Source organism: Nomascus leucogenys, chromosome 12 (assembly GCF_006542625.1).
Source record: "Nomascus leucogenys isolate Asia chromosome 12, Asia_NLE_v1, whole genome shotgun sequence".
In the NCBI taxonomy this organism is placed as follows: Eukaryota; Metazoa; Chordata; class Mammalia; order Primates; family Hylobatidae; genus Nomascus; species Nomascus leucogenys.
In genome coordinates, this window is record NC_044392.1 from 105,107,953 (window position 1) to 105,180,041 (window position 72,089).

At 35.9% G+C, this 72,089-nt stretch overlaps 1 long non-coding RNA gene across 2 annotated transcripts; it reads left to right on the forward strand.

The window, feature by feature from the left end:
* Positions 1 to 29,288: 29,288 nt before the first annotated feature.
* Positions 29,289 to 52,117, forward strand: LOC115837662. 2 transcript variants are annotated; one of them, XR_004032723.1, is made up of 2 exons: positions 29,289 to 29,344; positions 52,029 to 52,117. It is a non-coding gene; the product is annotated as an uncharacterized LOC115837662 (long non-coding RNA). The 2 variants fall into 2 exon arrangements; XR_004032722.1 differs by lacking the exon at positions 29,289 to 29,344 and adding an exon at positions 37,546 to 37,588.
* The last annotated feature ends 19,972 nt before the right edge of the window (positions 52,118 to 72,089 follow it).

Consider the following 72,089-nt stretch of genomic DNA (forward strand, 5'->3'; position numbering starts at 1 on the left):
GTAACCCAAATCAGATGAGCTTAAGCAAAACCAGTATAATTCACATGGCTGATACATATGGAATTAATGCTGGAAGTTTAAACAATCTAATCAATATGGTGACTCTTCATTCAGCCCTGCTTTTTTCTGTGCTGATTCTGTGTTGCCTATTGAAAGAAAGAAAAAATTGTCTCTCATCTCTCTCTCTTCCAAGCATCTTCAATCTTACATTCTCTCAAAACTAAGTCCTATAGAAAAAAAATTATTCTTAACAACAATCCTTTCAAACAATCCTTACAAATCTTTGTAACTGAGTCTCCACAGGCCTAATTGGCTTGGCATTTTGCATAAGCCTATTGCTGAAATAACCAGTTACCAATTAGACATTATTTGGATTGGCTGAGCTTCACTGATATTCCTTCCTTAGGCTGACTGACTCATTGGAATGTATGCTCCATTAGGGCTAGAACAGAGATTCTAGAATCATACCTGACAGTTAAGAAGTGCTCAGTATATAATTGTTAAAGTTTGCAGTTCCAGCTATGGCAGATTGTCTTGTATCAGACCAATTCAATTACCAAGGAAAACTATGAGGACTGGAAAAATATTGATTGAAAATTTAATATTTTCACACATACACACACACCCCAGAGAGTTTTCTAAGCATCTTCAGTGGTCAAGATCCCATAGAGAAGAGAAAGACAAAGAGGTAAGACCTATAGTGAACATCATTTTTTTCAAGTTATTTGCCAATTCACAAGTAGAAGTTAATAGGCCAAGAAATTAAGGTAACCTCTCAGAAGTCTTATAAAACTGGGAAGACAGATGTTGGAGTTCAGAATCTACCATGGTGAAGAAACCCAGTAAACACCTCAGACTTTCAGTTGATGCCCCTGAATAGCTACACCTTAAAACAGGTGTACAGTAGAAAAATACCAGGAATTTTTTTAAAACTGGTCAATTTCAGCTCAGACATACAAAGAGTTTTGAAATTGTCACTCCTGTCACTTGAGCTAATTGATATTTATACAGCACTTCATTAACAACAGCAAATACGCATTCTTTCTTTAAGACTAGATTTTATTTTTAGACAGGTTTAAGTTCACACTAGAATTAAGCATAGGATACAGAAGTTTCCTAGATCTCTCCTGTTGCTCCAATACACACAACCTCCCTGACATTTCCCATCACAGTGAAGTGGACTTCTTATTTCTAGCACATACAAAGAAATATTTGAAAGAGATAATTGGGTCAGGTGCAGTGGCTCAGGCCTGTAATACCAGCACTTTGAGATGCCGAGGCAGGTGGATCACAAGGTCAGGAATTCAAGACCAGCCTGGCCAATGTGGTGAAACCCTGTCTCTATTAAAAATACAAAAATTAGCCAGGCATGGTGGCATGAACCTGTAGTTCCAGCTACTCGGGAGGCCAAGGCAGAAGAATCACTTGAACATGGGAGGTAGAGGTTGCAGTGAGCCGAGATGGCCCCACTGCACTCCAGCCTGGGTGACAATGAGACCCTGTCTCAAAAATAATAATAATAAGTAAATTATAGTAAATAATAAAATTTAAAAATAAAATCAATAGGAGGTATCACTACAATCCTATCAGAATGACTAAAATAAAAAATAGTACCCACATCAAATATTAGGGAAGGTGCTGAGAAACTAGACCATTCATACGCTACTGGTTATAATATAAAATGGTACAGCCACTCCAGAAAATAGTTTGGCTATTTCTTTAAAAACTAAACATGTAACTACTATACAAACCAACAATTGTACTCCCAGAGAAATAAAAATGTATGTTCACACACACCAAAATACTGTACAGAAATGTTTTTATCAGCTTTATTTGTAATAGCCAAAAACTGGAAACAACCCAGATGTCCTTCTGTAGGTGAACAGTTAAACAAAATGTAGTACACCTGTGTTATGGAATACTACACAGAAACAAGAAGGAACAAGCTATTAATACACGTAATGATTTGAATGAATCTCAGAGAATTATGCTGAGTGAAAAGGGTCTCAAAAGGTTAGATACTGTATGATCTCACTTATGCAGTTTTCTTAAATAACAAAATTAGCGAAGTGGAGGGCATATTAGTGGTTAATAGAGTTAGGAAGACATGAGGGCAGGAAAGAAGTGGGTGTGGCTATAAAACAGATTTTTGTGGTGATGGGAATGTCCTGTATCTTCACGGTACCGAGGACAGTATTCTGATTGTCACATTATACCATGGTTTTGCAAAATTTTATTACTGGAGGAAACTGAATAAAGCATGTATGTGATCTCTCAGTATGATTTCTTATAACTGGATGTAAATTTATAATTATCTCAAAATAAAAAGTATATTAAAAATAAATAAGTTACTGTTGAAGTAGTAAATGGAGTGGTGCCAACACCCCCAAATTATATGGACTAGGAGTGAAGAAAGGATAATTCTCTAAAAAAATTATGGTGGCATTACCAGAAGAATGGGGAGTGAATGCCGTGTGCAAGCAGACAACTGTACAACATAGAAAAGCATCATAAAATATTATGTATTCTAGTCATTATATGTCATTATTTCATATTTTCATCATTTTATTATCAAGGATTTGAGAAAACAAATGTGATTTGTCTTGCTTCTATCAATGGCAATCCTGAAATTGCACACTTTCTGACATAGTTCTTAATTATGCTTGGGAAAAATATACTACTACTTCAGTGAAGATGAGAATGTTTCTGGAGATGGGAGAATAAAATGAATAAATTAGATATACAAACAGCATCTTCCCATTGACCTCAAATATTTTATAAATTAGAGTTGGGTGAAATATCTAAAATCAGACAACAGTGATAGAGTGTATTAGTCCATTCTCATGCTGCTATAAGGACATACCCAAGGTAATTTGTTAAAAAAAAAATGCCAGGCACGGTGGCTCACACCTGTAATCTCAACTCTTTGGGAGGCTGAGGTGGGCAGATCACAAAGTCAGGAGATTGAGACCATCCTAACACGGTGAAACCCCGTCTCTACTAAAAACACAAAAAATTAGCCAGGCGTGGTGGCGGGCACCTGTAGTCCCAGCTACTCGGGAGGCTGAGGCAGGAGAATCGCTTGAACCCGGGAGGCAGAGGTTGCAGTGAGCAGAGATGGCGCCACTGCACTCCAGCCTGGGTGACAGAGCAAGATTCCATCTCAAAAAAAAAAAAGAGGTTTAATCGACTCACAGTTCCACAGGGCTGTGGAGGCCTCAAGAAACTTACAATCCTGGTGGACAGGGAAGCAAACATGCCTATCTTCACATGGCGGCACAAAGGAGAAGGGCCAAGCAAAGGAGGAAAAGCCCCTTATAAACCATCAGATCTCATGAGAACTCACTATCAGGAGGACAGCATGGGGGTAGCTGCCCCCATGATTCAATTGCCTCCCACTAGGTCCCTCCCACGACATGTGGGGATCATAGGAACTACAACTCAAGATGATATTTGGGTAAGGACACAGAGTCAAACCATGTCATGGAGCAACTAGCCTAATACATTCTTAGAAGCTGTCATTACAGTATTTAAGGTTCTTTTTTGAGGATGCCCTGCCGCTATTTTCCCTGTGCTCAAATTGTGTAAGTCTCTGTTGGCTATGGATGAGAATAGAAACCTAGGGAAGAAGAAATCGGCCAAGTTAACCATTAGAATCAACAAGCATTATCTGCACACTCAGAGAGGGCATGGCCATGGACTGTTGAAGAAGCAATCTAAAGCAGAAGTTCCTTTTTGGATTCACCAAAGGCATTTGAACTGCCTGTGAACATGGAAAACATTACTATCTTAGACCACTGAGGAGAGTGTGGCCTGTTTTGAGTGAGTCATATTTTTAACTGGATATGTCACTTTACACTACAATAGTACCACATCTAAGGATCCACTGCAAGATCGACAAAGCAATAGGACATGCTTTTTAGTGAGGCAAATCCATAAGTGGTTAATTGGCAAAGTAACTCGTAAGGTGCCTTCCTAATTTAAGATTCCACAATTTGATAAATGGTGCTAAATATTAATGATAATGAAAGCTCACGTGTGTGGTGCTTTATGGTTCAAAAAGCGCTTTCACTTCAACAATTGCATTTTATTCTTATAATGAGCCCTATGAGGTATTCTTTCTCTTTAACCTATGAAACACCAAGGTTTCCAGAAGTGAAGTAACTCCAGAAGATTATGCAGCCAGTCAGTGGTGGCATGTGGACTTGAACCCAGGTATAACTGTGTACAAATCTCTAGCTTTCTGCAGAGATCAGATTCCAGTGCCAGAGATGTGATGTAAATCAAGTATTTTCTTGCAAAGAAATAAATTGGCTCTAAGTTCTCTTATCTACAATCCAATTATATTAAAAAGTGGCTTCATTATAAATCTGAAAACTGTACACTCAGGGGATGGTAGTCAGAAGACCCTCATTCATTCAATTGCCAGCAATAGCATTACCTGTGTTTATTTTTTATGGATTCTTTCACAGACCTCAGACACATTTACACAGCATATTAATAAAGGTGCCTGACAGTAAGGATTACAGACTCAGCATATAAAACAAAAGCAAACAGAGTGGATATGTACTCATAGAGATACACACACTCACACACACACACACGCACATACTCCTGGCATCTGAATGAAAAGACACTAACTCCTGACTTCCAAAGCCAGATATAATGGTTAATAAGTAAGATGCCATTTTCCTAGGAAGCATACTTTGAAATGGGAAGATGGAATGCTTTTCTAAAGTCTGCAGAAGGCCATTTTTCAAAGTTAAGATAGTTCTCTACGTATGGTTCTCTCTTAAAAAAAAACAAAAAACTATTATTGATAGCTTTTTTTTTTCTATAACAAATTGTGTCTGGCACTGAACTAGGAGAAATTTACATATGTCATGCCTACTCATTACAAAAATACTATAGGATTGGTATTTTCATCCACATTTAACGGAAGTGTCGATTAAGGTTCAGAAAGGTTAAAATTACAAGCCCAATATATTTTAGCTATAACTGGGACTCCAGCCTAGACAGGTTGAATTCCAAAGTCCGCTTCTTTTCTACCATATCATAATACTCCAATTTGATTTTATGGATATGATCACCATCTTTTTCCATTTCTTGTTATAGGTAATTGACTGGTATTAGGAATGGCAAGGATACGCTGTTACACCGCTTTTCTGTCATTTGATAGTAGAAGGAAGGGAAAAGTTCTTTTTCTTTGAGAAGATAATCATTCAGATACCCCAAATGGAAACAAAGCATCATCTATACAATATAGTCTTGACATAGGGATAAACTTAAAAACCTATGAAGTAGAACTGAGAACCAAATAACCCCCACCTCATACATTTATGGCCAACTGATTTTTAACAAAGGTGCCAAGTCCATTTCATAGAAAAAGCATAGTCTCTTCAACAAATTGTACTGGTACAATTGGAAAACAATTGTATAAAATAATGAATGAATCTAGGCTCCTACTTCATGCCATGTAAAAAAAATTAATTCAAAATAAATCACAGACCTAAAATTAAGAGTTAAAATTATAAACCTATTACAAGAAACATAAGGGCAAATCTTCACAAGTTTGGTCTTGGCAATAAATTCTGAGATTTGACACTAAAAGCACAAGCAACAAAAGAAAAAATAAATAAACATTCCTCCTAAAAATAAAAAAGTGTATCAGAGGACATTACCAAGAAAGTGAAAAGACAACCTATAGAATCAGAGAAAATATTTGCAAATCATATATCTGACAAGGTTTACTATCTAGAATATATAAAGCAAACTTAAACTCATCAACAATAAAGCAAACATCCCAATCAAATAAAGGGCAAATTACTTGAATAGACATATCTCTAATGAAGATATACAAATGGCTAACAAGCATATGAAAAGATGTTCAACATCATTGGTCATTAAGAAAATGCAAATCAAAATCACAGTGACATGTTATTTCACACTCACTAGGATGGCTGTAACAAAAAAAATAGAAAAATAACATGTGTTGGTGAGGATGTGGAAAAATAAAAACCTACATACATTTCTCATGGGAATGTCAAATAGCACAGCCACTGTGGAAAATAGTTTGATGGTTCTTTAAAAGGTTAAACAGAGAATTTCAATACGACCCAGCAGTTCCAGTCCCAGGTATATACCTCAAAGAATCAAAACTGGGTATTCTAATAAGTATTTATTTCTGATTCTTCATAGCAGCACTATTTGCAATAGTCAAAAGGTAGAAAAAAAACAAATGTTCATCAACAGAAGAGTGGATAAGCCAATTATGGTATATAAACACAATGTAATATTATTCAACCATCAAAAGGAATTCAGTACCGATATATGCTACAACTTGCATGAACCTTGAAATATTATGCTAAATAAAAGAAGCCAGACATAAAAGATCACATATTTTATTATTCTTTTTTATGGGAACTGACAAGAATATGCAATTCCTTACAGCTAGAACAGAATTAGTAGGTTCCGGGGGATGAGAGTAGGAGAAAATAAAGAGTGATTGTTATTGAGTAGAGGGTAAGGGTATTCTGAGGTGATGGAAACTTCTGGAACTGGAGAGAGGTAGTGGTTTCACAAAACTGTGAATATATGTACTAAATGCCACTGAATTGCATGCTTTAAAGCGGGTAATTGTATGTTATGTGAATTTCACTTCAATTTTTTTTTTAATTAGCCACTCTGAGCTCAGTCATGACCTCAAACACCTCTGCTACATTTTTCCTGAGATAAGCTTGAGTAGGCTTTGATCTCCATGTTTATTGCATATTTTCTATTTGAATTTCATGAATCCCCTTGTTTGCTACCATAGCTAGTGCTCAAGGAGATCAAACACCCCACTCCATTTAGGTGCTGTATATTTAAATAATATTCAAAATGTGCATCTTTACCTAATAAAATATCCTTATATCCTCAGTCTTTTAATCTGGTATTTATTTTCTAAATTTTGAACTTTGCTCCATAAATATTAAGAGAAAAGCTTTGATAATCAAATCTCTTGATTTCTTCAGAGCCCTGGGAAAATGACCATCCTCAAAGAGAAAAATATTAATATCAAATTGATTTTGTCAGCATTTAAACTGCACCATAGAAAAACTACGAAATTTCATTTCGACTAGACCAAAACTTTTTGCAATTATAAAATAAAAGGTTCAATGAAGAAAACTGAAAAACTTTAGAAATATTCATCATATTAGCAAACAGCAGCATTACACTATTGTTAACACATTGGCATTAATAAAGCTAAGGGTTACACAATTTTCATAGGCTGACAGGTGTAGTGCAGAGCTAAACCTGGCCTTTGAAACCTAATAAACCTTTAAAATTCAGGCTATGTCATCTTTAACATAAGAGATGATGTGTGTGAAAGCTTTTCATGAAAATACAGTAATTTCCCCTTATCTTCTGCTTTGCTTCTGTGGGTTCAGTTGCTTGTGACCAACCATGGTCCAAACATATGAAGATATTTTGAGAGAGAGAGAGAGACTAGATTCACAAAGCTTTTATTACAGCATATGATTATAATTATTCTATTCTATTATTCTTGTTGTCAATCTCTTACTATACCAAATTTATAAACTAAATTTTAACATAGGCATGTGTCTATAGAAAAAAACATAGTATATATATATAGTTTGGTATTATCTGTGGTTTCAAGCATCCACTGGAGGTCATGGAACATATCCCCTGCCACTAAGAGGGGGCTGTTATACCTCCTCAAACCACTAAAGTATAAAATATTACTTACATGCTCTCTGTAAAACTGATGGTAAAAAAAGAAACAACAATTAAAGCTTCTGGGTTATGTAATAGCATTTTTAACAAGGATATTCATTCATCCAACATTTATTGGATTTGTTATTGGTAAGTGCCATAATAGGCACCATGGATGAAGAGATAAATAAAGAAGCCTTTGACCTCAAAATGTTTTCAGTATGATAAGTGCTACAACTTAAAGACCAGGTAGAGTCAGAGGGCTGATGGAATATGATGCATATGAGGGAAGGGAGTGGCAGATCAAAGAATGCTTCCCCAGAAAAGCATTTTTATTCAAAGCATCACCTCAGGCCTGAGGATGGGTATTGGTTAGGCAAGTCAACAAAAATTGAACTAAACCTCTGGCTGAGAGTGAACCAAGTAAAGGCATTGAGTCAATACATATATCATATGGGGAAAAAATGCAAGTATTTCAACAGAACAAAGAATACTAAGTAAGTATCAAATCATGAAGGAGATCAGGTGCCATGGTAAGGAATATGTCCTTCATCCTGAAGACATTTACAAAGAAGCAAACGTTTTAAACACGTAAGACCTTATAATATTTACTGTTAAGTATATAACCTGATTACAGTGTGACACTGTAGATTGGAAAGACCAGTTTCCAGTAATATGGGAGACTAGACAGTAGACTAGATGTGCAATAGAAACCCTTCTAGTACACAAATTTAAGTTACACTCTTAACGATGACTATTGACATTTAAATTACATTTTTAATAATTGTGTGGGCTGTCAATAAAAGGGAAACTAAGGCCCAAAGTGTCAAAAGATCCTAATGCATTAATATAGATGAGCTCTGTTGCCTTGTTCTCTCAGGGGGTTTGGAACATCTTATCCTGAGTACTTAGGAGCCTGGATATTAACTGGCCAGCCACTCATACTGTCAGGAACAAGAGAAAAAAGTTGGTGCCCAATCAATGTAGAAGGTTGGACTAGTAACCCTCAATGAAACAAAAATTCCCAGAAGAGAGACATGATCAGATGATAAGCTAAAAGATCACAGTTAAAAATTCAGGAAAGTTTCTCTTCAGTTTTAGTTTTTGGATAGAGAGGAGAAAAATCTCCCCTATAATTCCTAACCAGCAATAATTGAATTTTTTAACTTGAACTCATACAACTTGTGGGGTGCCTCTTCCCTCAAAAGGTTAAAAGTATAATTTTAAAGTCACCCTCATTGGTCATACAACTACAACCAAGCGAAAGGAAATGCAAATCCCCTATGACATAATGCACTTTATAAATAGGTCAAGGAATTCCCACAGATGAAATTCCCAGGAAATTTTCTAACAGTGAATGAAAATCAAAAACACCAAGGAAATAAATAATTATGAAAAGGATTCTGCATAAACTGAATAATAAATTATATAATAAACTGAAGAATCAAAGTCATAAAATCTAAAAACAACTGAAATATCAAACACAATATATAAAATATGTTTCAAGAGGTAAAAGAAACTAAAGTATCACAAAAGAAATAAAAGACTATCAAACATGACCCAAACAAACTTGAAGAAGGACTAAATAGAAACCCTGGAAATAACGAGTTATATTAATTGAAATTTACAAAACAATAGACAAGTTAACCAGCTAAAGATAGAAAACAAAAATTAAATAATCACTAAAAATAAAGATTTCAACACAGAAAGGGGGCAAGACGGTATATGTGAAAGAGACATTAAGATACATGGAGGAAAAAGGAGAATATCCAATATATCTAATCAGAGTTCTACAAAGAAAAGACTAGAAAGAATGAGGCAAGAGCCATATTAGAAAGAGATATTGGTTGAGTCTTTTGCCTCTGCCTATAATGAAAACGCATCTATCAGACCAATCCTTTGGCTCAGAAGAACTATAGTATCAGATATATTAGTCCATTCTCACACTGCTATAAAGAACTACCTGAGACTGGTAATTTATGAAGAAAAGAGGTTTAATTTGCTCACAGTTCTGCAGGCTTGACAGGAAGCATGACTGGGAGGCCTCAGGAAACTTACAATCATGATGAAAGGTGAAGAGGAAGCAAGCCCCTCTTACCAGAGTGGAGCAGGAGAGGGCGAGAGCAAAGGCGGAAGTGCCACACACTTCCAAACAACCAGATCCCCTGAGAAGGAACTCGCTTTCAGAACAGTAAGGTGGAAGGCTGCCCCCATGATTCCATCATCTCCCACCAGGCCCTTCATTTCATGTGGGGATTACAATTTGAGATGAGATTTGCGTGGGGACACAGAGCCAACCCATATCATCTGATAAATAAAACAAAAAGCTGTTTAAAACCATCAGCAAGCAACAAGGCAGCTAGTACATTAAGTGCCAAGGTCCTAGAAAGAAGAAAATTCTTGTTAAAAGTGAGCTTGACATATTTAAGCTGATTTTTCCTCTCAAGACATTTGCCGACTTGTAAATATCTACAGGTTAAGAATAGGCTGTGGCTCGGCCTGGCGCCGTGGCTCACGCCTGTAATCCCAGCACTTTGGGAGGCTGAGGCAGGTGGATCACGAGGTCAGGAGATCGAGACCATTCTGGCTAACACGCTGAAACCCCGTCTCTACTAAAAATACAAAAAACTAGCTGGGCGTGGTGGCGGGCACCTGTAGTCCCAGCTACTCGGGAGGCTGAGGCAGGAGAATGGCGTGAACCCGGGAGGTGGAGCTTGCAGTGAGCAGAGATCACGCCACTGGACTCCAGCCTGGGTGACAGAGCGAGACTCTGCCTCAAAAAAAAAAAAAAAAAAAAAAAAAAATTAATAGGCTGTGGCTCAAATCAGAAAAGATGAAGTAGCTGGGCTAGATTTACACTTCCTGTTAAAATTAACAGACAAAATACAAGAAAAAATGGCTTTCAAGACATTAAATATTAGAAGGTAAAGAACAGTAACCCCTGAGATACGTGAAACAAATGGAGTGACATCTACAATTACCCCAATCTACTGCATTGGGAGAATTTCCAGGCTGTAGCCAAGGAAGGGATAATCCCAGCAGAGTTTATAAACTGTTACCAATTTGATAGTAGAGAAACATTATTTTAATTTTGATTTTTTTATCATAAGTGAAATTAAATATTTTTTATATTTAAGAACCATTTTAATATATTCTTCATTAATTGTCTGTTCATGTCTTCCGCCGGGTTTCTATAAGATCTTTTTGTTCTCAATTTTTAAAACTCCTTCATAAATTAGGAATCACTTCCTTTTATAATACTTGAGATATATATTATTAACACATTATTTTATTTTGTCATTTAACTTTAATTTGTCATACAACCCTTTTTTATTTGTATATAGTTAAATGTAGTCATTGTTTTTCCTGAATCTGAATTTTGAGGCATAGTTACAAAGTCTTTGCCTACACCAAGGTTACGCAGGAATTTATTCCCATTTTCTTATAGTACTTACATGGTTTTATTATTTTACATTACATCCCTTATCCATTTGGAGTTAATGCTTATGTAAAATGAACATAAGGATTTTATTTTACTAGTTTTTTCTCAATGTCTATTGTCTATCCAATAGTCCCAGAAGCATTTATTTAAAAGTCCATCTTTGCCAAGTAATTTGAGATCTCACCTTCATCATAAACCAAATATCCGTGTGACTTCTGTGTCTTTCTGTACTTCCCATTCCATTCCCCTGACAAGTCTATTCATTTAGCTACCAGTTGCACATTGTTTTAACAAGGGGTTTACAGCATGTTTTAATAGTTGGCAGGGCTCTTGTAGTTTTTCAGTGTTTTTCAGCTATTCTTGCAATATTTATTTTTCAATAGTAGCTTTCGTATCAATTTTCTTAACTTCATAAAAATTTGCTATTTTTATTGAGATTGCTTTAAAACTATAAATTAATTTGGAGGGAACTGACATCTGCATTATAGTAACAGATTCTGTTTGAAAATAAAAACCATCTTTCCAGCTGAGGCAGGAGTATCGTCTGAGCCCAGGAGTTCAAGACTAGCCTAGACAACACAGTGAGAGCCTATCTCTACAAAAAAAAAAAAAATATTTAGAAAATTATCTGGGCATGGTGGTATGCACCTGTAGTCCCAGCTACTCAAGAGGCTGAAGTGGATGGATCGCCTGAGGCCAGGAGTTCCAGACCAGTCTGGGCAACATAACAAACCCTATCACTATTAAACAAATAAACAAACAAACAACAACAACAACCAATCTTTCCATTTGTTTAAGTCTACTTTTGTATCTTTTAAGATGTTATAAAGATTTTCTCATATAGGTTTGGTATACTCCTTGTTAAGTTTACCCCCATTACTCCATCTCCTTTGCTACTATTGTAAATAGAGCCTCTCAAATATTATGTCCCCAACCTGCTTATTGTTTGTAACGTAAGGTCATTGATTTCTACAGGTTAATCCTATACCTGCTATCTTACTGAATTATTTTATTAAGTTAGCTCATTGAGTCTCTAGTATTTCACAGGTATACTATTATATCACCTGCAGAGACACTTTTAATTCTTATCCAATTATTACAACTCTAATAGGTTCCACTTCTCTAATTTGATTTGCTAATACCTTCAGTATAATGTTAAATATTAGTGAATGTAATTAGCATCTTTGCCTTGATGACCTTGAGGTGAATACGCCTCTAGATACATATATATCTATATCTCTATATATAGCTATATAAAAATATAGATATAGATATCTATATCTCTATATATAGCTATATAAAAATATAGATATCTATATCTATATAAATATATATAGATATAGATATCTATATCTATATATGAATACATATAGATATATATCTATATATAGATATCGATACCTATATATTTATATCTATATCGATATATAGATATCAATACCTATATATTTATATATAGATTTCTAGATCTAGATATCTATATATTTATATCTAGATATCTATATAAATATAGATATTTATATCTAGATATCTATATATAAATATCTATATAAATATATATAACTATAGATGTAGATATAGATATCGATATCTATATAGATCTATAGATCTACATAGATATCTATAGATCTATATAAATATATATAGATATATATCGATATATATCTACATCAATCTACATCAATATATAGATTGATGTAGATATACATCTACATATATATCTACATCTATATATCGATATATATCTACATCTATATATGGATGTAGATTGATGTAGATATATATCAATATATATCAATATAGATGTAGATATATATCGATATATATCGATATCAATCTACATCCATATATAGATGTAGATATATAGATATATATCTATATCCATATATAGATGTAGATATATAGATATATATCTACATCCATATATGGATGTAGATATATATCGATATATATCTATATCAATACATGGATGTAGATATAGATATTTATATATAAATAAATATATCTATAAATGTAAATATATAGAGATATATATAAAAATATATATAGATATATAGAGATACATATAGATTTATATATTTGTTTTAAGAAAGTATTCATCAATTTTTTCTCCTTAGATCTATTAATATGATATATTGCACTGATAGATACTCAAATATTAACCAAACATGCATTCCTGGAATTAACTCTACTGGGTCATAATGTACTTTATTTTCTTATTATGGTGTTGGATTCTGATGGCTAATATTTTATTTAGCATTTTTGCATTGATGTTTATACACTGCATTGATCAATAATTTTATTTTTTGTACTGTCTTCACCATATTTAGGTATTAATGTTATATTTGATTCATAAAAAGATTTTGAACATTTTCCTTGACTTCTTATGCTCTGAAACAATCTATGTAGTATTAGGACTCTCTGGACTTTAAATGTTTTGTAAACTTCCTTTGTGAGGTTGTTTCTTGATAACAAAGTTGTTTCTTGATATGTTTTATATGAAAATTGGCTTATTTAAACTTTCTATTTCTAATAGGTTCAATAAATTAATACAGAGTATTTCTTTAGGAAATCATTATTTCACCTAAGTCTTCAAATATAGTTGCATAAATGTCAACAGCATAGTCTTTTGATTATTTTAAAATTTCTTTCGTTCCTGTGACTACTTACTTCTTCCTTGTCATTGTCCTGTATTGCATATTTGGGACTTATCCCATTTTGGGAAATTGAATAAGTTAACTAACAATTTGCGTATTTTGTTAATTTTTCCTAAAAAATAAAGATTTGATTTATTAATTAGATAAACTGACTTTCATATTTCTACATTGTTAACTTCTGCTTTAATCTTTATTATTTTCTGTCTTAACCTTTCATTTATTATTCTGTGTATAGCTTCTTGAGCTGGGAACTTAATACGTTTATTAAGTATTCAAACCTATAATATTTTTCTAAGTGTTGTTGATAGAAGTAATTTTCAATATTTAGGTGAAAGGATATTTTTATTTTGTTATTGAATTTTAGTTTATTCATTATGACCAGTGACTGTTGTTACCTTTACAAAACTTTCTGATACTCTCTTTGTGACTTAATGCAGAACTGATTTTGTAAATGTCCAATGTGCACTTGAAAAGAAGTTGGATTCTCTGGTATCAGTATCAGTATCAGTAGATATATTTCCTTAAGATTTAACTTATTTATTACTTTGTTTAGATCATATGTATCTTACTTATATTTTTATTTCTTGATCTGCTTGGTACTTAGATTTGGTGTCTTAAAGTTGGCCTTTATTAGTCTGTTTCTAGCTGTGTCTAATTACACTCTTGTTTTAAAAAGGTAGATTCTGTGTGATTTTGTGCATAAATATCCATAACAGTTATATCTTCATTATGATTTATGGTTATCAGAATTTATAACTACCCTTAATTTTAATGTTTAATACTTTCCTTCTCTTGAATTTTACTTTATTGACATCAATATTGCAATCTGCTGGGCCTTTTTTTATTGCTTCCATTTGTCTGGAAATCTTTGCTCCTTCCTTTATAACATTCTTTATAAATAATTTTATTTTAGGTTTCTCTCTTGTATGAAGCATACAGTTGGGTCTGCTTTATGAGTCAAATTTAAAATCTCTTGATATCTGGTTAAACCTATTCACATTTATTGATATGAGTGATCAATTTTAGTGTTACAAATATTATGTGTACTATGTTTAGTTTCCATGATTTTTATATGTATCAAGTGTTTCTCTTATTTTTGTTTCTTTTAGAATTTAGAAATATTTATATTTTATACTTACATAATTGTTAAATATTTGTGGGATTCTATTTCTTATTTAATATTTACTCTCTGGTTTGTTAGTTTGTTTTTAGTGGTACTCTTTGATTTCCATTAAACTGCTTATATACTAATCAATGAGCTTCTTGATTGTATATGTTGCTTATATTATAATCAATGAGTTTCTTGATTGTACATATTGCTTATATAATAATCAATGAGCTTATTCTGCTTATTCCTTACCTCTTTCTTTTCTTCCGTTAGCTACATTATTTTACCTTTCTAAAAGCATATAATATTTACATATGACATATTGACATATTCACTTCAACCTCAACCTCACCTTTCTTAATCTTACTTATATTTAAAACTAAATCATTTCTTTTGCTGGAATTTTCTTTTATTTATTTTTTGGTTGAATGAAGTTTATTCTCTCAAAGTTTGCCCAAAGGAAAATCAAGAATACAATATGCCTCAAGTTATTACATGTTTACAACTATTTTTATATAGCTTAAGAGACAACTTAAATGGATATAAAATCTTTGGCTCATACTTTCTTTTTTTGATTTTCCTTGAAAATAATATTCCTTTGATACTTTGATTTACATTTTGCTTTTCCTGAGGCCATGAGTTTTTTCTTTACATTTATAACTAATTGTTTTACTAAAATATGTATCAGGGTTAATAATTTGGGGACAATTTTACCAAGTACCTGGTAATTCTTTCTTTCTTTCTTTCTTTCTTAATTTTTTTTTCTTGCGATGGAATTTCACTCTTGTTGCCCAGGCTGGAGTGCAACGGTGCCATATAGGCTCACTGGAACCTCCGCCTCCTGGGTTTAAGAGATTCTCCTGCCTCACCCTCCCAAGTAGCTGGGAATACAGGCAGCTGCCACCATACCCAGCTAATTTTTGTGTTTTTAGTAGAGATGAGTTCACCATGTTGGCCAGGCTGGTCTCAAACTCCTGACCTCAAGTGATCCACTCACTTCGGCCTCCGAAAGTGCTGGGATCACAGGTGTGAGCCACCACACCCAGCCAGTTTCTTTTAATACATAGACATGGATCTCATTTTACTTCAGAAAACATTTCTTGTATTAGAGTTGTAAATATTATTTATTTGTCAGTGTTGAATTTTCCATCTTCAGGGATTCCAGTTATAATTATGTTGGTTCATCCTCACCTGTGTTCATTTAAAAACTTTATCTCTGACCCTTTTCACTTTTTCATTATCATTTTCTGAATTTCTTTAGAATATCTTAGTTTTTTTTTTTACATCTATTCTATTCTTGATTTCCAAGATTGATCTTGAAATCAGTCTTCATTTCTGATATGATTTAACCTCTTTTTAATTTTTCCTGAATTCAATCCATTCTCAATTCATTTCTTTTTGTTGTTTGTGTTCATTTTTGTACATAGATTTTGAATATCTGATACAAGATCTTTCTTCATGTGTTCGTTTAAGGATGTATGCTTCAGTATGGAACTATGCATTACAATTTTCTTCTCCCTTCTGGTTGATCCACAGTGGAGGAATGGCATTTTCTTCACCTGAAAAACTTACATTTAAATGTTGTATTTGCTTTTTCTTATGCTGTTGCTATGGTTTGAATGTTTGTCTCCTCCAAAACTCATGTTGCAATTTAATCCCCAGTGAGGCAGCATGTGGAGGTAGAAACTTTACGAGGAAATTGGGTCATGAGGGTCCTCAAGAATGAATTAATGCATTAATGGGCTATCACAGGAATGGGAGTAGAGGCTTTATAAGAGGAGGAGGAGATAATTGAGTGAGCACACCCAGCCCCCTCACCGTGTGATGTCCTGTGCCGCCTAAGGACTCTACAGAGTTCCCACCAGCAAGAAGGCCCTCCCCAGATGTGGCTACTAAACCATGAGCGTCTCCCCCTCCATAACTGTAAGAAATAAATTCCTTTAAAAAAAAATACCCAGTGTCAGGTATTCTTTTATAAACAACAGAAACTGACTAAGACAACTGGTTGTACTTCTGAGTTTCTGTGAGCAGGCTGACAGTTGGGTGGTTTTTAAAATACCTAGTTTAAGACCACTTTTCTGTCAGTGTTACAACATGCAGTTTCTTTAATAGATAGCTGTTTCAGCAGGGAAGAAGGAATGAAGTGTTATGGCCTCCAATTATTTGAATTTTTATTTTGTCTTGCAGGATCATCCATTCCTCTCTTGCTCTTTTTCTCTTTAGGATGCAGTTTTCAGAGGAAGACTTTTCTCTCCTTTTTACTCTCCTGTTCTCAAAGTGTTGCCTTTCTAAGATTGTCTCCTAGAGGCCTCCCTCATCTTCAAGTAACTTTCTTGTAGTCAGTGCTCAGATTTATTAGAACCTTTTTTCAGCATCTCCTCTCATAAATGGAATTCTTCTTTGTATAGTTAATTTTAGTTCAATTATAGGTCTTTTATTTCCCTCTTGTTTCTTGAACAGTTTTTCTCCACCCACATTGCAAAGGCTTATATTGGATATGTAAAAAGTACCTCCAGTAAAAATGAATATTTACTTTTACTACTTAATACAATTTTGAAGTTTGTAATTTCTCTGACTTACAATTATATTCAATGTATGAGATTTATGTGGTTACATTTGTTTTCCTGCTTTAGAGTTCAGCACACTACGGTTCCCAAGCCAAATCTGGCACATTATCTGCCTGAAATAAAGTTTTATTGGAACATAGACACACTAATTTGTTTATTAATTATTATGGCTGCTTTCACACTACAACAGCAGAGTTCATTAGTTGTGACACAGATGCTATGGCCCAAAATCCTCAATTATTTATCCTTTACAGAAAAACAATTTACTAACCTCTGCTTTATTTGATGTTTATTTTTGGAAGATGTGTTAAAGACCTTCAAATTTAGGTGCATGATGTTAACGTGACTATATATCCCCTTAGAGAAGCTAATTTTAAGAATTTAAACTTATTAAAATATAAACCCTTAAGAATTTTACAATAGATATGCTAAAACTAAGCAATACTACATTTTTCTGACAGTAGATGATATAAGTAATATTTCTAAATACCTACTGTGAGATAGGCAGTTAGAACTTTGAATGTATTATAATATTTCATACAAAAACTCAAGTAAATATTCATTATTATTTCTCTTTCCACAGATGAGGACAATGGTGTCCAGAAAACTTGCTTACTTTGTTCAAGAACTTTTTATTGATAAATAGAAGAATTGATATTCCAGCTTAGGCCTCTCCAGTTTCAAATTATGTGTTCTACCAGGCCTCATCTGCTAATTCATGAATGTGAATTAGGCAAATTACACAACTGGTTCAGGTAAGTCTTAAGAATGCTAGATGCCCTTTAAGAATATTACGCTTTTTTCTTCTGTTTGAACTTGTATTATCCCTGATTAATTTGAACCATTTAATTCCACACTACGCACTCCCAACCCGTTTTTATTCCTGTGCCTAACTTTCATGAAGGATAACTGTATCTACATGAAGGAGCACCAAGCTGAGTATTTTCAAAATATAAATGTAATAAACACATCAGGAAAATTGTATTAATACATTGGGGACCAACCCATCCTTCTAACCAGAGAACTATCAAATTTAGCTTCTGCTTTGGTCTAAGTGCAAGACTCTGAAAGCCAGAATAATTAAAGATTTGAAGTTTTCTTTTTGTGTCCCACATCACCAAGCCTCACAAATCAATGAGAGTAAAAATGGTACATACATGCAAACACACATACATACACACACACACACACACATACACACACATTACTGACTTGTAGAGCAAAGCATGGTTGCCCCCTGTTCAGAGCTTCTGGAACTGAGAAAGTAGAAGGCTTAGACTGTGCCTCCACAAGAAAGTAATCTGAAGCAAAATGTGCATGCAGAGCGCCCTGAGGAGCTCTCCGGCGTCCTTGATAATATACACTTTCCATGTGAAAACCCTCAGTCCTTAACTTCACCTCAACTTAAGGAGGTGCTCCCTGAGGCTGTTCCTTTCATTATAACCAATAAACCACTGAGTCCATTCTTACTGCACAAAACAATTTGACATAGCGGAGAATTTGACATGGAAGAAAATCTAGTTTTTACACCAGTTGACTACTACACATGCAAGGACTCTCTCTAAGCAGACAGGGTACCTCTGGCTAAGAACTCTTATTTTTAAATGATGTTTTAGGAATTCAGAGGGTGTGCATAATATCTTGCTTCCTTGCTTCTTCCAAAATTATTTTTTCTATAGTAGTCATTGCACAGATACTGTTTTCAGAAACTGCTACTCAGGATATGTTTTGGTTGAAGTGGAAAGGTTAAAGAGACCTCACAGACCTGCAGTTTCAGGATGGCAACTTATTCCTATAAATAAAGGGCGTGACAACAAACTGAATACTTTCCATTTTTGAAAATTCTTTTTGATTGTGGAGTTCACAGGTGACTCAAACTCTCTAAAAAAACTTGAAAGAAGACTGTTCACACACATACAGCAAAAAAGAGAGAGAGAGAGACACTGAGTATTTGAGTAACATCTGTCTAAATCATTTTAAAAATGACAACTACAATCCCAGTGAGCACATCATAATATTTTCTAAATTTATAATTATGTTTATAGTGATTCAGGGAGTCATACTACTTTTTCCAAAAGCAACACTGATGAGCTCAGAGAAATACATTTGAGACAATATGCAACATCTCTATTGTTTTTACACCCAGTGGACACCCCCTTGAAACCATCTTTGGCAGATTACTCTATATCACCAGTAAATAAAACAAAGGGCACTGTTTAACATTGGCACAGAGGTGGCTGATGAGAATTGTGGTATGTTCGAATGGCATATTGAAATAGATAGTCCTTGTCCCTTTTCATAAGAAAGTCCCCAGTTGAAAGGTAAGTACTTTGAAAGCTGATGAAAAACACTCGAGCCTCTATTACTAAGTGAAAACAAAAAATCTTAACACAAAATATTAAGCTGTCAGGTCTAAAAGAAATGTAGCTCTCATGAGGGTATAACTTTCAATTAGAGGATGGTTTATGCACTCTGAGACTGTGCTCGACTAAGAATGCTAAGTGGGAAGTATTGATCAGAAAGTTAATCTATGGGAAAAGATGAGAGGAAGGCATCAAGTTAGCTGGTAGAATTAGAAGGAGTTATGTAGTAAATTCAGAAGGAGACATTCGGTTTAGACAAACTTTAGGGAAGATAGAGTCAAAAAAGGAGAGAAATCCAGCTGTACTTTTTAGTGGGTTGCATTTTTTTTAAACTATGGGAGTGAGGGTAGCTGTGCATATAATGAATTTCCTACTAGATAGATATAAACATATCGTTCAAAGCTGCACTGAACATATTCCTTTTTCAGATATTTGTGAAAGGGGAATCTCACCTAATGATAACGGGAATAAAATTTTTAAAAATGCATGCAATTAAAATAAGTAAAAAGTGAGACAACCTCACAAGGACAAGTAGTTTCCAACCATGGGAAGATTTGGGAGAGTTTGTATCCCTGACAAAGGAATAGGCCATTTAAAAAACTGACTTATGTATGAAAAAAAAAGATTGTAAAATTTTAGCTTGTGTGTTTTAAGAAGCTTCTAGCTTCTGCTGACATTTTGTTTCTCCTGCTACTAGTCAGAAGTAGGGTTAATAACTCATATATTATATATCCATGTTGTCCCATCTAATCTATTTCTACTTTGCTGCTTGGAAATGATCCCTAGAAATGAGAAATCCGGGGCGGAGAAAAGACAGACATACATGTTACTGTTGCTTTGAATAAAGTTCAAGGCAATATCTGTAGCCTGCTGCTAGGATTGCTTGCCTGGACTTACATTCATCCAGATTTGAGCCAAGACAGGAGACAGAGAACAGAGTCAACAAAATATTAGCAAAATATCACACATAGGTTCACAGGACAGTCTATTATTTTTTACAAGTCAGACATGACTGCAAGTCCTGATTCTGCTATTTTTTTACTTAGGCATCTTTGTCAAATTACACTTTATCTCTAAGCCTCAGTTCACTCATCTTTGTAATGAGGGCAATAATTATACTCATCTTCCAAGTGGTTGTATGCATAAAAGAAAATAATGTAGTTAAAGTTTCTACAACTCTATACAAATTTTTGTTGCTATCATTACAAACTTTAGCATGTACTGCATATAGCCCTCATTTTGTACTTGAGCATATGTTTTTAATTCCATAAATTCAGGAACCATATCTTACCCTTCCTTGTCAATGCATATATGGTTCCTATGACATTTTTGAGGAAATAATAGAGAAAAAGAGAAGTGGAGGAAGTTTTTGATTGATATCTCCAATTTTTGTTCAAAAGAAAGATATGCTATCTAGTAAGACCAGGAACAAGAGAACTGAGGAGAGAGATGCATACTTGCAACAATCGGTGAGTCAATAGGAGAAGGAGTGAACCACAGACAAGTAAAAGCATTGGAAGTGGTACTAAGGGCTCAGCTTGGGTTAGAGAGCATAAATTTGCATGTAAATCAGCCCAGGAATTGAAGGTGAGAAAGGAAAAGGCAGATCATTGAAGGGGCACTGCCTGAAGAAGATGTATAAGTAGATGGCCCTGAAAGAATCTCCAAGTGTCCCACATATTAATCTGGTTTGGGCAAAAGCATGCGAGACTTACTTTTCTTCTCATGAAAGTGACAAAGAGAGCAGGGTGACTGGAAGAGTCTCAAGAATATAATGAAGAATGAGGTTAGCATCAATGACTGTTGAAAGACAATGGACATAAGCAATAGATATGTTACAGAGGCCACTGCCTAACAAACAGGCTAAGTGACCAGTAACCCAATGGATACTATCAATGAACAAAAGATAGCCACAGGCAAGACCACCCTTAGAATTAAGACCTCAATTGTGTATCTGTGTGTAAATTCTTATCTCATAGAATGGCTGAGTTTATATGGAAGTAATTAGATTAGGTTACTTTCCATTAGGCAGATTCTAGGCAGCAAATGAGCTTATTTATTAAAAGGAAAAAACTTATGTGTTTGCTAAGTGAAGTGACTATGAAATTTGTTTTCACTTTACAAACATTAGTTTTAAAGTGAGATAGGCTAGATTGAAATCTCAGCTCCATTACATTGTAGCTGTGTGACCTTAAGCATATAATGTAATACCCCTAATCCTGAATGTTTCCATGTGTAGAAAAATAACTTGTAAGCTATTTAGTGAAAAAAAAAAAAGAGACTCTGGGGGCCCGGACTAGGGGAGCCAGGTAACAAAGGGAGCTAGCTCAGTTGCTCTGATAAAGGAAAAAAAATGAGAATTCAGAAAGTAGAACAAAAGAATAAAGACAGAAAATGCAAATAAACATCATGGCAGGAGGTGGGAGTCTCACTTTGAGACTTTTAGGATTGGGAGAACTAACAGTGAGTAAAGTCTCATATGCACACAAATGCCTTTGTATGAATAGTTTGTGTGATACTAAGTTCATTAATTCAGCAAACGCAAGATAGAAAAATGCAAGACAAATAGAATGACACAAATAATCCTTAAAATCAACTAATTGGGTGGAAGTAGTTGGAAGCCACAGACAAGTATAAGAGTGTAAGTTTCTAGCAATAGGCAAAGATTCTAGAGAAGTTTATATTTATACAACATATAAAATAATGGGTTTATGAAATCATTTCTATAGCAATAACCCCCATCTCCAATCTCTTAGTCTTCTCTATTCTTCTTTGTGGTAAGAGTACACTCTTTGTATTTTTTATTTGTGTATTGTCTATTCCTCACAAAAAACGTAAGTGCCATGAAAATAGTTTTTCTTAATCACTATTGCATCCTTGTAGATTACAACAGTGCCTAGAACATCAGTATTGAATGACTGAATGGATGATTACATATGTAGATCTTGAGTTGTAAGAAGAAGTTGGCTAACCTCTGAATTACACATATAAATGATTATAAAACAAAAAGCCCACCACCACTGGCTGATAACATGGGAGAACATGAGTTAGAGGACGGTGAAAGGGAAAGAAGGATGGAAGAGGAGATGTACCATAGAAAAGTACCAACAGGAAGAGAGGATTGTGGGTTGGCAGTGGAGTAGATGGTTCTTCCATGGGGAATAGAACTCTTTTAGGGTAGTTCTATCCGTCAGCTATTATCACTATAACATTGCATACCAATTCACCTCAAAACACAGTTGCAAGTAACAATAGCAGGTGAGCTGATGTTCCACTGATCTAGACTGCAGAGCTGAACTGAACTCCAGGCCATAGGTTCATTTCAGGAATGCTCAAAGTATTTCCCATTTTCCTGGGACCAGTAGGTCATCTGATTTATATTTTTTTCCTTTGCTTAATTTTATCTTTTATTTTGTTTTTTTGATTCATATTTTTTTAAAGGAGAAGATAAAAGCTCAAAACTTAATCAGAATCATGAAATAGTCTTCCAGCCTACACTTAGCATCAGCACACTGTCTTTTCTGTCAGCGCTCCATTGGCCAAAGCAAATTACCTGCCCAGGCTTGATATCAGTGAGGCAAGAAAGTTGAGGTTATGGAGGTTAAGGGAAGGCAGAGGAAGTGTAGTGAATATTTGCTGCATGATAATTTAAACTTCCATAGGACACTGGCTGATAATCACAAATCCAAAAATCTTTTTTTTAATTATTAAGTTCTAGGGTACATGTGCACAACATGCAGGTTTGTTACATATGTACACATGTGCCATGTTGGTATGCTGCACCCATTAACTCTACATTTACATTAGGTATATCTCCTAAAGCTATCCCTCCCCCTCCCCCCACCCCACAACAGGCCCCGGTGTGTGATGTTCCCCATCCTGTGTGCAAGTGTTCTCATTGTCCCAAAATCTTAATTGACAAATCTCAGACTTGACAAAGGTTTATTTCTTACATTACAGTTCATTGTAGATCAGTGATGAGGAATGTTTCTCCATAGTCATTCAGTGACCCAGGGTTTTCCATCTAATAACTGTTCCATTCTCTTTACTCCATCCTTCAAAAATGTACCATCCAGTAGAATGGCCATTATCCATATGTGACCCTTTAGCACTTGAAATGTACATGTAGTCTGGATTGAAATGTGCCTATAAGATAGACATTGAATTTTGAAGACTTGGTATTAAAAACCAGAATATGAGCTATCTTTTAAACAATTTTTATATTGGTTACTTTTTGAAATAATACATTGGTTAAATAAGTATATTATTGAAATTAATTTTATCTGCTTTTTCTACTGTATTTATTTATTTATTTACATTTATTTATTTATTTATTTGTTTGTTTATTTGTTTATTTATTTATTTTTGAGACAGAGTCTCTTTCTCTCTCCCAGGCTGGAGAGCAATGGTGCGATCTTGGCTCGCTGCAACCTCCGCCTCCTGGGTTCAAGCAATTCTCCTGCCTTAGCCTCCCAAGTAGCTGGGATTACAGGCATGTGCCACCACTCCCAGCTAATTTTTTGTATTTTTAGTAGAGATAGGTTTTCACCATGTTGGCCAGGCTGGTCTCGAACTCCTGACCTTAGGTGATCCACCTGCCTCAGCCTCCCAGAGTGCTGGGATTACAGGCGTAAGCCACTGCACCTGGCCCTTTTCACTGTTTTTAATATGACCACTGGAATATTTCAAATTATATATGTGTTTGCTTTATATTTTTTTATCAGATAGCACTGCTCTAGAACCAGCATACCAGAAAAATGAAAATAATGCTAAAGGGACTTTAACAAAGATTTTGGGGACCAGCTGGGAGAGGGCATTCATCATTCTGCTTGTATTCCACTGGCCAGAACTATCTAGGTGCAAGGGGACAAAGAATGTACTGGATCCAGGAAGAAGAGTGGAATACAAATACTCATGATCACTTTAATTCCTCATTTGCTATCTTGCCTTCAGCATCTGAAAGTGAATTTCTTTCTATAAATACAGAAAAATAAATAAAGCTTTGGATATGGGCCAAGATGTTGCATCACAAAAGAGAAATGAAATGGAGTGGAAAGCATAATGGAAGATCCATTATAATTGGGGAAAAAATGTTAAAGAGAAAACAATGAAGGCACCCATCTAAGTGGTAAATGACCCAGGCTCACAGGGTAACCCAGATGTTAAGGACTCAGATCTCTGGCTGTGAGATTACTATTCTTCTCCCCCTTAGGTTTTTTGGTGTTTTTTTTTTCCAACCCCAGTGGTTAATTTGATAGACAATGAGAACAGGGATATTGCGAAACATTTGCTATTTATATGTAACCTCCAGATTCCATTTTTTATTACATAAATACATAAAATATACTGTATTTTGTTTTGTATCTCTTAAATTTTCCCAAATAAGCTTGTATTAAGAATGCTGGTGAGATTAGGCTGTGGCTTACATCAGTTCTCTACAGCATCAGGGTTTTAGGAGCAGGTAGTAAGTGAACAAATACAATAATCTTAAGTTTGCGATTTGGTGGACTCATGGGAAGAGACTGCCTATCATTAGTGTTTATATAACTACCCAGAGACATGATTTTCACATCCTAAACTACCTCTGCTCTATAGTTTTCTTCTTAATATAATTTTTGTGAAGTTTTCAAATCTTCTAAGAAACATAATTCTACAGTATCTATTTCAGCAGAGTATACCACAAAGAAACCCTGTTCTTGGTGAATCTGCAAGTTTGTCTTCACCTGTTCTGTGCTGCTGTCTTGCTGTGTTGTGTCAACATTACTCTCAAACCATTTTCTAATGACTGGAGATGGCCATCAGCAAACTAATGACTATTCCTCCACCAATCTCCTCTCATCTATTCTTTGAGAAACAGACAGCAGCTTTTTTTGTTTTTGTTTTCGCAGCTATCTCAATACAAAATTAACATTGCTTGTGAATCATAAACTTAATTTCTTTGTATTCATCTTGTCCATTCAAAAACACATTTTCTTTAGTGTGTAGTATTAGCATATTATTCTAATCCCTGGGCCTTTCCTATATGGTATGAGGAGCATGTTTCAAGAGTTACCCTGGTCTCTAACTCTCTACTTCCCTCTCTTGGATAAAAGAACAATTCCATTTGGCTGGCAAGACCTAACCCTTTTTCTTCTGGCAGGAGAAATAGATAGATAGATAGATAGATAGATAGATAGATAGATAGATAGATAATAATAATAATAATTATTATTATTATTATTATTATTATTATGATAGATAGATAGATACCCTTATTACTTTGTGATAGTTCCACAAACCTAAAGCATATTTCATAAGTCAGAACAATTTTTCCAAAAGACTCTACATTAAGTTTAATACATTAATTCCTTTAACAAATATTTAAGTGATGATAATGTGCCAAACACTTAAGCACTGGGGATATGGCAGTGAACAATAAAAAAGTTTCCTTGCCTTTATGGAGCTAACAGTCTATCAGAGAAAATTAGAAAATTAAACAAATAGTTGGATCAGGTGTTACAACAGAATTAAGGCAGGTTGTTTTCCAAGGAAGAAACATATAACTAAAAGATTAAAGAATGAGGAGATGGTATGTTAAGAGACAGAGAACAATGTCCTAGTCAGAAGTGCAGCATATGTGAAGGCCCAAGAATAAGAGAGAACATCTCAGGTTGAAGGAACTACGTGAAACATATTTGAACAGAAGGGTGGTCCACAAGGGAGGAGCAATGAGACAGGAGTGCACAGTGGTGACCCAGAGGAAGGAGAGGTAAACTCTGCTTGGGGACAGAGGACAAGCCATGATAGCTTCATGGGAATTAAGTTTGATGTGCAACTTGACCAAGATAGAAGCAGTTTTGCAGGTAAAGGAAACAATAGTAAGGGGAAAGGCTCATGGATATGAATGACAAGTAACTTATCCAAGTGTGTCTAACTAGTATGTGACAACTCCAGGGCAGCTCCACTACAAAGTCTATGCTCTAACCCCATAAACAGTTTTGGGGCCATTTTAGGGCATCAGTAAAACATGTAGAATCAAAGAGCCCTGTATCAATTATTGTTCTCCAAAGAAACAGGACCAAAAGGAGATATGTAGATATATACAAAGACATTTGTTACAAGGAATTGGCTCATGTGATTATGAAGGCTGAGAAGTCCTGTGTGATCTGCCGTTTGCAAGATGGAGTCTCAGTAAAGCTTTGGTGTGGTTCCAGACCAAGCCGGGGCAGGCAGTCATGTCAGCTGCTGTTGGAGTTTGAAGGCCCAAAACCGGGAGCACAGCTGCCCAAGGGCAGGAAAAAATGGAAGCCTTAGCTCAAGCAAAGGGAGCAAATTCCTCCTTCCTCCATGTTTTTGTTCTATTTAGGCCCTCAAACAACTGGATAATGTCCATCCACCCTGCTGAAGGTAGACCTTCTTTACTCAGTTTACAGATTCAAATGCTAACCTCTTCCAGAAACACCCTCACAAATGTGCCACAAATAATGTTTTACCAACTATCTCAGCATCCCTTAGCCCAGTCAAGCTGACACATAAAATTAACCATCAGAAGCCCTGAAGTAGCTGGTGTGTCTTTTGACCTAATGATAATCTGGCTTTGCTTAGTTCCTTATCATTTACAATGCACTTTCCCATTTAATTTTCACACTGTCCACTGAGCCTGCTTTTCTTAGGCACATATTACAGATATAAAAACAGAACCACACGTGATTACCCATGGTCACACAACCAGTGAATATTAAGTGAAACCTAGACCTGGACCTTCATATGTTAAAACATTGACTCTTTATATTAAGCAACACTAAAAATTAGGTCAACATTAAATAACCCAGCAGACACAAATTCAGGACTAATAGAGCTATGGATCCTATAATACCAAAATAGTTGTAAGTTTGAACACTATCAAAGACTCCTAATTTCTGCCCCTTTGTCTATCGATAAACGAGAAGCAAACAAACAGAATTGTTGCTCACATCAGAAGCATAGAAATTTACTATCTTATAGAAATCCTTCTTGTAAGATAAAGGAAAAGCAGTGCGTTTATAACAGTGCTCTGAAGGTAGTTGAAGAAATATTTTAAGTTGCATCAGGTATTACCAAAGAAGTGAAATAATGATTAGTCATATCTGCAACCTTTACCATAGAGAGCACGGAGGCCAGTTACCTGTTGTTTACCTGCTGCTTATTTTTAGTATGTTCTAGTCATTTTGCTATGTAGTCAATATTTTTTAGCAAAAACCTAGAGTGAGTCCACTACATGAGGGATAGTGAGGGAATAAAATAATGAGTCATTGTCCTTGCATAAGAATCCTTTATAATTCAGTGGAGAAGAGATAGTATCTAAAGTATATAGACAGAAGCAATAATTAGAGCAGATTGATTCCAATTATAGACTCATCAGAGCCAAATGGGGTTAACCTGGAACAATATCACCAAGAAATCAAAGCTTGACTTGGTAACATTTATTCATGCATCTCTCATTTATAGGTTAATGAAGGCAGGTTTTTAGAGCTAATCTCTGGAATAATAAAAGACTCAGAGTTTCTGTCACTCACTAGCTCTCAGAAGTTGAACCTGTTACTCAGGCTTTCTATATATCAGTTTCTTCCTATGAAAAATAAGGTTAATAACAGTACTGACATTATTGGGTGAAGATTAAATGAGATAATGCAAATAAAATGCTTAGCATAGTGTCTGGCAAAATATAAGCCATTAATATTCTTTATGTAATATTTATTGGAGATTTAATAGGTACCAGCCACTCACTATATGGCAAGGATACAAAGATGAATCCAAGAACACTGTATTGCTAAATCCCCTGCCAATAATTTTACCAAGGTAATTTTCGAAGCAGAAATAACTTCTATATTCACGTTTCCATGACTTGTAAGCTAGTCATGAGTTCTACCAAATTCCTCAAGTGTTAAGAATAAGAATGATTCAATGTTGAGAGGGCAAGTGAAAGAACAGCCTTAAATTAGACAATTTCAAGAAGGATAATTAGTCTTACAGTTCTTATTAAAAACATAAAGCAGTCCCTCCTGCCGCTCATAAACACATCTCTCATAACTGGTGGCTTCTAGTACCTAGAAAATTACTGGTTTAGAGTTTATATTGTTTAAACAAGACTAGTCTTTGTGAAGATGTATATAAGCATAGAATAGGAAACCACCCATTCACAATAGCAAAGGCTTGGAACCAACCCAAATGTCCATCAATGATAGACTGGATTAAGAAAATGTGGCACATATACACCATGGAATACCATGCAGCCATAAAAACGGATGAGTTCATGTCCTTTGTAGGGACAGGGATGAAGCTGAAAACCATCATTCTCAGCAAACTATCGCAAGGACAAAAAACCAAACACCGTATGTTCTCACTCATAGGTGGGAATTGAACAATGAGAACACTTGGACACAGGAAGGAGAACATCACACACTGGGGCCTGTTGTGGGGTGGGGGGAAGGGGGAGGCATAGCATTAGGAGATATACCCAATGTAAATGACGAGTTAATGGGTGCAGCACACCAACATGGCACACGTATGCATATGTAACAAACCTGCACGTTGTGCACACGTACCCTAGAACTTAAAGCGTAAAAAAAAAAAGAAATACCTAATGTAAATGATGAGTTAACAGATGCAGCACACCAACATGGCACATGTATACCTATATAACAAACCTGCACGTTGTGCACATGTACCCTAGAACTTAAAGTATAATTTTTAAAAAAAAGAGGAAAAAAAAGAATAGGATACCACCTTGAACTAAAAAGTACAGTTGTCTTAAGTGCTTCTCTGCTACATGGTTCTTCCTCACTGAAGCAAATGGGTATATGCAAAACTAAAAGATAATCCCCTAGTGGAAAACAAAAGAAACCCCAAGTGTGATATACGCTAAGCCTGTTATTTATATATTTTTGCCTATATGGAGAATGTTCTTTGTTTTTGTTTATGTAGCAATATTGGAAAAGCATATGTAACACAAGAAAACTAACATAACCCATAGTAGATCTCAGTGCAGATATAAGGAAGCTTGAAGCCAGATGTATGTCAGTGTAGGAAAACCAAGCTAAGAAATTTTCCAACAGACATTTTTCTTATTCACTCTCTCAGATCTATCCTAAAACTACCAATCAAAACCTTTAGCAAAGAGGTCAATATTTTTAACAATACCCCTGGGAATCATTATAAACATACACAGACTAGTACTGGATCACAAGTATTTATTGGATACGCATAAAAATAACAAATAGATAACCCTTATTACCTCATATTTTCTACAAACACTTTTTCCACTTTTTACAGGTGTTAACTCATTTAATTCTTATAGCTGTCCTATGAACTGAGTTCTATTATTATCGCATTTTACAGATGTGAGACAGGCACTGAAAGAATGTGACTTGCCAAAGCCCATCAAGTAGACTTCAATTCCTCACGTGGAGGTAACAATGATCACAAACATACCAACAGTGCTTCACTGTTTACAGTGTGATCTTGATTATCATTCTTCTATCTGAACTCTTAAAACACCACTGAAGTTAGTAGCAAAGTTATAAGCGCGTTTGTTATATAAATGAAGTTACTTCAGAAGTCTCGCAACTGAGCTCAAACCAGGCCTTCTGACCATGTTCTTATTTCTTTCCATTCTGGTATCAAAAATTCTTTTCAACCCTATTGTTCCAGAATCCTATGAAGTTGCAGAATCCTTTTTTTATATATACATATATATGTGTATGCATATGTATACACACACACATATATATACATATATATATATATCATACTCTTTTTGTGGGTATATTACATATATTTTAAGTCATTTAATGCTCACAATTCCATGGGTAAGTTCTATCTAGATAAGAAAACTAAAGAACTGAGAGATAAATAATTTGTTCACAACATAGTAGGATTAGGATTCAAACCCAGGTAGCCTGACTCTAGAGACTGTGCTCTTAACCATTACGTTATGTGGCCTCACAGAAAAAAAAATCCTAACTGGTATTTATGCAAAAGAAAGAAAAGTGTAAGTTTAAAATAGCACTTATGACTTGAAACACCACTTGGAAAGTAAAGTTAATAAATCAATCAATAAGTATTTATTGAACATTTTCTTTGGGCAGGCATTATGATAAGCACTGCTGAGAATAGAAATATAATAAAATATTTGTATATTTTCAGAAAAAATGTAAGCTATATCCCTCTTCTCAAAAGAAGTTCATTCTAGCTATGGAAAATAGATTTATATATATATATATATGTAAGTCATCTTCAACAAAATTTAAACAATCATGTTCATAACATGATAAATGCTATAAAAATTGCTAAGATATGGAATATAAAACCCAACAAAAGGAATTATGTGGAGGGAAGTCCTATTACAACTTAAACCAAAATAAAAATAAAAGTTGGTTCTTAAAGAAATAGCATCCATTTCATATAAAAACATAAAGAGCACAATTTAGCAATAGCTTTGCCCTAAATCTCATTAATCCTTTATTTAAAAGTACATTACTTTGTATTTGAGATCTACATTTGAAGCAACAGAGAAAAAAATAAGAGGTAAAAAGTGTCTGATATCTTTAACATAGACCTAAATTCTTTTAAACATCTGATTGCTGAAGAATTGTCTACAGAATTTAATGAGATGCTTAATTGCTACATAAGACCATTGCTGCATTATTTCTTGACGAGAACAGACTTTATGTCTACAATATTGATGAGAATACAATGCAGTACAGAACATCAAAAGACTATGTGCAACCTTAGTCTAGTCCTTCCCCCTGGGTAAAAATTATAGGCGTATATGCCTGCTCTTCCAGTATACTTCTCTTGATAGAGTTTACAGTAGAGAATCATGATAAGTAAAGGTCCATTAGTAACAAAAATAAAGGCAGGGTGGCAGTTAAACTGAACATCATTAGCAAACATCACACTAATTACTCATTTTGTTATTAGTGTTAACTGTGCTGCCAGTTAATTATATTTGAAGAAGAAAATGGCAATGCACACAGAAAAATTCAAACCACACTGAAACAAAATTAAAAAGAATTACACTTGGGCATGGAAATCCACTGTAAAGAAGAAAACTTCTGTGTTAGGAAGCAAATAATCTGCAAGAGTCTTTTGCACCAAAGGAATTTTTTTCATGTAAGAAACATTCAGAAAACGTGTACTATTATGCTAGACGCATAGAAATGTGAGAAAAAGAGACATAGTCCTCAATATTTAGGTTCACATTTATTTAAAAAAAACACATAAAGAAATAATAGTATTAGACATTGTGTTAAGCATTATAATAAAGATTGGTTCTTCATATGGAAACATGTGAAACTTAAGAGGAAACAACTAATCCTCTGGAGAAATTAGAAAAGGCGTAAATGAAGAGATGACTGTGAGTAGCATATAGAAACCTGAGCAAAAAATAAGCACATGGAAAGAAAGCAAGCAGGGAAAATGAAATCCTGGAATTACACCAGGCTTTTCTCCTATGCAAAAGAAAGTTTGTTTGCAAGGTAAGTGACCAAAACAGGTGAGATTTCCTCTTTAATAAGAAAACATTTCCTTTGAAGGGCTGATTAATCCTGTCTAACATGCTGTAACAGCTCTGTATTAGCAAAAATCTTGAACCTTTCCCTCAAAGATCTTCAGATTGGTCAAAACTCTAGTCCTTTAGAAAGCAGAAAGGATTAAAATGCTGTTGGTAAAATTCACAGATGAACTGATAAAATGAAAATAGGATTAAAAAGTACAAATTCTTTGCTAGAAATTATCCACAGCAGGTATACTGAATGCTATTTTTATTGTGATGCAGGTCACAACCCTGCTCTTACTGCAAGGACTTCTGTGTTTGGACTAGTCCGAATCTCATTTTTTTGGATAAATGTAGAATCAACAATCTTCAGGATGGTAGTTTTCCTAACCAAAAAAATGCAGAGGTCTCTCTAAAGCAGAGACCTGCATGTTTAATCAAAATGACTCAGCCTGGGCAGCATAGAGAGACCGTGTCTCTACAAAAAAAATAAGAATAAAAATAAAAATAATTGAGCCAGGAGCAGTGGCACGCACTTGTGACTTCAGCTGCTCAAGAGGCTGAGGTGTGAGGATCACTTGAGCCCTCAGAGGTTAAGGCTGCAGTGAGCCGTGATTGCACCACTCCCCTTCAGCCTGGGTGACAAAGCAAGACCCTGTCTCCAGAAAAAAAGAAAAAAAATGACTCACCCTCTTCAAAAGCAAAGGAGGCTGACAAGTGACCGTAGAGGGGAACAAATATTAAGGAAAAGGATCAGACTGTAATTCTCTGAGGACAACCCCTCAGCTCCATGATATGCAAATCCCCTATGGGCACCTAGAATTCAGAGGGCATTTCTCCATCAAATGTATACTAATGAGTCCTGCAAAGATTCTCACACTCTGGGCATTAGTCCCTTGAGCAAATCTGTCTGGGCAGTTGAAGTCACATAGCATATTTATTAAATCAATTTTTAACAGACCAGATGGTGTTATTGTTGACAAAAACAAATGGTCCAGTGATTTAATAGAACATAAGAGATACAGATTTTTTTTCTTTTATCTCCCAACTGCCCCTGGAGTCCTGCTTTTGAAAATAAGATACACAAGGACAAATAATTTAAGTGATACTTTCTCTAGTTTCACAAACTACTAAAGAAGAGTGGTCTGAGAGACAGATGACAAGGTGACAATCTATTACCAAGAAAATGAAGAAAAACTCCCAGAAAACTATATTTGACGTTTAAAGCTTTAAAAAGAAAATGCCCTTCAGGAATAATTTAGTTGAAGAATGTGGATTGTTGGCTGAATTTCATTCTTCTTATTTTATGACAACAAAACCAGCAACTTCCCCTTAATTTTGGGATACTGCTCCATTCACATCTCTTACTTTCTTTAATATAGAATAGGGTAAGTCTCTTTTGAACATCTCATCTCTTCCTGTCACCCACCCTTAGATTGATAGCAAGAAAGGCAATGTGCCTTAAAGTGAAATGGTTTCTTGACCTCTTCCAAATCCACCCTCTTGAATAGAATAGAAATCATTAGGTTTTATGTTTGAGCATTGACCTTCATATTTTTGAAAAGTGAAAAAAAATGCCATTTTTAAAGCAGTTAATAGCTTTTCTATTTCTCTAAATATTAAAGATTCTGTTCATCTCTAAGAGAAGACCACATTTTCACTTTGGGATAAGACAATTTAAAACATAGTTTGGCTAGGTAAAAATAAGCAAGGAACCCATATGGCATGAAAAGCTGTGAATTATTAAGGTGCTCAGGCACTTTCCATGGACTGTCATTGGCTAAGTATTCATTGCCAGTGATATTTCAAATATCTAGAATTTTTTTCTTCTTTAGGATGCTGTTTTTCCTTTCTGAGGGCCTGAATTCAAATAGGAAGTGGCAAGATCTCTTCAAGATATTCCAGCTGAGAAGTAGAGCAGTCTTTACAACATGGTAGAAAGCCAGACCCTAAGGAGACAGATGGCCAGTAGAAGACTTCTTGTGGAGAGTCTTAGTATATGAGTCTGGGAACCATTATGTATAGTAGATCAGCTAGTTTTAAATTATTTTCTTCATTGTTGCTTCAGTTACTATGGTCACATAACAGATTGCTCTCACACTAATAAACATGTATAATATAAAGCAGCCATTTATTTTGCTCTTAGGTTTTATGGATTAAGAAGTCCAACAGGGTACAACAGAGGTGGCTTGTCTATGCCTTATAACGTCTGCGGTCTCAGATGGAAGACTCAAAGATGAAGAAGTGCAATAATCTAAAGACAGCTACCCTCCTGTGTCAGGTAGTTGATGCCTGCTGCTGACTGATGGCCTCTCTTCTCCAAATGGGCCTTTCCATTAAGTCTCTCCAACATAGTGGCTTCAAGGTCATAGACTTTTTTCACAGCAGCTCATGATTCCAAGGACATATGTCCTTAAACAGATAAAGAATGAAAGAAAGAGTTTGAGACGAGGGGAGTAAAGGATTATACCACCTCCTTTGACCTAACTTCAGAAGTCACAAAGCATCATTTCCACTGCATCTTACGTAATAGAAGCAAGTCAAAAAGGACTCATTCAACAGAAAGAAACATACTGGCCCCCACCTCTTGATGGAAGAGTGTGTCAACATTACTATAGCAAACACACTTTAAGGTGACTGCACCGAGACACACACTTACGTAATTCATTCTCCTTGAAAGTAGAACCAGAGACTTGCCTCTAAACTGTAAAGTATGACAAAAACCTTGATTAGATTATGTTATAAGATAAATGTGGTGTTATGCTGCACCCTTAATTGGGCTATGTTTTATGGAATTAATCTTTTTTTTCACTCAAAATTCATATGTTGAAACCCTAACCCCCAATGTGATGGTATTTGAAGGCGGGTCCATTGGGAATGATTAGATCATGAGGTTGGAGACTCATTATGAGATTAGTGTACTTATAAGAACAAACACTGGAAATCTCTATTTCTTTCTCTCTTTCTCTCTCCAACGAGTGATAATACTGCAAAAACGTAGCAGTCTGAAAGCCAGGAAGAGAGCCCTTACCAGAAACCAACCATAGTGGCACCCTGATCTTGGACTTCTGGCCTCCAGAAGTGTGAGAAAATAAATTTCTGTCATAAAGTCACTCAATCTATGGTATTTTGTTATGTCAACCTAAGCAGACTTGTATGTTATATAGCAAAGATGATGTGATGTCACTGCCAGGATGATATGCCATATAAGACTCATCTTGACAGACTGGAAAGGAAAGTTCTCCTGGCCTTCAAGAAACAAGTTGCTTTGATGTAAACTGCCTGTAGATAGGTTCATATGTCAAGTAACTAGGTGGCTTTTAGGAACTGACAGCCTCAGGTCTAGAGTTGCAAATTATAGAGGGAAAAACCTGATCAAGCTTGGAAGTGACTTCTTTCCATCCAAAACCTCCAAATGAGAATGTAGTCCAGGCAATGCCTTGATAATTGCCTGGTGAGATCCTGAAGCAGAAAACCCAGCTAAGCCATGCCTAGATTATGATCAACAGAAACTGTGAGAGATAATAATGGGTATTATCGAACCACTAAATTTTTGGTAAATTGTTATTCAGCAATAAAAAACTAATACAATCACATCACATGAAGAACATGTAGGATGGGGTGGCCATCTTATGAAAATGCAATCTGCCCTAACTGTTCATTCTTCTTTGTCCATCCATAACTCTTCAGTAACCTGAGATGGACATAGCAGCTCAGCCTCAATTATGCAGTGGGAAATTAAGGAATGAAATTGTGTCCCCGCTTGTAGCAAAGTAGTTTAGAGGAGAGTAGCAGCATAGGAAGAACCACTCCCAAGACCCCAGTAAGTAACTTGCAGAACATTGGAGCAAAGGTCCACAGCCAGAAAGCTGGGTGAAACAGCAAACTACATCCAGACAGCTTTGTGGAATATGTGAAGTAAACATGTTCCTCAAGAATTCTAGAACATGTCCTAGAATTCTTGAGGAACATGTTCACTTCACATACTCCACAAAGCTGTATCTACAACCATCTGATCTTTGACAAACCTGACAAAAACAAGAAATGGGGAAATGATTCCCTATTTAATAAATGGTGCTGGGAAAACTGGCTAGCCATATGTAGAAAGCTGAAACTGGATCCCTTCCTTACACCTTATACAAAAATGAATTCAAGATGGATTAAAGACTTACATATTAGACCTAAAACCATAAAAACCCTAGAAGAAAACCTAGGCAATACCATTCAGGACATAGGCGTGGGCAAGGACTTCATGTCTAAAACACCAAAAGCAATGGCAACAAAGGCCAAAATTGACAAATGGGGTCTAATTAAACTAAATAGCTTCTGTACAGCAAAAGAAACTACCATCAGAGTGAACAGGCAACCTACAGAATGGGAGAAAATTTTCGCAACCTACTCAACTGACAAAGGGCTAATATCCAGAATCTGCAATGAACTCAAACAAATTTACAAGAAAAAAACAAACAACCCCATCAAAAAGTGGGCAAAGGATATGAACAGACACTTCTCAAAAGAAGACATTTATGCAGCCAACAGACACATGAAAAAATGTTCATCATCACTAGCCATCAGAGAAATGCAAATCAAAACCACAGTGAGATACCATCTCACACCAGTTAGAATGGCCGTCATGAAAAAGTCAGGAAACAACAGGTGCTGGAGAGGATGTGGAGAAATAGGAAAACTTTTACACTGTTGGTGGGACTGTAAACTAGTTCAACCATTGTGGAAGTCAGTGTGGCGATTCCTCAGGGATCTAGAACTAGAAATACCATTTGACCCAGCCATCCCATTACTGGGTATATGCCCAAAGGATTACAAATCATGCTGCTATAAAGACACATGCACACGTATGTTTATTGTGGCACTATTCACAATAGCAAAGACTTGGAACCAACCCAAATGTCCAACAATGATAGACTGGATTAAGAAAATGTGGCACATATACACCATGGAATACTATGCAGCCATAAAAAATGATGAGTTCATGTCCTTTGTAGAAACAGGGATGAAACTGGAAACCATCATTCTCAGCAAACTATCGCAAGGACAAAAAACCAAACACCGCATGTTCTCACTCATAGGTGGGAATTTAACAATGAGAACACTTGAGAACACATGGACACAGGAAGGGGAACATCACACACTGGGGACTGTTGTGGGGTTTGGGGAGTGGGGAGGGACAGCATTAGGAGATATACCTAATGCTAAATGACGAGTTAATGGGTGCAGCACACCAACATGGCACATGTATACATATGTAACAAACCTGCACATTGTGCATATGTACCCTAAGACTTAAAGTATAATAATAATAACATTTTTAAAAAAGAGAAAAAGAAAAAAAAGAATTCTAGGACATGATTAGAGTTGGGAACCTGGTAAAATGGCAGGACTTCTGATTTCAAGTGTATTTGAGAATCAGACTTGTTATTTGGGTGGTGAAGGGGAGTGTAATTTCTAGACTATGGCAAAGTCTATAATGCATGGGTCACATTTGTGTGGCATAACAAGACTAGACTTATTAGAATGCCCCACTTTTTACACAAATCATGGATTTTTTTCCCTTCTTAAATTCAATTATGTTTAGTTTAATCTTTTGTTTATAGTTTGCTGACAACTCAAGAATTTAAATCCCTTTTCAGTCCAATATGTCTGTATATTTAGAAATAAATATTTAATAAACATATGCTATGAACTTGGCTAAAAGTACATAGACAAGACTGTCCTCGTGGGGAAACCAAATATATTCATCAAACACAATAAAATGCAAACATATGCATTTTTTCACAGTTCCTGTTACTTTACCCAGACAATTTTCTTATTGCATTAAAACAAATAAAAAATAGCACCTTTGTATTTTCTATTTGAAAAAATATAATAATGAAGATGATGATCATAAAACTATTAAATGTTATTGAACATATTTTGTGGCCAGACACTGCTAAACTTATATGCATTATCTCTTTTAATCCTCACAACTCTTTGAGGTAGAAACTGTTATTTTCCAAATATTATGGATGAGAACATTGAGAATTAGAGACTGCTAAAATTACCTAAGTGGCCCAGTAAGTAATACAGATAGGATTGAAGCCCATTCTGTTTGATTTCAAAATTCATATTTTTAACTCAACCATGCAATGTCTTCTTTTCATACTCAGAATCATGTAGATGAATATGAAATCTTCAGAGTCATTTAATCTTACTGCTCTTCTAAGATTCTTTTCTAAGTAATTCATTAAAAAAATGTTCTCAGAAGAAACCTGCAAGGGTGTGAAGCAGGACAGGACAGAGGAAGAAATTAGGCATAGATGTGGTTTCAGGAGAATTTCAGTCATAGCCTGGTCCTCTGGGGGGCTTTTATATCAGAGCTGGTCTTTCCAACAGCAAGGTTACTGGGCTGTTAGACCCCCACATCAGGCAGTCATTGGCTGCCTGGAGTTAAGGGAAAGCATATAGGGAGAAAGAGGGGAGAGGGCTAAAGGCATCTCCAGGGAAGGTGGCTTCCATCAGCTTAGGAAAAGCCACAGAAAAAGAATACAGGTGTGTGTAATTAGCAGCCAACACCTGCAGCAGCCAGGGTTGGTTTCAGGGCCTGCTAAAGGGCAAGGCTCTAACAACACTGATAAATCTCCCAAGTATTTAGCCAATCCCTGCTTGAATAACTTCAAGTGAGAAAGAACTCCCCATAACTCCCTCTCCTCCACCCAACAAAGTAGTCCATTACAATCCTCAGAAACTTGGTTAGAAAATTCTTCCTTTTGTTGGATGTGGGAATAATAAAGGGAGGTCATTCCAAGACAGCATATGCAAAGGCACAGAGTGTAAAAGAGCATGATGGTGTATGTTGTTCTATAGCTAGTACTATGTTTTGTGGTGGTTAGAACTTAAGGTGTGGAAGTAGAAAATGAAAAAGATGAGTTTAGGAAGATGGTTATAGGCAAGATCATCAAATAATGAAAGACAAACTTGCCTCACTAAAAAGTTGTGATGATGGCACAAGGTACAACTAAATGAGTTTTAGCGGAAGAGACAAACGATAATCTCCTTTAGAAAGCCAACCTGCCAGCAATAAAGAGAGCAACCCTACCTCGTTCCTTTCATGTTGTGGGCTTTCACATCTATGTTTTCTCTGGACTTCTTCAAGGACAGGATGCTCGCATTGTGAATGCCTAAAACAATAAATGATTGTGGAACTGAAATGAAGTGAACTCATCATAAGTAAGAGAAGCCATTACAAAACCCCTGGTGAGATATGTCACAGGTCTCAGTCAGGAGACAGCAAGCCATAGCTCACAGGCCTAACCAGGCCCACTACCTGTTTTTGCAAATAAAGTATTATTAGAACACAGCCACAACAGTTTGTTAACATATTGTCTATGGTTGTAATCATAGTATAACAGCAGAGTTGAGTTGCAACAGAGACCATATGGCCTGTAAAACCTAAAATATTTAGTATTTGGCCCTTTTCAGAAAAGGTTTGCCAATCCCTGGTCCACAGTAAAGCAGTAGTAACATATGTGAATAGGTAAGAGAGATGGAAACGATATTTGGGAGCAAAAACCAATTGGAGGAACCACTACTCACTCCTCCTAGTTCTATTTCTTCATGCCATGTAGGCATTAGAGGACATTATAAATATATATGAAGGCTTTCCGGCATTCCACAGCCTCTTTTGACAATTTCTACTTATTCTGTCACATTTAAATTAAATCATCATTTCCATAAAGACCCTTACACTCTGAAGAACACACAGCAGAGTACACTCACTCCTCCTAATTCTATTTCTTCATGCCATGTAGGCATTAGAGGACATTATAAATATGTATAAAAGCTTTCCAGCATTCCATGGTCTGTTTTGACAATTTCTGTTTTCTATTTATTCTATCACATTTAAATTAAACCATCATTTCCATAAAGACCCTTACACTCTGAAGAACACACAGCAGAGTCCACTCACCACACAGGCCTACCGATCCAAAACAGGATCAGTACCCCATTCAGTCCACTTAGAATGAGATCATCCTGCAATAATGGGACAGTATCAGCCCTGTGTCCCTTACATAAATCTGCTAAAATGCCCCCGACTTTTAAATCACTGTGACGCTCTTGTTTTCACTGCAGGCCTTCAGAAATGGCCTAAATCTTTTTCACTTCATTAAGCAGCTCTACACCAAAGTCCTCTAAAAACTTTTCATCAGAAAATTCCCCATAAGGCCTAAAACTTCTTTTCCCATATCAATGTGGTTGGAACATAAAAGATTGCAATTCAAAGAAAAAGTAAAGAACTGTCATGGTCCTTTTTGTTGGTGTTAATCTCTGAACAGCAGATTTAGGACGACTATTTTTTTCTAGTTCCTGGTTCTCCACTTCCTGTTTGAATATCCACTACAAAGTGTCGGTAAAATGTATTTATAGGACACAGTGAGCCAGTTGCTAGGCCTTTTGTATAGGACTTGAAAGATAAAGGCAAGTTCCTGTCTCTTAAAAAAAAAGTAATCTGCAGCCATAGAAACATCTAATCTTAGTCATAGCACCAACACCCCCACATGGGCCAAAAATACAATTCAGAATAAAAGTTGCTTATAAAAAATGGATTTTTAAAAATCACACCTTGAATAAAAAGCCAATAAGAAAAACTTTTCCTACTTTCCAGGGAGGAAATTAAGAAAAACAAAACAACAAATGGTGTACTGATATTTTTATATTTGAAGATTATTTGCCTCAAATATTTAGTTGCTGTCACTATTTGGAAGAAAGTAAAGTTTAGCCCTATCATGCACAATTCACCAAAATAATTTTCAAATTAATGAAAAATTTAAATGTGAAGATAAGCACAAATATACAGAACTAGAGGAAAATATAAATTACTATCTCTCTGGCTTTAGAATGGCAAAGAATATGAGTCAAGATAGAGTCTATGAAAGACAAAGTGATACATTTAATATATAAAATCTATATTTTTCTGAATATGTTAAAATAATATTCAAAATTATAAAACAAGTAACCAACATGGAAAATGTTCCAATGAGTCTGACTACAAGTTTCTTCCTTTTTATTCTGTAAGAAGCAACACATGAAGATACAATTTTAAAAAATATTTATAGAATACAAAGTCATTCGTAAAGAAGGAATACCAAATGGCCAATATTAAATATATTTTAAAAATCATTCTTGCACATAAACTAAAACAGCAATAAACTATCTTTTTGCCTGTATTTTAGCAAAAATGTTTTATTTAAAAGAGCACACAAATTTATTAGTTAAAATGTTTTTGGTTGTGAATAACAAAATCACTTCAAATTAACTTCATGAAAAATGAGTGGACTCTCAAAATTTTTCAAATTCAGAAGTAGATTTGTTTTTAGGCATGATTTAATCAGTGATCCAGCTCCAGTTCTAATACTTGAGATCTGTTCTATCTATCTGCAATGTGCTTAAGGTGGCTACCATTATGGAGGCAAAATGGCCAGCTCCAGTAATTTCAGGAGTCAGCTTCTTAGCACGTCACTGGGAAAAAGTGTGTCACTTTTCTCAACCAGTACACTCCTGACATCCATTCTGATTGGATAAATTTAGGTCATGTGACCAATTCTTAACTAATCATCACATCCAGGAAAATGGCACCTTCCAATTGGATTAGGTCTGTGTTAAATACTCACGCCTGGATCAATCACTGTAGAAAGGGAGGTTGGCTTAAAGTATTCAGGGCCATCCTTGACACCAAGATGGGGTAAATCCTCTTCAAATTATGTAATGGAGGAAGGAAAAAATAGCTGCACTGAGGCTGTACAGAGAAGCATGCACAGTTAGGCACAGTGGGTGAAGCAATAAATTATTTCTGTGTATGGAAAAATTGGACTATACATATAAAAGCCTTGAAAATGTGTGTACCACGTTTGTCCCAGAAATACCAGATCTTGAAATTTATCCCAAAGGAATTATTACTGTTCATTACAAAGATTTATCTTTTAGGATGATTTAGGGTAGCTGAAAATCAATGCTTGACAATGGAAAAATAAATAAATTATGACACATGAATACAATGCTATATTATGCAACCTTAAAATATAAAATTCCAAAAAATATTACTAACAAGTTAAACTGTTTAAGATATGCTAAATGACTGAATTCAGGTCACAAGAAATTATTCTATTTTTATAAAAAGAATATACACATATGTGTAGTCATTGAAAAAGACTTAAATATATCAAAATATAAAGAGTTATCTGCATATAGTGGAATTGTGGATAGATTAATTTCCTTTTTATGACCTTCTACATTTCATAAATTTTATTCATGCATATGAATTATTCCAGTAATGAGAAACATTCATATTCAGTTTTTAAAAAATAATGAAACAAATCTACATTTTTAAAAAATGTGATGGGGACTATGACTTTAAGAATGTATTCATGAAGAATTCCAAGAGTCCACAATTGCAAGTTGAGAGGAAGCCCACATAAAAGCAGAGCTCTAGGAATGAAATCTTTAAATAATCTGCTTCTTATCCCTGGAGGAGCACCAGCATTCACACCAACCTTTAGTTAAGCAGGCTTAGCCCACATGAGAACCTATGTGCTGACTTCAACCGTAGTGACTTTCCTACCCTCTGAAAAAGGGCTTTGGGTAAACAAAGAGCTATCAAACCTCACAAGAAGGCTTTCCACCTCCCTGAGGAATCCCCTTTTGAGAATAAACACAAATACTCATTTATAGATCTGTGCAAGTGATGGCTAATGGCCCAAAATTGCGCTGTATATAGCTCCATCTGCACTGTATAGCTTCAACTTTCATGTAAGTGATCTAAAGAGCAAAAGTTGGTGTGGCCTATGTGAAAATGTATGTGCATTGAGCTACAGGACTAACCATCTTAATTGAATTGAATAATTTTTTAAAGCTAAAGGATAGCTACATTTATTGGTTTCATTTATTAGATATATCATAATATAGGCAACAAACCATAGGAGGAGAATATGCATCACTTAAGGGAAAACTGCAGGGTTGAAATGTGTATAGCATTGGATGATGTGAGATGACTCCACAGATATATGCTCTCTGCATACAGTTGATCCTAACTCCATTGCTGTAGAATAAACCCTATTCTCCAGCAACGTAAGACAGAATTACCTCAAGTGAAGAAAAGGGGAGAGAAAAGCAAAAGGGATGAAGGCAAAGTTTGTTCTTTTGATTTCTGATTTAAGGGAGGACTGAGGGCAAAATTCAAAGCATTCTTTTATTCAACATCCAATTAATATTTGTTCAGCATATAAAAGTTAGTTAAATGAACGAAAATCCCTGCCTTCATGGAATATACATCCTAGTGGATACGAAGGCTATGTACAAAATCTAAAGAAGCTTCTTTGGTTTTGGTTTTTGTTTTTCTGTTTTTTGTTTCTTGGGTTTTGTTTTGTTTTGTTTTTGTTTTTGTTTTTGTTTTTTTGAGACAGAGTTTTGCCCTTGTTGCCCAGGTTGGAGTGCAATGGCGCGATCTCAGCTCACTGCAACCTCCCCAACCCGAGTTCAAGCAATTCTCCTGCCTCAGCCTCCTGAGTAGCTGAGATTACAGGAATGTGTCACCATGCCTGGCTAATTTTGTATTTTTAGTAGAGACAGGGTTTCCCCATGTTGGTCAGCCTGGTCTCGAACTCCCGATCTCAGGTAATCCACCTGCCTCGACCTCCCTCTTTCCTTAACATTAAGTGAGAATGAAAACAGAGAATTGAGTGTCTGAGAGAGGCAAGGCAGGACTTAATGAGAGATATGCTTGGCTAAGATGAAAGCTTAAAAAGCTTATTTTGTCTGAAGAGGAAAGGAGAAAGGCAAATTTGCTGTAAAAGCCTAACCAGAAATTTATCTTTGGTTCTCCCTTCTATTGCCCTCACTTAATTACTGGGCCCTCTTTTTTTGCTCCTTAATACCAACCATTCATTTAGATCCCTCTAGTCAATAGTGTAAGAAAGAATTAGGCATGTTGTGTATTTGTTCTCTATGGGTTGTGTTGTGCATATCAGGGTCTGACCCATGCTGGAGACTATTAAGGGAGGAAGGGATGAATGCCTGGATGGATGGATGGATGGATGGAGGATGGATGGATGGATGGATGGATGGATAGATGGATGAATTTTTCAGGGGACATAGCTTAATAAGTGAAAAAATAAGTGAATGAAAAAGTAAAACAATAAATGAAGGAATTAACAAAAGAATAATTAGGTAAAGCAGGGGAAAAGACATAAAGGTGCCCACAGAAAGCTTATGAAGTCGAAAAATGGTGAATATGAGAGTGAAATAAAAAGAAATAATACCGTAAAGATGTGACTGAGGTGACAGAATTGGGGGGGGAGGAACAATAAATAAAATTGTAGAGCTAAGTCTCAAGGAAAAGGGAAAAAAATCACAGCGTGCTTAAAGATGAGCAGAGGAGCCAGGGGAGAGGTTAGAGGATCAGCTCTGACCGCAACCTTGAATCTCCAGGCAGTGAGAACTTTTCTGCTTCTGCAAGCAACAGGCATTGAGGGCTTCCCTGAAAGTGGTGTTAGGTATTCATGCATTACAGGAATGCATAGAAATATTATAAACTCTTGTTAAGATCTCAAACGTTGTGCACTTCAAGTTGAGATAAATTATAGTTATTCAGCGGTAGCCTTCATTATTATTTGACAAAAATGTATATCCTTAAATATTGAAAAAATATAAATAAAAAATTGAAATTACCTACAATATCCCACTTTCAGAAATAATATTTTAAGAGCTTTATATTTTTTAATACACGTGTATGTGCATATATATGTGTTTAGTAAAATACTGATTTAATCTATTTAATTAAATTAGTTTAATATATTTAATATTTTGATAGTATACATTACTTAAACAGCTCTATATTATCTATATGCTTTCACATATACACACAAAAACAAACACTTGTTTATTTTATTTTATCTTATTTTTGAGACAGAGTCTCACTCTGTCACCCAGACCAGAGTGCAGTGGAGTGATCTCGGCTCATTGCAGCTTCTGCCTCCTGCATTCAAGCAATTCTCCTGCCTCAGCCTCCTGAGTAGCTGGGACTACAGGCATGTACCACCACGCCCAGCTTTTTTTTCTATTTTTATAGAGATGGGGTGCTGGGATTACAAGCATGAGCCACCGCACCCAGTCATGTATATGTTTTTAACCTGCCTTTTTCACTTAAATATACTGTAAATATTTCTGTGTTAGGAAACTGCCTGTGGCATTATAATATTGTGTCACCATACTATTTTATTATATTAATGTACCATAATTTATCAATCAATCCTTTATTGTTGGAAAATTAGTTTTTTTCCCAATGTTTTGTACTTAAAACAAAGTAATTTGGTTATATTTTCATTCATACTGTTTTATCCTATAGAATAAAGTGCTACATTCTTATGGCTTTATCATTGCACATTGCTCCTGATTATATCATTATTATAAAATCCTTGTGCTGAAATGGCTTAGTCAAATCAAATTCAAAATGCTAAGGCTTTTGATGTGCATATCAATCACAATGTCTTCAGTTGCCGTTTACTGAAAAAAAAAAAAAAGCCTCAATCAATGGAAAGGCTTAAATAAAGCCTTTTTAATGTATCTCATAAGTAGAGTCTAGAAATAATTCAGGTCACAGAATTGGTTTTCTCCAGTAGCTCAACAATGCCACCAAGAACTCTGCTTGTTTTGGTCTCCTGCTCTGCCTACAGTGATATGAGCCTCACGGATACAAAATGGGCTGCAAATTACTCTTAGAAATACACTTTTACTCCTTGAGGTTCAGAGAATAAAACACATCTTCCCCAATTCTCAAACAAAAGGCCTAACCTTCACGTTGGATGAATTTGGTTCATGTGCTCATCCCTGAGTCAACTGCTTTAGCAAGGGAGTTAGATGGTGTCATTAATAGTCCCACAAATACTATGAGTTCAAGTTTCCTCCAGCCTTCACTAACATTGAGAATTAATCTTTAAAAACCACAATAAAATCAAAAGCTGCCAACTTGATAGGTAAAAGGAGTAGACCATTATTCTCTTCTTTTTCTCTTTTTCTTCCCTTTCTTCCTTCCTTTCCTACATTCATCAGTTTAAACTTTTCAATGGTGAAAGCCTGGACTCTAAAATCACATGGTCTATATTTGCATTTTGGTTCTCTGCATAGAGTTGTGTCATATTAGATAAGTGAGAGAAATTCTCTGCAAAACAAGAATAATAATAGTAGAGCCTCCTCCTTGGGGTTCTCATAAAAATAAAATAAAATCGTAATTAAAAAACTAGTAAATGTTAGGTCTTATTAACAATTATAATATTATTTTCATAATTAAATTATTGTGAATTACATATTCATTCCTGTGCTCATTTTTCTGTTGGGAGTAGTCATTTTAATAGTAAAAAGAAGGCTTTATTTTGTTGTTTGAAGTATTTATTTTCTTATTTAAGACATGTATATTTCGGTACTCATATTTTCTTCATTCGTTAAAAGACAATGCCTACAGACCCTGGCCATGAGTGTCTGAAAAACTAGAAAGAGTAAAAAAATCAATCATTGATGAGAGGGTGAGAAAATATTGGCTTAAATATTTTTGAACAAGAAATCCCTTTCCATCTCCCAAATACTTTGCAAATGAGGCACTGGTGTTAACATTATAGCTCCCTGGAATCTATACTAGACTTTCTTCACTATAGCGTTTCAGATAAAAGTGCCAGCTATGATAGTTAAAGGAATGACTAATGCCAAAATGAGTCACTATAAAGACATTACAGGGGCTCACACCTGTAATCCCAGCACTTTGGGAGGCCGAGGCGGGCAGATCACCTGAGGTCAGGAGTTCCACACCAGCCTGGCCAACATGATGAAACCCTGTTTCTACTAAAAATACAAAAATTAGGCGGTTGTGGTGATGCATGTCTGTAATCCCACCTACTCGGGAGGCTGAAGCAGGAGACTAGCTTGAACCTGGGACATGGAGGTTGCAATGAGCCAAGATTGTGCCACTGCACTCCAGCCTGAGCGACAAGAGTGAGTAATAAACATTATTTGTTAGACTTTTCATTAGTTCTAAAAATAATTAACTGTAAATCTCAGCCTCTTATAATATAAATATTTTTAACAAATAAACGGAATGTTTTAGGGGGAAATATACATAATGAAAGAAGCTTCCCATTCACAAGTTATGAATACTCCTGACATAGGAGGACTAGCTTAGTTTACAGAAACCTTATATGAAGCCCTCTCTCTAACTGGGAATAGAAATGACGATTTTTAGTTTGTTCAACATGCAGTATGGTTCCTGTCTGAGTGGTGTTATTTCTGGCACCCTGATGAGCCACTGTTAGGATTGGTGAAACAGGATCCAAGCCCCCTTCTTCCCTTTCAGATATTTTCTTCCTCCGGCATTGGTTAGGAAAAAGAGCCTCTTTCTTCCACTTTAAATTATCAGTTCTTTGATTCCTGACAAGTAAGTCCTATTGGAAACGAACTTGTTTTAGCTGTGCCCCTAAAATCTCCCACCCTGCCACCTACATGCATACCCCAGCTACATTTCCAATGGGTGTTGTTCAACCCTCATCCTTCCTTATGCCTCATGATATATAAATGGTGATTATGAAAAGCTCTCTATTGTGCAAATGGTCCTTATTATCTTAAGTTTTTTTTAAAAAAACCTGTCTTTTGAGAAAGTGGGAAGGTGTGCCCTGTTCTCCAATATTTGGCAGTGTTCATTTTAACTGAATCACTTGTTAGGGCAAAATTGCTATAACTTATAATAAATGTTAAGATTGTCGGATGCATACTTATACTGAATTAATATTTTATAGCTCCTCAGCCCTGTGTGGGTTGGCTGTTCTACTGGAATGCTCTAGCACCATGGAAACGCTGGGAGATATCTTCTCTTAATTGTAAGAATGTTTGACAGATAACAGTACCATGGAATTAAAGTTTATTGCTGATGAATTCTGATTACTTTATAACCTGATTCTATTAGATGAGGTTTTGTTTTTGTTTTTCTTTTTAGGCATTGAAACACCTGTCCTTGTCCATAATCACTTTTTTAAAAACTTAGTAATTATTGTATTATCTATATAATTATCATCAGGTAGAGAAAGATACCCAGTTTTTTTAATTAAAAATTATCTCCAATTTTTTAAAGCCCAACCTGTGAACTATGAATAAAATCTTTTTAGATAAATATTTCTTTAAAGAAAAAGAAAGAATCCTGCTAACATCTTTCTATGGCTAAACTATAATTTTAGTCACAATTATGTTAGCCTTAAATTCTAATGCTAAAAGATATTTTTGGAATTAGCTAGAAAAAAAATGTGTGGTCCTAAAAACAAAATATATGTGTATTATGCATTATTTGTTATTTATGTGTAAGAGAAACAGACTGTGCTTCCATTCTTCCAGTCCAATGAAAAAAATTCTTATTTTTCTAAGCTTAAGACCTGTGAACCAGTTGACTCAGTCTTACTCTAAAACACTTTTGGCTCTTGTCAGTCGAGTTTATGATGGAAGCTAAGCATCCTGATCCTTAGGCAGAGCTTCGTGGAAGAACAGGTAACTGCTGGGCTTGTTCTTTCTTGCTTGTCTCTTTTCTCAAAATCACTTCAGAAAGTCCAAGAAGCTGCTTATAGCCAACTAATTAAAACCCTTTATTTTGTTCCTTCATGGTGCTGTGAAAAGCAATGGGAGGATTTCTCTCTGAGCTCTAAAACAATTAAGTCTTTTATTCATCATCTGCCCTCCCCTTGGGTCCCTCGTCAGCACCTGTCTTCACAGATCTGGGAAGTGGAGAGTAGCTAAGAAAGCAACACTCAAAATATCCAGTTGAAGATTGGTGGAGGAAACATGTGACCACCCTAAAAATGTTTCTCCTACCAAGAGAGTTTACTAAGGAAAGAGATTTTTTTCCAGTTGGGAGTAATTGGAAAGGTTTGTAGCAAAGAAGACAGTTAAGTAGGATGTGCACTTGTGCTATGGGAGTAGCAAACCCAAGGTGGAAGGAGAAACTAAGCAAAATGTGGTAGGCAAAAAAATTGGTCCCTGGAAGTGTCTATATCTGAACCCCTACATTACCTTACTGGGCAAAAGGGACTTTGCAGAGTGATTAAATTAAGGGAATTGAGATGGGGAAATTATCCTGGATTATCTAAGTGGGCCCTAAACATGGTCACGGTCATGATAGTTCTAGGAGGGAGACAGGAGTGTGAGTCAGAGAAGGAGACAGGAGAACAAAAGCAGAGGTCAGAGTGATGCAATTGCTGGAATGTGGGCGGCCTCTAGATGCCAGAAAAGGCAAACAGACAAATTCCCCACAGCACATCCAGAAGAAACACAGCTCTGCCAACACCTTGATTTTAGCCTACTGAGGCCCATTTTTGGCTTCTGACCTCTGGAATTATAAGATAATAAATTTGCATAGTTTTAAGCCCCCAAATTTATGTGTACTGTGGTTGCAGCAGCAATAGAAAACTAATACAAAAAAGTAAAATGTGGGCTATTTATGAAGAATATTAAATACTTCAGAGTAGACAGTGCGTAAGGACATTCAGTGGAGGAAAAGATGGGAAGAATAATCACAAACAAGAATAAGGATAACATTTTGTTGTCCACTTAAAGTGCTTTCATAGTCATTGTTTTAAAAATATGATTCCCTTAACAACCTTTTAATCCAGGCATTATGATACTCTACAATTTCAAGATGAAGTTGCTCTGGCTCATGGAAGCTAATTGCTTTGCCCAAGTTCACAGTTCGGTAAGCAGTAGAATTGGGCAGCAGCCAAGGTCTCCCAACTCCTCACCTCTTTCCCCTGCAGCACGTCATTCATTCATATCAGGGCAACTAATTTTAGAAGGGCTTCAATGTCAGGCCAAAAGGTGTAAAGTTTATTCTCCAGCAATAAATTAAAGGTTTTTAAGCATGGAATGACATAATTAATTAATATAACAGCATAATATAAAGTAGTTTAGAGAGGGGTAGATAAAAATCTAGAGATAAGTTAGACTAAAAGAATAATCCAGGAAATAGGAAAAGAAGGCCTGAACTAAAGCCAGCCAACAGAATGGAGAGTATACTGTCTGATACAAGGTGGGGAGGGGGCGGGGGCAGGTGGAGAGAGAAACGAGAATTCATCATTTTGATTATTACCAATGAAAAAGTTATGATTTTCTAATATGTGCATATCTTTTGGACAACAAATTAGTGTACATTTAAATAGGATTTATAGATATAAATTATGATTCCCAAAATAAAAATTAAGCTTTTATACCTACATCAGACTATTTGACTTTTCACCTTTCCACTTCAGAAGATGGCAAAATTTTTGCTTAAAAAGATGAATCCCAATTCCATATTTTTATAGTAATCCCTGACTTATTTTTGTCTCGTGGAGGTCAACTATCTGATCACCAGTGAAAATTGAGAATAAAAAAGTGCCACTCTGTTATTCTCACAGTAATGGCCATATACTTTCTAAATCATCATCTTTCTGACAAGTATTTCTTGACCCCATCCATCTCTCACTCTATTACTTATTTTCTATTCCTTTTGTATGCTGTTGTTAAGCTGCAAAAAATACCTTTGCGTGGATGTCCTTGTTATATATCTGAAACATTTGCTGCTGCATTGTGACATATTTATTGCTGGTATTCGTCTGCCAGTTCTCATCATGCCCATTTTTCAATATTTGATTGCCTTTTATGACCTTGATTCCTAGAAGCTTTCATTAATTTTTTTCTCTTTTACTTCAAAGATTTCAGAATTCCGATACTGCCATGATAGGCTGAATATTGGCCCATCAAAGATGTTCATGACCTAATCCTCAGAACCTGTGCATATGTTACCTTACACAGTAAAAGAAATTAAGATTGGGCAAATGTAATTAAGACTCTTGCTATGAGATGTTAGCCTGGCTTATCCAGGTGAGTTCAATGTAATCACAAGTGTTCTTATAAGTGAAAGAGAAAGGCAGAAGAAAAAAGAAAGAAGGAGACAACAGAAGCAGAGATCTGAGAGGAGTACAGATGTTATGTTGCTGAGTTTGAAGATAGAGGAAGAGTCCATGAGCCAAGGAATGTAGGGAGCTTCTAAAAGCTGAAATAGGCAAGGAAACACATTTTCCCCTAGAGCTTCCAGGAAGAACACTCTGGAATTGGTCCTGTGGTCCCATTTTAGACTTCTGACCTCCAGAACTGTAAAACTGTTGTTTTAAGCCACTAGGTTTGTAGTAATTCATTACTGCAGCAATAAATAACAAACATATTGGCCCAACAGCAAAAAAAAAAAAAAAATCTCAAATGTCTCATCTTTTTTACATTTTCAAGTTGAGATAAGAAATTAGAGTACCTCAAAAAAGTACTCTTAAATGGTGTCTCATCGTTCTAATTAATTATTAGCTATTACTGTCCTTCCTCAGTCACAAAAAGCAAACATTCTCACTAATTGCTTCATCTTGCAATGTCAGTTTTGAAAAACTGAAAACCATAATCTGTTTCATAACCATATAAGAAATAAGTAATTTAAAACCTATTCAGAACTTCGTACATGGAATCACCAGTCCTGTGTGACTGAAAACTATTCATGCCTTCTGATCTAGAAAAGTCATTTAGAAAATTTTTATGAGTTTAAGAGAAACACCTAATGTAGATGACAGCTTGATGAGTGCAGCAATCCAGCAGGGCACATGTACACCTGTGTAACAAACCTGCACATTCTGCATGTGTACCCTAGAACTTACAGTATACTTTAAAAAATGTGAAATTAAAATGTTTTTAGTCAAATAACTGAAAATAATTATTTTCAATAATTATTTCAATAATCATTTTCAATAATTATTTCAATAATTATCAGTAACTGCTATAATTAAAAATGATATCAAAAGTTTTAATATTATAAAAGCAATATATTAGGTAACCCACACTTCCTTCAATATTATTCAAAATAAAATCCTGCATTCCCTTGATTCCAACACAAAAGAGCAAGATCTAAAGTTTACTTAGAATCATTTCTGATCCCAAATTGCTAAGAGAAAAAAAGGAAAAGAATTGGAAAGCAAGCATGAGAGTGATGGACAGGTAGGAGAAGAAAGATAAAGAGAGGCATGATGATCACATTCAGATTCTCAGAAATAGCTTGATCTAAAAGTAACATCAACTTCTATTTACTCCTATACTCAACCAAAGGGAGATACGGAGTAATACAACACAAACATTCCTATAGACATGTCTAGCTTGGAAGTCTTGAGGAGTAGAGTGGGATAAATCTTAACAGTTTTCAAAAGCTAAGGAAAACATTTTAGTGAAATACCATTACTGTCTTTCACTTTTATCTTCACATTGTGCCAACTTCACCCCATCTATCTCCATATCTCCCTACCTCTCACAATAAGGACAAAAGGAAAACAGAGAAGAAAAAAATTAGCATGTCTTGCATGCCTATTAATGTCAGAGAAAATGCAAGATTTTTTTTTTTTTTTTTGAGACAGAGTCTCACTTCGTAGCCCAGGCTGGAGTGCAGAGTGGTGCATTCTTGACTCACTGCAACCTCCCCCTCCCTGGTCAAAGCGATTCTCTTGCCTCAGCCTCCTGAGTAGCTGGAGCTACAGGCATGTGCCACCACAATTGGCTAATTTTTGTATTTTCAGTAGAAATGAGGTTTCACCATATTGGCCAGGCACTTACAAAGAGATGGTTTGGAACTGGAGCTTATGTTTAAAATGGAAACAGAGCATGAGAGTTTGGAAAATTTGCTGCCTGACAACGCAATAGAAAAGAAAAACCCATTTTTCTGAGGAGAAATTGAAGCCAGCTGCAGAGATTTGCATAAGTAATGAGAAACCAAATGTTAATCTCAAGACAATGGGGAAAATGTCTCCAGGACATGTCAGAGGTCTTCACAGCAGCCCTTCCCATCACAGGCCTGGAGGCCTAGGAGGAAAAAATGGTTTAATGGGCTTAGCCTAGGGCCTTTCTGCTTTGTGCAGTCTTGGGACTTGGTGCTCTGTGTCCCAGCTGTGGCTAAAAGGGGCCAACATAGAGCTCAGGCTGTTGCTTCAGAGGATGCAACCGCAAAGCATTGGCAGCTTACACATGATAGTGGACCTGTGGGTGCACAGAAGTCAATAATTGAGGTTTGGGAACCTCTGCTTAGATTTCAGACAATGTATGGAAACACCTGGATATCCAGGTAGAAGTTTGCTGCAGGGGTGGAACCCTCATGAAAAACCTCTGCTAGAACAGTACAGAAGAGAAATGTGGGGTCCGAGCAGTCCCCACTGGGGAACTGCCTAGTGGAGCTGTGAGAAGATGGCCACCATCCGTCCTCCAGACCTCAGAATGGTAGATCCACTGACAGCTTGCACTGTGTGCCCAGAAAAGCCACAGACACTTAACGCCGGCCCATGAAAGCAGCTGGGAGTGGGTGGGGGGTGGGCGCTGTACCTTACAAAGCCACAAGAGTGGAGCTGCCCAAGGACATGAGAGGCCACCTGTTGCATCAGCATGACCTGGATGTGAGATATGGAGTCAAAGGATGTCATTTTGGAGCTTTAAGACTTGACTACCCCACTGGATTTCAGACTTGCCTGTGGTCTGTGCCCCTTCATTTTGGTCAATTTCTCCCATTTGGAATGGGAGCATTTGTTCAATGCCTGTACCCCCACTGTATCTTGGAAGTAACTAACTTGCTTTTGATTTTACAGGCTCATAGGCAGAAGGGACTTGCTTTGTCTCAGATGAGACTGGAATTGGACTTTTGGGTTAATGACAACTATCCCCTTACTCAGTAAGAGGAGGCTCACTCAGCATCGAGAAATTGATGTTAGGTAAATCTCAGCATTCAGATCTACAAAGTAGCACCTACTGATTCACCCAAAGGCAGAAGCAGGGTTTGAAACAATACAGTCTGAATTTGGAATAATTAAATCTGTCATGCACAACTGTGCTTTTAATTTTCAAACATGCTTTTCAAGGAAATTTTATGTTACATAATCCCAAAAGTTAATTTCTCTAAGTTCATCTAATTGGTGAGAGTTACAGTAGGTAGGAAGCTACTGACAGAAAGAACCTCATACAAACTGTCTCCAACCAGAGTCTCAACATGATGGATCTGTGTTTCCTGTGATGCTCCTCTGGCCACCATGGCTACATGCAACCCATATGGTTCACAGATAAAACACAATACATATTGCTTTATCCTAGATCTGTTTGCTTCAGCAACCAAGCCCCCAATAACAAAATTGAGGGTTCTTTTGCACTTCTTTCTTTTGGCTCAGGAATACGTTCATGTGCAAAATACACAAAAGCTTATTATGTTTTTGATTAAAGCTTCTAATTTGGGCAATGCAAGAGCTAAACTTGGATACTGCAGAACACATCCATTTTGTTCCTACCAGTCTTTTAAAGTGTGTGTTAATGTATCCAGCACTTGTGACACAATAAAAATAACTTCACATGTACCTGTAATACCTCACAACTTGAGAAATATGACAACAAAAAAGTTCATGAGAGTCACATGTGTTCTGGTGAGAATACAAAAGAAGCTACTAATTAGGAAAAACAAAACCACCATCGATGGAGCAGCTGCAGTAATTTGCTGTGCCTTTCTGGCATTATGGGAAACTGAATGCATTATCACAATCACTTTTCACAGAGTAGAGACGCTTCATTAGCTTATTCGTTTCCCCATAAATTCATCCACATTAGACTAAAGAGAAGAGTTCACAAATCTAAGGTTGAAATGCTGAATTTCAGAAATAACGTTTGAAAAGTATCCTTTAATGGATTTTGAAAACAACCTTTTCGAATAATTTTCAATTAGAGTCACAAAGTGTTCAATTGTAATGTTCCCTTTTCCTTGATGAGGATTCAGGAAAGCTGCTATTTCACTTGCCGAAATGTGGTAGAAATGTAGACTTGGTTGGCAATAAATAGAACAAGAAAATGGGGAGTGAGGTGAGAACAGAGGAGAGAAGCAAAGTTGCCAGCCAAACAGAAATATTGAGTTTATGATACAGGTCTGAGAGATGTAAAGAAACCTAGCCAAAATTCGGCAGGACATAGCATTGCATTCTCTTGGGATGTGAGCAGTGGGGAGGGTAGGGGAGCTGAGGGTACCAGACTCAGCAGCCCTGCTCTGGAATGAGAGGGTAGAAGGACCAAAGCCAAAAATGGACAACTCTGTGTTCAGAGGACAAATTTGGACAAGTCCCACCCAAATCTGGTCATACAGAACTCCTCTCTTCAGACACAACAGAGTGACTTATAAGCATGGACTTTATTTCTGGTTTTAGAAGAAGTTATTACTATGTTCAGAGGAGAAGCAAGAGTTCACCCATTCCACCATATAGAGAACTGCACTCTCTGGGTGCCTGCTATTTTCCCATGTAAAAAGAAATCCTTGTTAAGTTATAGGGTATTGCACACATAATTTTAAATGCAATTATATTATTTAAGACTAAAATCAAGCTCAGGATTGAGTTTCACCATTTCCCCTCCTCCTTGACTGGTAGGCCTTATGGAGACCAGCCCTGGCCAGCCAGTCTTGCACAGTTGGCATGGAGAAAGAGCATCAGGCCTTCCAACAATTGCTTTCAACAAATAGTAACTGAGCATCTGCTGTGTTCCTACCCAAAGGGAATGAGGCTGAAGGCTGTTTATGGAATATGGTGCATAAGGCTGATTTCCAAGGCTGAACCAGATAAGTTTATCCAAAATAGGTAGTCAAACAAGGGCATCCTGAGACCATCGAGAGCTGAGGTGCAAGGGAACAAAAGCTAATCTAAATGAATTTAGTAGACAGTTGTTAATGCCCATTGAAGGGCAATTACCTGCTCTTGGCACATTCTCATAGATGTATCAGTGCCATTTGAAGGAGCTAGAATGTGGTAATAAATTACACTATTTTTTAAAAGCAATAGGCTTAAATAGGCAGCTTATGATATAAAGTAACCATTTGAGCCTGTGTACTGCATACCCACCTTCCTGCATTCCCTTTGAAAGGATCAAAGAAACATAAATATTAGGAAAACATCTGTACCAATGATGGGAATCAGCAACAGTGTCAGGAAACAAACCTTTTTTGCTGTCAGCCACTGAAATTTGGGGGACTTTGTTCCCATAGCATATTGATATGCTATTTTTCTAATTATAAAATGAATACAATCAAGTAACATATAGAAATGTATGGAAATGGGTTGGCAGTTTATTCATCAAATTAATCACAGTGGTTAGCTTCAGAGAAGTAAAGAGAATAGTGCTGAGGATGGTGGATAAAAGGGACTATTTCTTTTTCTTAAAAAAAGACTTAAAACAAATATAACAACATGGTAATTGCTAATTTAAGTTGTCGGTACATGAGTATTTGCTATATTATTCTCTGTAGTGTACTATATTTTTAACATCTTGAAATAAAAAATAAACACAATTATAAACATGCACTGAAGATAATTGGGGAATGTATAAAAAGCATGGAGAAAATTAAAACCACGTATAACCCCACCACTAAGAGACATAATTCTACCAACACTGACTATAGATATTCAGTGACTATATATACATATACATACACATACTATTTTTACTAAAAAAGTTATAAAGACTTAGACTTATTGTACAGTGTATGTCCTGATTTCACATGACAATTAAAATTTTTATTATATTAAATATTATTTTATAACACGATTATTTTCTCAAGAAAAATCTTACAAAGCAGAAAGTCAAAGTTTCTATTTCCCTCCATCACATAATGTTATCATTTATCTATTATTTCTCAGTCTGATGAGTGAAAAACATCGTCTCCTTTATTTCGTGTTTTTTTGATTACCTGTTGGATTGTACATTTTTTCATGTATACATTACATTGTAATGCATACAATTCTGTACACTTGTCGAAGCCATCTGCCCTATTTGCCTGCCTGTAACTCCCTTTTTAAAGAGGAACTGCCTCTCTCCTTTCCTACATGGTTCTGATGGGACTGACACTCAAGCTGCCTTTGCCCACTCCAGTTGCAGGAATGAGCATGTAATTCAGTGAGATCCTATCCTCCTAAAGGCAGTAATTACTCCAGGGGCTGGGCCTTTGCCCCATTGAACACCAATCAGAGCATCTCCCTGAGATTTAACTTTTGGATTCTGGGAGATGGTATGGGACAGGGCATGGCCTTCTACTTCCTCAGAATTCATGAGGGGTAAAATGATGAGCACCACAACTGTTTGTAATCATCTTTCCCAGCTGTATAGAGAAACCCAGCTGCATTAAGAGCCAATGAGGCCCACACACACACAAAAGAAGACAGAGATGGTGACAGCAAATAAAAGCGCAGCTAGCCTTTAAACCCCTTCATGTAAGCACACCTTCAGCCAATCTACTCCTGAAATTCTCCGTACTTTCTTTGATATAGATACAGATCAGACATGCTAGAGATAGAGATACAGAAATAGAGGTAGTTGTTCTTGTCATGTAGTCTAGTTTGTATGAACTTTCTTCCCATCAGGATTTCGTTACATGAAGGGTGGAGTCAGGCAAAGCAGGTGAGTCTGCACAGAACCACAAATATTTAGGGGATCTGCATTTATTACAAGAATCGAAAGGAGTTGCTATAGGTCTGAAATACCAAAAGTTGCTGAGCACAAATTCAAACCAATCTTTTTTTTTTTTTTTGGAGATAGAATCTCGCTCTGTCGCCCAGGCTAGAGTGCAGTGGCGTGATCTCGGCTCACTGCAACCTCCGCCTCCTAGGCTCAAGTGATTATCCTGCCTCAGTGTCCCAAGTAGCTGGGATTACAGGCATGTGCCACCAGGCCAGCTAATTTTTGTATTGTTTTTAAGTAGAGACAGTGTTTCAGCATGTTGGCCAGGCCGGTCTCAACCCCTGACCTTAGGTGACCCGCCCGCCTCAGCCTCCCAAAGTGCTGAGATTACAGGTGTGAGCCACTATGCCCGGCTTCAAACCAATCTTTTTTCTCTGCAATCCAAAACAATTTTCTTATTATAACATGCTTCGTACTGCATACACAAGGCTCTTCCAAAACCCTTTCCAGATTTTTCCCCCAAAGTCTAACAGCTGCCTCTGTTTATTATTCACTTCATTAACATAGCCTTTTTAAATTCTGGTAGAACTGTATGAGAAAGGGGCCTCTCAGGATTGTCTTATAGAGCTGTGCATTGTACATTCCTTAGAGATCTCCCTTCTTACAGACCTACGTGAATGATGCCCTCAAGAAGTTCAGGCACAGCATCCCTAACCCCATTCGTGAGGCAACTAAGGGGGAGCCAGACACTGCTCAGTCCCAGATATGCCCCCGCTTCATTTGTGCAAATGCCAACTCTGTTCCAGGCTCAGTGCCACGAACAATGTTTTGTGGCCACAAGAAAGTAGATATTCTGTGTCTTTTTCTGACCTTCCTATCTTGCCACCTTGTCTTCCTGAACCCTACATGTTTCCATAAAATTAAAGACTTAATACATTCTTTTTTTTTTCTAATAAAATTGAATGCATTTAAGGAGTTCTGGCTATACAGAGTCTCTTATCCTCTTACCTATTTTTCAATATATTTGCTTTTTTCAATATACTTTTGTTTGCTTTCTGTTTTATTTTGTAACATTCACAAGTTTTAATTTATACATTGCCAATGTGCTTTCTTTTATTGCTTCTCCTTGAGTTGCTACACCTAGAGAAACCTTTCTTAACTTAAAATCTCATAAATATTTAGTTGTGTTCTGTTCCAGTACTTTTTAATCAGCACTTTTTTTCATTTTAATGCATCTAGAATGTAGCTTTTTAAAATCATATGTGGATGTACTCTTTCCAAAGACCTAGCAATGGTTGAAGAAGTTAATGTGTTATTGTTAAGTAAAGGAGCCTCTAGATTGATTTTGTATTAACTGGCTCACATCCTCAATATAGGCTTCAGTAAAGCCCTCGACATTCTGCTTGGACTTTTATAGACCAAAAGACCCCCAAAGATGAAGGATCCAGGTCAGCAGCCTGATTCACTGAATTTTAGTTTGGTTCTGCATCCACACTTCACTGCGTTCAGACACTTTCTCCATTTTACATGGACTAAGCCCTCACCTAAGCTAGGAAGGCAGCTTCATCACTGATGTCACTTAGGCATTAATTATTTTCCATAGACCATGACTCTGTGATTATAGCACTTAGACACTGCTGCTTCTACCTGTAGAATGCTTTATTACTTTCATTATGGCTGTTGAATTCCTTGGTTAATTTTATTCTCAAATGTGCAAAAAAGGGGAAATATACTGCCCAGACATACAAGCCCAGGTGTGGTACTGTGTGTGTGTTATGTGTGTGTGTGTGTGTGTGTGTATACACACATACTTGAAAGTTATTTTAATTATATGTTTATTTTATTTTAATTAATTTAATTACAATTCATTATAATTTTAAACGTCTAACATCTAAATACCAGCATGCTTATTTCTGGTGTCATAAACTTTACTCTCATAAATATGGTTTAGGTGATGCCTGCTTTGTCAATCAGCAAGTCCTCTTGCTGTGGGCTACACACTGAGGGGAGCTACATGAAGGAAAATGATAACTGCTGAACTATAAGAACTCACAGTAGAATGGAACTATCAATACTAAGAAAGAAACAAGCAAAAAAAGACAAATCTCAGTAACAGCAATCTCAAAAAATATATAAAAATGCCAGCTACAAATTAACAAGACATGGGCATAGGAATGATTTTAACAGTTAATTTCATATCTAAACATCTAGGAATTGAGAACCCATGACGTGACTAGAACTTGAAACATTTGCATCTGTGTATGGGTCATAATCATCAGCTGGTTCTCTTGAGGATCTGGAGGAACAGACTATCTGGTTTCCTTAAGACTTTGTGTTAATATCAAATGAGGCACAAGTTCTCAAAACTGGATAAATTATAAAATGTATGTCCCTTCTTCCTTCTTCTAGTTATCTCTTTTGCCATTGGCATGTATTAATTTATTTTTAAACATTGTCTTTTTATCAAATGTAAAATTAATTTATAATATCTATAATGACATAAGTTCTATCTTAAGCATTGAAAATAAAGAGATGAATGATTCAGTCCCTTCCCTTATAGAGTTCATAACTTGATGGAAGGAGAAACATAAGCAAACAACTGCAGTATAGCATGAAAAAATGCTACCAATCTGAGGAAAGATTTTCTAGAAAAGACAAAAGAGGCCTCTGAAGGAGGTGCTACACAGACTGAAATATTAAAGATGAATAAAAATCTGGAATCTGAAGTATGATTATTGTGGGGAGGTGTATGTGGTTTGAGGAAAAAGGTTTTAGTCCTGGTGCACCATCAGTGAGAAAAGCACCATCAAAATAAGTAATGATACATTGTGTTTTCATAGCTCTTTTCAGGCTTACAAAGCCCTTTCTTGTTACCCAAAGCCACCAATAACAATGGAAATGAGGCAATAGATTATCAATCTCCAAATTCAAAACCAACTACCAGCTTCAGCCACTCCAACACGGTTCTTAGAAAGAGAGCATATGCACCTGGCAAATACATGGTATTTACTAAAAGCCAGGGCTATGTCTTAGATCATTGAGTTATTTTTCTACCTGAGGGAATTGGATAGAGCCACAAAAATACCTTTGAAAAACCAGTGGTGAACAAAAACAGTGGTGCACACTGGTTTTCATGCTGTGTGCACTAGGGCCTCAGTGTTCTCAAGAAGAACCATACCACGGGACAATGAGCAGGCAGATGTCCCAGCCCTCATCCCATGGTTAAATAAATTGCTTATATATTGGTTTATATATTGGACTTCTGCCTAAGATTTTACTTGTAAATATTCTGTTTACTGGATAAAACAAAAGAGAGAGAAAATGTAAAACCATTGTCCCACTCCCCTGTGTATTGACTGCTTCCATTTTTGTAGAGGGTATCTGGAATACTCTTGATCTCTAATAAAACTTAGAAAAATATCTAGAAATAACAACAGAAAAACATGTAGTCACATATAAGGAAAACCCATCAGAACAGTTACAGATTTCTCAGCAGAAACCTTACAAGCCATGAGAGAATGGGATAATATATCCAAAGTGCTGGAAAAAAAAAGTCATCCAATAATACTATACCAAGCAAACTTAACTTTCATAATTGTAGAAGTAAAGACTTTCCCAGACAAGCAAAAGCAGGAAATTCATCACCACTAGATCAGCTCTACAAGACATGCTCTAAAGGGTCCTATACCTAGAAGCAAAAGGTCAATATCTACAATGATGAAAACACATGAAAGTATAAAACTCACTGGTGGACCAAATAACACAAATAAGTAAGAAAACGGAGACAAATGGTGCCACCAAACCATGAAGGTAAACAGAGAGAAAGAGAGATAAAGGAACAAAGGGTCTACAGAGCAACCAACAAACAATAAACAAAATGATAGGAAGAAATCCTCACATATCAATGGTAACCTTGAATGTAAATGAATTAAATTTTACTTTAAAGATATAGACTGGCTGAATAGTTTTTAAAAAACATAACCCAACCAAATTTTGCCTATAAGAAACTCACGTAGTCTGCAAAGACATAATAAACTACAAGTAAAGAGAGAGAAAAAAAGTGTTTCATGCAAACAAAAACCAAAAACAAGCAAGAATAGCTATACTTATATCACATAAAATAGACTTTAAGTCAAAAACAGTAAAAAGAGACACAAAAAGATCTTACATAATGATAAAGGGATCAATTCAGAAAGAAAATATAACAATTCTAATATATAGGCACCCAGCACTGAAGCACCCAGATATATGAAGTAAATATCATTATATCTAAAGGGAGAGACAGACTCTAATACAATAATAGACACTTCAACACTCCACTCTCAGCAGTAGATAGATTATCTAGACAAAAAATAAACAAACAATGGATTTAAGCTGCACTTTAGACAAAATAAAACTAACATTAGGAGCATTCTAACAGAACCATTTTATAGAACATTTTATCCAACATCTGCAGAATACATTCTTCTCATCAGCACATGAAATATTCTCCAGAATAGATCACATGCTAGGCCAAAAAACAAGTATCAAGAAATTTTAAAAATTCAAAATCATACCAAGTATCTCCTCAGAACATAACAGAATAAAACTAGAAATCAATAACAAGGGGAACTTTGGAAACTGTACAAATGCATGAAAAATAAACAACATGCTTCTGAACAACTACTCGGTAAATAAAGAAATTAATAAGGCAGTCAAAAAATATCTTGAAACAAATGAAAATGGAAACACAACATACTAAAACCCAGGAAGACAGCAAAAGCAGTGCTAAGTGGAGAGTTTATAACAATAAATGTCTACATCAACAAAGCAGAAAGATTTCAAACAATCCAATGGTGTACCTACAGGAAATAGAAAAGCAAGAACAAACCAAACCTAAACTTAATAGGAGGAAAAAATAATAAATGTTAGAGAAGTAAACAAAACAGAGACTTAAATAGATACAAAGAATCAACAAAACAAGACGTTGGTTCTTGTATACAATTAATAAACTGCTATCAAGACTAACCAAGAAAAAAAGAGAGAAGGCCCAAATAAATAAAATCTGAAATAAAAAAGCAGAAATTACAACTGATAGCAAGAAATGCAAAAGATCATCAGAGACTAGTGTGAACAACTATATGCTAACAAGCTGGAAACCCTAGAGGATATGGATAAATTCTTGAAAACATACAACCTACCAAGATTGAACCAGGAAGAAATAAAAAAAAAAAAGAAAACCTGAATAGACGAATGTGAGTAACAAGACTGAACCAGTAACAAACAAAAAAAAAGTCTCTCCACAAAGAAAAGTCCAGGACCAGATGGTTTCACTGCCTAATTCTAACCAAACTTACAAAAAAAGAATGAATATCAGTTCTCCTCAAACTATTCCAAAAATTTGAAGAAGAGGAAATTCTTCCCAACTCATTCTATGAAGCCAGCAACATCCTGATACTAATACCAGAGATCCAACAACAACAAAAAAGCAATCTATCGGAAAAAAAAAAAAAAACTATGGACCAATATCCATGATAAACATAGATCCAAAAATCTTCAATAAAATACTATAATAGCAAACTAAATCCAACAGCACATCAAAAAGATAATACACCACGATCAAGCGAGATTTATCCCAAGAATGCAAATATGGTTTAACATATACAAATCAATAAACATGATACATCACATCAACAGAATAAAGAACAAAAACTATATGACCACAAAAAAGCATAAAATTCAACATTTCTTCATGATAAAAATACTCAACAAACTCAACCTAATGGAACATACCTCAATATAATAAAGGCCATATGTGACAAACCCATGGCTAATCTATTGAATGAGGAAAAGCTGAAAGCCTTTTCTCTAAGAACTGGACCACAACAAGGATGCCCACCTTCACCACTCCTATTCAACATAGGACTAGAAGTCCTACCCAGAGCAACTGGGCAAGAAGAAAAAAATAAAGTGTCTCCAAATTGGAAAAGTCAAATTGTCTCTCTTTACAGATGACATTATCTTATACTTAGAAAAATCTAACAATTACACCAAAAAACCTTTTAGATCTGGTAATCAAGATTAGTAAACTTGCAGGATGCAAAATCAGCATACAGTAACAAGTAGTGTTTTCATATGTCAGTAACGAACTAGCTGAGAAAGAAATTAAGAAAGCAATCTCATTTACAACAGCTACCAAAAAAAAAATACCTAGAAATAAATCTAGCCAAAAAGGTGAAAGACCTCTACAAGGAAAACTACGAAACACTGATAAAAGAAATTTAAAAAGACACAAATGGAAAGATATCCCATTCTCACGGACTAGACAAACTTATATTGCAAAGTTAATCATACTACCAAGAGCAATTTACAGATTCAATGCAATCCCTATCAAAATAACAATGACATTTTGTATAGGAAAAGAAAAAAATCATAAAATTTTTATAGAACCAGAAAAGAAAAAAAAATCATAAGATTTGTATAGAACCAGAAAAGAAAAAACAAATCATAAAATTTTTTATAGGACCAGAAAACAAATATCCAAAGCAATCTTAAGCAAAAAGAATAAACCTGGAGTCATCACACTACCTGACTTCAAATTATATTACATAGCTATAGTAATCAAAATAATAATAATATTTTTATGCCAAAATATTGACATAAACACTGACACATAAACCAAAAGGGCAGAATAGAAAGCCCAGAAATAAACCCATGTTTTTATAGCCAACAGACTTTTTACAAAGGCCTCAAAAACGTACATTGTGGAAAGGACACCCTCTTCAATAAATGGCAATGGGAAAAGTGGGTATCCATATGCAGAAGAGTGAAACTAGCAGCCTATCTTTCACCACATACAAAAATCAGTTTAAGATGGATTGAAGACTTAAACTTAAGATCAAAAAGAGAGGGCCTGGAGGGGTGGCTCACGCCTGTAATCCCAGCACTTTGGGAGGCTGAGGAGGGCAAATCACAAGGTCAAGAGTTCGAGACCAGCCTGGCCAACATGGTTAAACCCCATCTCTACTAAAAATATAAAAATTAGCTGGGTGTGGTGGCACATGCCTGTAATCCCAGCTACTCGGGAGGCTGAAGCAGGAGAATCGCTTGAACTTGGAAGGCGGAGGTTGCAGTGAGCCAAGATCGTGCCACTGCCTGGCTGACAGAGCAAGACTACATCTCAAAACAAAAAAAAAAAAATCCAAAAGAGAAAAAAATAGTGGAGACAATCCAGATCATTGGTCTAGGCAAAGACTTTATGGTTAAGACCTGAAAAGCACAGGCAACAACAACAAGAAATAGACAAATGGGACTATATTAAACTAAAAAGTTCTGCACAGCAAAGGAAACATCAAAGTGAAGAGACCATCCGTTGAAGGGAAGAAAATATTTGCCAATTATTCATCTGACAATAGACTACTATCCAGAGTGTACAAAGAACTTAAACTACTCAACAATAAAAACGCTGTTGAGGACAGGCATTGAAATATATATGTAACCACATGGGGTAGCCTGGAGAATGTTCTGAGACAGACTGCTCTCAGGCTCCAAAGTTGTACACTTTGGTTCCTTTTGTCCCAGGGGCAGCCTCCCCAGTGTACTGCACCACCCATTTCTCAGGCACAGGACACTGCATGAGCTAGGGTGCTGGGGATCCTGCAGTGTTGTACCTCTGCTACACTCTGGGTGGATGTGAGGAGATGTCAGTGGGACTTCAGAGATATGGAGACACAGGGGCTGTTGGGCCCTAGGGCAGGATGCGGTCTAGTGCACGCTGGGCTGGGCTCTCAAAATGGTGCTATGCTGCAAGCTACTTAGATCTCAGGGAGTGTGCAGGACCCACTGTGAGCTACCTCTCTGGAGAAATGCCATTGTGCGATCATCATGAAGTTCCCTATGCTATTCTCAGGGCCCACGAGGGTCTAGGGGCTCTCGCATGGCTAGAGCTGCAGGGGTCCATAGTGAAAATATGGACCACTAGAATCTCTCACCCATCCTTTTCTTGCACTGGGGAGTCTCCAATTGCAGCCAACCCAGCTGCCTGACTTCGCCTTTCTTCTCTTCCTTAGGTGTTTCCTATCACTTCTCTGTTGAATTCCATTGTTCTTTCTTAGATGCTCTAATTGAAGTGCAATTATCTACTCACTAGTTTGAGTCTTCTTTGTGGAGGAGGGAAGAGCCAGACGCTTCTAGTCAACCATCTTGAAGCCCCGTTAGTCCAAAAGTTTTATCAACAAAATCCACAGAGCAATCCAGAACAAAACCTCCTTAGCCACTTTCGCTTTTCTACACAAAACAAACATTTTATTTAAACCCCAACATATAATACCAATAAGTATTGCATAGAGATCTACAGTAATGAAATAGAAAGTTTAAATAGCTAACTGGAGAAAGTTGATAATTATTTTATTCTCTTAGCTAAAAAATTAATTTTTGTCATTATTATGAACATTAGAGTTATCATATAAGAGAATTTGGAAAAAGTAGTGCCCCATATTCAAAGTATGATTAATGCCCAAGAAGCAGTATTGAATGGAGATTAAATGTGTACATTAGGTCAGATCTTGGTTTAAATCTCCACTTCAAATGGGGAATCACGGGAAAGTTAGTCTCTCTGAGCCTCAACTTTTCTCTACAATAAAATGTACAGTTCCTTCCTAAGGTTATTGGGAAGAATAAGTAGAAATATGAGATGGAGCAGCTAATAGATAATAGATAATAAATGGTAGGAATGTATTAAGTTCATTATAGTTGATGAATTGTGCAATGTTAGCTATTCCTTTTTTTCTAGACCTTGACAAAAATTTTAAGTGTTAAACTATTACCAATCACTTTAGAGTCCACTCCTGAAACAAAACATCACATTTAACCAGGCAAGAGTTCATTTTATATGGTAATATTTCACAGTTGTGCTTTAATGTATTTATTTAGGTTCTATCAGTCAACAACTCTTCACTTTCCCTATCTTCAATCTGAAATACTTCAATAAAATGTATCCTTTTATAGCTGTATGTATCAACATTAACTCTTTGCTACATTATAAAATGACAACAATAAAAAGATAATGTTTTGAGTTACCCTAGCATTGTACCTTCTTATTACATCATTGGTGGAACCAATAACATGATTTATCTTAAAAGTTCTTCTTCAGGAAAGTAATTAGAGCATCCAATTCCTAAGAAATAATCAATTTTCCTGTAACACAAACCCTCAGATATTTTATAGCCTCTCATTTGCCACCTTTCAAGTTAAGAAAACATACAAATAAAAGGAAATAATTAGTGTATGTGACATAGTACTCATTAAAGACTCTGAGAACACACTCCAGAATGTAAAGAAGAAACAATGAATAAGAATTAAAAGAACTGGAACATGATTTCACCTTCACCATTCATCAGCTTTGGCCACTTAAGCTCTCTGAGCCTTTAATTTTTCTTATCTGTATATTGAGAAGAATAATATATAACTCACAAGGTAATGTGAAAATTAAATATAAAATGCCAAAGCTGGTGCTCACATGTAGTAGGCCCTCCAAAAAGTTAAATAAATAAATATAAAAAAAGAAAATGCCTGAAGATTCTCTGCAGTTATCTCTCCTCCCCAAGTTTTACGAAAGAAAATTAATTCTGTCAATCAAAGCATTTCCTAAGAGCACTAGTGTTTTAACAGGTTTAACATAAGAACTCTTTTTCAAGTGAAACTTTATGTAGAAGGATAAAATGTCATATATTAAATGGTCAGAAGCAGAGCACATTCTTACAATCACCAACCCACCCATCCATCCACCTACTAAATATCATTGTCAATAGGTGTCAGGCATGGTGCTAGACCCTGGGAATACAAAGAATGACATTTGGCTCCTGCTCTTAAGGAACTGGCATACAACCATATCTAACTTCTTCTCCTGGGTGAATGTGACATGCTGGTTGGTGCAAGTAGAGGATCATGGATGGACACACAATAACTAAGGTCAGGTGTAAAGATACACGGAATAAACTGTTGGCTGCAGACTCAGCATAACACAACACAAGGTCAGACTTGAATGATGCTGCTGGGAGCAAGAAACAGTTTGAAACATCACATGCACAAGGACAGGTAGAAAACAAGAAGTAGTTCCAACAGGAAGGCTCAACTCTAAAGTCAAGCAAGGCAAAACAAAAATATTATCTGTCCAAAGGCAGACAATGGAGAAATCTCATGTGGTGGTAGTTTACTGGAGAGGGGTTATAATTCAAGGGGTACGGATGCCTGAGGATTGGGTAGAAGTAAATGGCTTAGAGCAAGTTTGAATAAGGAGATGATGACCATACAGGAAAAAGATATTCAGTGAAGTAATAATATGTGAAATTGTATGATACAAGGTTCAGTAAGGCACCACATCCTAGGAGAAACATTGATTATTTATAGTGCATTCAGAGGAAGGAACTGCATGAGGAAATGGTGCAGATATGATTTCATGCTGAGAATATTTGCAGCAACTGGGCTTATGCAGCCTGAAGAAGAAAAGGTTTAAGGGTGCTATGATAGCTACAGTGGACTAAATGTATGTGTCCTCAAAATTCATATGTTGAAATCCTAATCCCTAATTTGATGGCATTAGGAGGTGGGGCCTTTGGGAGGTACTTAGGACATGAGGGTGGAAGCCTCATGAAAGGGATTAGAGTGCATATAAAAGGGACCCCAGAGAAATGCCAAGTGAGGACACAAGGAGAAGATAGCAGTCTGCTGCACAGAAGAGGGGCCTCACTGGAACTCAACCACACTACATTGTGATCTTACAGTTCCAGCCTGAAGAACTGTGAAAAATAAATGTCTGGAGTTTCTGAGACACTCTATCTGTGGTACTTTGTTATAGCAGCCTAAACTGACCAAGATGATAGCTGACTTCAAATATGTAAACGGCTATTGAGCAAAGAGGAAACACTTCCGAGTAGCTCCACAAAAGCCATTCCCAGATTTTCAGTGTGATCTCTAGTCTCTTCTGAGATCCCGACCAATATATGTAACTATAATCCGCATTGTTAATTCAGGCTGTCCACTTGACCTTTAAACATAATTGCCTAAAACTGATTGTGTTACACTTCCCACCAGGACTCCTTCTTATTCTAAAATCTGTATCCTTTTTTTATTGGCATCTCCACACCAAGACAGAACCCTGAAAATCATTCAAGGTGCTTTCTCTAGTAACTGTGCATCAATGTAGTTACGTCCCCTAGATTCTCGCTGGTAATGTCAACATTCAGGCTTCAGCATTTCTTACCCATGCAACGACAATAATCTACAGGGGGTCTCCCCAGCTACAAACATACCCTCTTGCAATTAATCTCTGCACCAAAATATTTTTTCTAAACAACAGCTATGGATCCCTGTTACCTAGAAGCCTTGCCAGTGCTCATAATACCAGGGCCTATGGGCAGGGTATGAACAGGTGTTAGGAGTTTCTCAGTTACAGAAGTTTGGGAAACAGAGTTTAATAAAAATCTGTCTTAGGTATCACAATCAACATCAGCATACTAACATCTGAGGAGCCTTTAAGTAAAAAAGAAATTACTTAAATGTGTATAACCAAGGTTTCTTTTTGACAACTTAATCCCTCTTAGCTTTTTAAAGAGTTGATATTCCATAGAATATATTTCAGTGACTGCTGGACTGTAAGATGAAATCTCAACTCAGTATTATGGCCTGTAGAACCATTCATAAGTGGTTTTCAACTTTATCTACTAGTGTATTATTAATTACTCAATTCAGCAAATATTAATTGAACTGCTATGATGTTATGTGCTAAAGATACAACAATGAGCAGCTAGACATGGTACCTGTCTTCAAGTATTTATTTATAATTTCCAAAAATGGCTGTCTTTTTATTTCTTCAAGCCTTTGCACATACTCTGCCTACTCCCCCGAATATCCTTCCTCTATCTTCACCTGACAAACTCCTCTTTGTTCTTCAGTTATTTACTCCCTGAATTGTGAGGTCCTTGACCATAGAGAATATCTTATTCACTTTTATTTTCTTATGCCTAGTGCTGTACCTGACACCTAGTTCTAGTCAATAGATGCATATTACATTAATAAATGTATAAATGACAAGATTAAAATTCCTTCATTTTAATATTCAATAAATCAGTTAAAAATTAAAACATGTTCTTGTAATAGAGTGTTTGCAAATTTAAAAAATAATGTATTACTTGAAGTAAATGTTTATAAGTGTCTTTTAAAATTTTTATCTTCTGACTTCTTATCATAGTTGTTTGGCATAAATTACAGGTACAACTGTCATAGTCCTAATTGTACATGAAATACTAATTTGCAAGAGTTTTAAAATTTTATGTTACATGGAAATGGAAGTAAAATATCAATTAAAAACTACATTTAAATTGTAAATAATCTCATCTCAGGAAAACACAAATATACAGTAAAATCATTATTTTATCACTAACATAAACTCTAGGTCACAGATGTTCACCTTTTCACATTTCATAAGCTTGATGAAGCTAAGAAAAACTGGCAGAGATTGCCAAGAGTTGAAGAGTCAGAGAACTAAGAGGTTTTTTTTACACTAAAAACAGTGAATATGTTAGTTCTTCATAGCTCAAGTATGGTTCAAACATTACCCATATCTGTTACAGTCAAGTGCCAACAAGTGGGTCATTCTGGTGAATAAATTTATAGAGAAAGGCCGGGTGCAGTGGGTCATGCCTGTAATCCCAGCACTTTGGGCAGCCGAGGCGGGCGAATCACAAGGTCAGGAGATCAAGACCATCCTGGCTAACACGGTGAAACCCCGTCTCTACTAAAAATACAAAAAAATTAGCTGGGAGTGGTGGCAGGTGCCTGTAGTCCCAGCTACTCGGCAGGCTGAGTCAGGAGGATGGCGTGAACCCAGGAGACAGAGCTTGCAGTGAGCCGACATCGTGCCACTGCACTGTAGCTGGGCGACAGAGTGAGACTCTATCTCAAAAAAAAAAAAAATTATAGAGAAATATTTATATACCAGTGTAGGTAAAGAAAAAGACATGGTATAAATGGAGGAAAGTAAACTTGAAGATAGGAAAGGGTCTAGAAATTGACAAAGGGCTGGTAAATATGGAAGCTAAGTCACTGATACATGAGGTCATTATACCATTCTATCTACTTTTTTGTATAATTTTTATAATAAAAAGGCAAGAAGGGAGAAATAAAAAATTAAAGAAGTAAAGGAAGGAGGGAGGAGAGAAAGAAAATAATAATATATTGGGGAAAGGAGAAAATGAAAACAGGCACAAAAAAAGAAAAATATATTTTTCCCACCTGGACTTCGTAATGGCAACGTTCTGGTTGGCCCATGATTCAGTATATTTGATCATTTGGGTCCTTTTTTAACATAATCATGTTTTTATGATAATTATTTATTGAACATGTATTTATAAGTCAGGGGCTTTACATGTATTATCATAGTTGGTCCTTGCATGAACCCTATGGTTGGTATTACCCACGTTGAGAGATGACAAAGTGAAACTTAGAGATAAGTGACTTGCCCAAGTTCTCACAGTAGACAAGTGTCAGTGCTGAATTTCAAGCCAGGAATGTGTGACTGCAGAGGCAGAGCCATCATGCACTGTTATATGTTGCATAAGCAGCTCATCTGCGCACCTTGTGTTGGCTTATATTGTGATTCAGGTTGATTCAAGGATATCAGGGTAAAGTGTTTTGGAATAATTGGGATGCGCTAGAGCTAGATTGTCAACTAAAATATACTTCATAAGAGGGACCATTTTTCTTTTCGACTTAAAATCCATTTATATATTTATGTACCCAGGAGAATATTTTTAATGTTATTACATTTATAAGCATATTGATATCTGTTGCAGATATTCTAAGAAACAATATTTTTTACATGCACAGTAACTACATATATCAGTGCAAAAATTAAATGTGTCAGTAATACAGCACTACTTTACATAAGTGACCTTCAATTATATTTTGAGCCCCCATTCCACCATATATGGGTGCCCACATTTTCAGATAATTTGGGTTCTTTCATTTTATCTCCAAGCTATGTCTACATTCCAGGGCATTTCTTTAGTGAGAGCAGAAGGGAGCAGTGAAACAGCATGTCTAATCCTTGAATGTCATCAAAACTACATACTGGCATTCCATTAGATGTTACTGCCTAGTGTTCAATCAGCAGTACACATGGATCATTGCAGCTTTCTTCCATTTCCAGG